Below are 60,948 nucleotides of genomic sequence, written 5' to 3'. Positions count from 1 at the left end.
GCTAATACAAATAGTTAAGGTTTCTTTTTTGTTTATAAAGTCGAAGCAACGTTGAGACTTATTTTAAAATACACATGTATGCAACACTTTTTACTCGGGTAATTTTTTGTTTGTTGTTTTTCTTTCTTTTCCTACTTTATATATAAAATAAATAAATAAATAAACCATGTCTTGGATCTCATGGAAAGAAAAAACGGGCCAATCATACATCTACTCGCTCGTCATTAATTAGTAAAGTTATTATAACAATTAATATCTTCACAGTCCTCTGTATATTAATTCAATCTTTATTTCAATTTTATCTTATCCACGTTTGGTGCTACAATGATTCAAGTACCCCTCATGTGTTGCCCAGCCAGAGTGCCAGCTAGTGGAGCATCTTAATTATAATCCCATGGGTTCACGAATTTTCCTAATAATTTAAAACAAAGACACTAAAAACCACAAAATTAGTCACCTATAAAAATCCCCTTACACTTGTCCAACTTTCATGACCAATATTCACAAACTAAGAACTAATAATAACCTTAGTTGTGTGAAATTAATGGCTTCAAACGGCTTTGTTTCATTTGCTCTACTCCTTTGTCTCAACATGCTTTCCTACACTTTGGTGAACTCCACCTACGTCCCTGTGATCCCAGACCCATCAGTGCCTTACCAAAAGGGTACATGTCCTATAGATGCACTCAAGTTGGGTGTGTGTGCCAAAGTGTTGAACTTGGTCGATGTTAAATTAGGGTCACCACCAAACCTACCTTGTTGCAACCTCATTCGTGGTCTTGCTGATCTTGAAGTTGCTGCTTGTCTTTACACTGCCCTCCAAGCTAACGTCCTTGGCATCAACCTTAACGTCCCCATTTCCTTGAGTGTAATTCTCAACAACTGTGGAAGGAAAATCATTGATTTCCAGTTCCCTTAAATTCATCGCTCTACCCACAATATGTTGTCAGCTTTGTCATATTTCGCATCTCATTGCGCTTATTTTTCTTTTCAATTCATCTTCTACTCTATATATAGTGAGAAGGTGAGAGGGAGGTTTCATATATATATGAGAGTGGGAGAAGTTAATTTCAGTTATTGGATTAAATTTAATGACTCAAATTTAATTACTCATTAAACAACTTGTGTGTCCTTTATTTCACGTGTATTTTCATTTTCTACATAAAGACACTCTCTTTCCTCTTTTTATTTGTCTTCTTAATTCTTAAAACAATAAAGAGCTAGCATCTCCTTGACTGACCTTAATATCTCCTTTCCTTTACTTTTCTTGATTTATCAAACCTAAGGTTTTTTTTTTTTTTTTTTTCACTTTATTTCTATTAGTCTTATTGAATTCTCCAAACAATATAAAGCTTCTCTGCACTAAAAAATTTGTAACAATTTACACACTTTTTTTAACCAACCAAGCTAAACTCTGAATCAAGGTTGGGTTTTATCAACACTTCTTCACATCCATATAATAAGAAGTGAATTCTTTTGTCTTCAAGAACCAATAATAACTTGACTATTTTTATTCTCTTAATTATACATTTTTAATATTATTTTTCCTTTTTAAAATATAAATTTTACATATTATTTTTTGTAATTAAAAAAATTTTCACCAAAAAGTAATATCAAATTATATTATGTTTATCTTTATGTGAATAAATACAAATTTTAATTGTACAACCTTTCAGTCTATTATATATTTTATCTTTGATTTTTTTATTAGTTTTTAACAATTTTTTTTAAGAAATTAACAATAATTAAAATGATTTAATATCAAAAATTAAATTATTGATTATAAATTCAAATTTTAGTTTATATATTTAAATCTATTTATTTTTTATGAATTTTAATTATAATATAATTTAAACATTAAAAATATTTTTAATTTTAATTATATAAAAATAAATTTTATAATGTGTAATATATAAATAAAATATTTATTTATATATATTGATATTGTCTTCACTACTTCAAATTTTTAAATCCATCATAAATGTCAGTTGTTATTTTAACTGATATAAAAAGTTTGACATTATTTTAGAAAATGTACGTTTTTCCCTTTTTATTTGTAAAATCCAAAAATTTAATATATCTATCCTCTTTCCCTCAAATCTTTGTGTAAGCCATAAGTTTGTACTTTCAAATGAAAAATCAAACATGCTATTCATCTCGTAACACAATCAACTTAAGAACGAATTTGTTACTTTGGTAACAACTAGAAAACTATGATATCTTTAACATTTTATAGACTCAGGACAAAATTATAGACAGAGATCGACCTCTTTATATATACATATTTTAAAACATAAATATTTATTCTAATAAAAAGTAAATACATAAATACATAATTTTTAAATATTTTAAAATATAAATATTTATGTGTTCTAATAAAAAGTAGATAAAGTGTCCTTTATCAATTATTATTGAATAAATATTTTCGTGTGCACAAAACTAGAGAAGGCCAGGAGGTAATCAAGTGAGTCCATGGTGAATTATGTAAGCATCAAATGATTTTTTTTAATATATATTAAAGCAAACAAACATTTACTTTAATTTTATGGTATAATTTAAAATAATTATTATTTTTTTTAACTTGAGTCTTTGATTTGATCTAAATTTATCTTAATTAATTTGTAGAAGGTTGATTTTAGTTTATAACTTAATTAAAATTTAGAAAATTTATAAGCTTTTTTATGTTAATTTGAAGATGAGAAGGAAAAGGATAAATAACATTGAAAAAAACAAGTGGAAAGCTTGATGAAATATCAAGAGATAATGAGAAAATTGGCTAAGTTTTTTGGTGCTCAACGTGAAATTTCATGTTCAACACCAACCTTTTAAAGAATGATTCAATTTGTCACATTGAGCTTTGAATTTTACTCAATGTCACAATTCTATAGGTCCATTTTTGTTATTTTCTATCTCACACTCAACGTGAAATTTCAAACTCAATGCTAAAATGTTGACCTGTCATTAATAAAAAGAGACAAAGGATTATGACCTAAAATCAAGAGATTTGAAGACAAATCATAAAGAAAAATTTCTCGAAGTGTGTTGGTTAGAAGAACTTTCATGGCTTAAAGATAAAGTTTCTTCAACTTTTCATGATTTTTCTTGTGCTCTATATTTATGTGTAGCTAAATTTACCCTTATTGAAGTTTGTTGTAATCATATTTATTCTCATGGTCACATTCTAAGTTATTAATCCTAGTTATTATTTAGTATTATGGTTCACTTCTTTGCTTAATGCTTATTATGATTTGATCTCTATTAATTAACTTGATTTTGTGAATTTAAAGTGATTGAAAAATATTTGTGAACTTTTGAACTGAAGTAGAATTAGCTAATGGGGTTCACCTCTAGAAATGGAGTAAATGATATTAGTCATTCATAAACTCTTATTTTTAAAACTAAGCTCTTAGTTAAGTTATGCAAAGAATTTATAACTTAGTCAAGAAATTTAGATTCTAACTTGCAAGGAATTAAGATTTGAGTATATTTGTGAGTTGAATAATAATTTTTGACTTGTAACTAGATTAAAGCTTGTTTGTAAATATGAAAAGATGTTTTGATGAAGTTAAACCTCAATATATTTTAGTATTGTTCTAAAATCAATTTTTGTATTTTAGTGTTCATAAAATTATTAAAAATATTTCTTACAACAGTTATTTTTATTTATACATTTTCTTTATTTTCACAAACAATTAAAACTTTCATTTTCGATAATTTAATTTAATATGATTAATAATTTGTGTTAAATATTATTACAATACTCATATTTATCATTAAACTTACCAATTGATACAATTGTTAAACAGATAACAACCTCCAAAATTTATGGTCCAAGTGCTAATCCACCTCAAAATAGGTTTCAAGACCAAGTCATTTTCGAGTCTTATATCTATCAATCTTGCTGTTTTGACTCTATATGTATATATAAATTATATATGTTTAATGTATTACATGTATCTTTTACTAGTTTTTGAATTATTAAAAGATGTAAATTGGTTGGATGAGAAAGTGTCTCTTGTGATGCTATTAACCAATGAAATAATGTACGAACAGCTATATATTACAAATTAGAAATGAAAAGAAACTTTATCGTTGATATGATATGTATGTAAACTAATATTCACGTGTTATGATACGACAAATTAATATATGTGACATCATATTTTAATTCTTAATTATAGTGACATCTATTCGAATCTTTTTATAAAATATAGTGAATAAATTTTTATGGTTTGGTGGACAAGTGAAAATTGAATAGTAACATATAAAAAGTCATTTCAATATGATATATACAGTTTGTCTGTTTTATAAACACGAGTTATAACAGTTAATATTGTGTACAGAGTTTTAATTTTGATATATTATTAATGTAAATAATTTTATATTTTAATTAACTTAAAATTATATTAAATATAATTTATAAAATAATAATTCTAAAAATTAATATTTCAATTAAGTAATAATTTATAATTGAATTATAGTGAAAATATTTGTATTTTTAATATATTTTAATTAAATTATTATATAATAATTGATATGTAAAACTGCTATTCTTCTTTTATATACATATAATTGCAAGAAATATTTTTTTATTGTTTATTAAAACTAATTTCTTTCGAAAGATCTAAAGACACTTAAAGTGGGTTTGTCTTCTTTTAACTAATTTTTTTTTCATATAAAGGCGTGTTTGTCTTCTTTTAACTAATTGTCTTTTCTTATATAAAAGTCAAGATGTAAACCCTTTTAACCACTTATTTAAGGGGTTCGGTTTCATGCATCATCACTTATATTAACCACTTGATAGTATAAAATTTGCAAAATTACAATTTATATAAAACATGGCAACGATATGCTTGTTTGTCACACTACTAACTAGTATATAAAATTTATGCGTTTTTTTTATTATGGAATATATATATATATATATATATATATATATATATATATATATATATATATATTGTACTAACCGTACTTCGCACCCGGGTTCCGAGCCCGGATTAGTGTTACAAACAAGTAACCCCGGGCACGCGCTGCGCGACGTCAGCCCGGTATTTGAGCAAATCATACCTGATTCCAAGGATCTCGTCCCAGACCAGATCCGCCCTTCAATTATATCATATCATATCATGATATATCTTATCTCAAGCCCAAAAAGGCCCAAGGCAAACCTAATTCACTCCAAGGTACGTGCATTACTTATACGAGACTATTACTCATACAAACCCTAACTTTGGCATCAGAGTCTTTGCAGGTACCTCCCCCATCTCGGAGCACCAATACACCCAGCGAAGGAGGCTCATCAATCTTACCTGGCGGATCAGCTCGACAGCAGATTTCCGGTAAGAACATTTGGCGCCCACCGTGGGGCCGATCAGACCAAGCTCTTATCGGCTACCCGCACGGTCCGTACCAGGAACCGTATCAGACGAGCACCCAAGCAAAATGAGCAACGAACATACAGCTTCAGGAGACTCAACCCGCGTCACCAACCTGACAATCCTAAAGAGCACAACTGTCCACGCTCAAACCCAATGGCGGTACCCCCGATCGTCCCTCCGACTCACCTCTCGGCCCTGGCGAGGTAGTCCGGGACCCGAAAGACCGGGAAGCAGGGCCTAGCCCCCCAAACCAATTAGTAAGCACAATTGCGGGCGGCTTCGCAGGGGGCGGCGCCAGCAGCTCGTCCCGGAAAGAACACCTACGCAAAGTCAACCGCGTACACCCCGCCACGCATACTGTGCGCCGAGACTCGCCCACCATATCTTTCACCAACGACGACTACGTCGGAATCAGTCCAAATCAAGACGACCCCATGGTCGTGACAGTAACTTTAGCCAATTGGGAAGTTCGCAGGACCCTGGTCGACCAGGGAAGCTCGGCCGATGTCCTATACTGGCCAACATTCCTCAGGTTAGACATTCCCCACTCTCTCGTACAACCTCACACCGAACCTTTGGTCGGTTTTGCAGGAGCAACCATCCACCCCAGAGGACGAGTGGACCTATTGACGACCTTCGGAACACCGCCGGCCTCCCGACAAATCCTGGTTCGGTACCTACTGGTGGAGGCCGACTCCACCTATAACACCATCATCGGCAGGTCAACCCTAAACCAACTCGGGGCGGTAGTGTCCACCCCGCATCTTACCATGAAATTCCCGGGGCACGACGGAAAAATCATCTCCATCAGAGCAAACCAGCAGGAAGCGCGACAGTGCTACGTAGACAGCCTAGAAACTGCCCTCCCAATCAGACAACACAAAAGCGACTTCACTGTTCTAACCCGTGCTGACCACGAGGGAACCACCGACCTCGATCCGAGATCCGACGCTCACGATGAGCGGCCCAGTCCCGTCGATGAGCTCGACGATCTCCAAATTGGAAAGCTCCCCAGCCAAACAACAAAGATCAGCAAACAATTAGACCCCAAACTACGACAACAACTCCAGGAAGAAATCCTCAGGAACGCCGATCTCTTCGCTTGGTCCAGCGCTGACATGCCCGGCATAGACGCCAACTTCATCTGCCACAGGTTAGCGATACACAAAGAGGCCAAGTCGGTCGCCCAAAGAAAGAGGAAGGTCGGCGGTGAAAGGCGGGATGCCATCATCATTGAAACGCAGAAACTGCTCAACGCCGGTTTCATCCGGGAAGTCAGGTACACTACATGGCTGGGAAACGTAGTCCTAGTAAAGAAGAACTCGGGAAAGTGGCGCATGTGCGTCGATTACACCGACCTCAACAGAGCATGCCCCAAGGACTCGTACCCCTTGCCGAGCATCGATAGGTTAGTCGACGGAGCATCCGGGCATGCCCTCCTCAGCTTCCTCGACGCCTATTCCGGGTACAACCAGATAATGATGTATCCACCGGATGAAGTACACACGTCCTTCATCACTGATCGTGCCAACTACTGTTACCGGGTGATGCCCTTCGGTCTCAAAAACGCAGGGGCAACCTACCAGCGGCTGATGGACAAAGTCTTCCACCACCAAATCGGGCGAAACATGGAGGTCTACGTGGACGACATGGTGGTAAAAAACCATCTCGACAACGGACCATGCCTCCGACCTTGCCGAGGTGTTCGCCCAGATCAGAAAACACAACATGCGTCTCAACCCGGAGAAATGCGTCTTCGGTGTCCGGGGAGGAAGATTTCTTGGCTTCATGATCACCAGTAGAGGAATCGAAGCCAACCCCGAGAAGTGCGAGGCCATCATACACATGCAAAGCCCACAATCGGTAAAAGAGGTGCAACGCCTGGCCGGACGGCTGGTCTCACTGTCCCGGTTTATCCCTAAACTCGCGGAGAAGGCAGGACCAATTTTCACCCTGTTAAAGAAACCAAAAGACTTCTCGTGGACCGACCAGTGTGAAGCAACGTTCCAAAGCTTCAAAAATTTCCTCACAACCCCGCCAGTCTTGCAAAGGCCGGATCACAACACCGATCTCCTTCTTTACCTGATAGTGGCAGAAGGTGCCATCAGCGCCGTCATTGTACAAGAGCATCAGAAGGCTCAAACCCCAATCTACTTCATCAGTCGGGTCCTCCAAGACGCCGAAAGAAGGTACCAAATGGTCGGAAAGCTGGCGTTGGCGCTGGTCACCGCAGCCCGGCGACTCCGACCTTACTTCCAAAGCCACCAGGTGGTAGTCAAAACCGACTACCCCATCAAACAAATCCTGCGAAAGCCTGAGCTTGCCGGGCGCATGATTGCCTGGTCAATAGAACTGTCAGAGTTTGGAATCCGGTACGAAAGCCGCGGACCTCTAAAAGCCCAGTGTTTGGCTGACTTCGTAGCCGAGCTCACGCCGGCCACCACAGAAGAACCCCAAGCATGGACCCTCCATGTAGACGGATCCTCCAACTCCAAAGGAGGAGGTCCAGGCATCATCCTGGAAGGACCAAACCGAATCACCGTGGAACAATCCCTCAAGTTCGGATTTAAAGCAACTAATAACCAGGCAGAGTACGAAGCTCTCCTCGCCGGACTAAGATTAGCCCGGGACCTCGGAGCTCGAAGAGTAAGCTGCAACAGCGATTCCAAACTCATGGTAGAACAGCTTGGTGGAACGTACCAAGCAAAGGACGCCCTCCTACAGAGATACTTTCATACCGCAACCCAACAGATCTCGTCTTTCGATGAGTTCTCCATAAAACATGTACCGCGAGAGCAGAACACCAGAGCAAACCTACTGTCAAAACTCGCCAGTACCAAAAAGCCCGGGCAACACCGAACCATTATCCAGGAAACCTTGCACTCACCCAGTCTGGATGATAAAACTGTCAATGTCAACGACAGCGAAGAGCTAGGATGGATGACAGACATATGGAACTACCTAAAAGATGGAGCCCTGCCTACAGATAAGGATGAGACAAGGAAGGTGAGAATGCGATCAGCAAAGTTCACCATCATCGACGGTGAATTATTCAAACGCGGAATTTCCATCCCACTGCTCAAATGTCTGACCATATCTCAAGCAGACTATGTTGTCAAGGAAATTCATCACGGAGTATGCGGAATGCACTCCGGAGCTCGCTCGATGGCAGCCAGGGTACTCCGGGCTGGGTACTACTGGCCCACCTTGAAGTCAGATTGCCAAAACTACATCCAGAAATGCAAAGAGTGCCAGCAGTTTGGCAACGCGCATCGACAGCCCCCCGAGGCTCTTCACCACATGATGGCAGCATGGCCTTTCTCCCAGTGGGGAATGGACATCCTTGGGCCTTTCCCCCCTGCGAAGGGTCAGTTAAAGTTCCTCCTGGTGGCAATCGACTACTTCACCAAGTGGATCGAGGCGCGCCCACTTGCCAAGATCACCACGGAAAACGTGCGAAAATTCACATGGAAAAACATCGTTTGCAGATTCGGAATTCCCCACACTATTGTCACTGATAACGGGCGGCAGTTCATCGCAGAAGAATTCGAAGTCTTCCTCCAAGAACTCGAAATTAAGCACTTGCCGACCTCGGTGGAGCACCCCCAAACCAACGGCCAGGCCGAAGCAACCAATAAGGTCATCCTCCGAGAACTCAAGAAACGACTAGGGAACGCAAAAGGGGAGTGGCCCGACATGCTTCCCGGCATCCTCTGGGCATACCACTGCACCCCACAGTCAACCACGCAAGAAACACCTTACCGACTATCTTATGGTGCCGACGCAATGATCCCGGTAGAGGTCGGACAAACATCCCACCGACGCCAAGTCTTCAACAATGAACAAAATAACCACGAGCTAGCAACAGACCTCGACCTGCTAGACGAGCTCCGAGACGAAGCCCAAATCCACGCAGAAGCTTGCAAACTCCAGGCCGCCCGAAGATACAACTCCCGGGTGAAACCCCGGTCTTTCCGGGAAGGCGACCTAGTATGGCGGCTACTCGGAGAAGCACGAAAGGACACGTCGGACGGGAAGCTCGCACCCATTTGGGGCGGCCCATTCCGAGTCGCAGCAAACCTGGAAAACGGAGCCTACCGGCTAGAGGAGCTCAGCGGGAAGCCCGTTCCACGAACTTGGAACGCTACCCACCTCAAATTTTACTTCAGTTAAACTTTGTACAAATACACGATGCACTCTTTTCCCACCTCAGGAAAAACACACTAACTGAGAGGGGTTTTTTAACGAGGCACACGGCTTTCATCAATAAAATGACTCGTTTCTTTTATATATTCGAAATCCCTTACGGTGCCGTGACCCGGTCATTCAAATAGAGGTCGAAAACGAACCTCACTTCATTCGAATAGAGGTCGAGAACGAACCTCATTTCATCCAAATAGAGGTCGAATACGAACTTCACTTCATTCAATTAGAGGTCGAGAACGAACCTCATTTCATTCAAATAGAGGTCGAAAACGAACCTCACTTCATTCGAATAGAGGTCGAGAACGAACCTCACTTCATTCAAATAGAGGTCGAGAACGAACCTCATTTCACTCAAATAAAGGTCGAAAATGAACCTCACTTTACTCAAATAGAGGTCGAGCACGAACCTCACGTCACCCAAATGGAGGTCGAACACGAACCTCACTTCACTCAAATAGAGGTCGCAAACGAACCCCATCTTACCCCGTCACAAGACAAAAAGAAACCTCATTATTAACGATTGCAAATAAACCTCACCACCAAAAACACAGGGCAAAAAGCCAGTCTGAACTTCGTCATAACAAAAATCAGGGTGGAAATAGCAACACCTAAAAAAAAACTTGCATAACTGAGAAGTATAATCCATAAGACAGTCAGAAACAGGAAATACAAAAATTATCCTATACAGAGGCATTGTCACTAGAACTCTCCTCGACGTCGTCCTCTCGGACTAGCCGCCTGAAGCGGACAACCTTCTCCAAGTGCATCCCGGAAAGGTCGAACCCCGGCGCAAGGAGCCTAGCCTGCCGGGCCGCCTTGAGAAAGCCTCTCTTATGTTCCACCACGATGGAGCGCTCGACTTCCTCGAGTCTCTTCCTCAAAGCGGCATTCTCGGCCTCTAGAGCTGAAAGACTCTCCCTCTGATGGACCACCTTCGCCTCCTTAGTACTGAGGACCACCTCATCGCAAAGACGTTCCTCAGATACAGACGCCATTTCACCCTTCCAAAAGGATATCTCCTCCTCCAGAGAGCGAACCTGGCTAGCATAAGCCTCGTTAGAACGGAGGGCCGCCTCTAACGATCCCCGGGCCTCGGCAAGATCCCTCTGCGCCGCCTGAAGCTCGACCCCCTACAGCTTCGCATCGAGCAGAGTGGCGGCCAAAACTTTATTCTCCTCCATCAAGGGCTGCACCTGGCCCTTCAACCTAACTCCTCCTGCTGCCGGGACCATTTGCGCTTCCAATAATCCACAATGGTCGTGCCCCTCTGCAAAAAGATTTGGGCAGCGTCAAAACTTGCCACGGGCCCGGCGGATTCAAACATCGCCTGATCGGCCGCACTCAAGGAGCCCTGCGGAAAAAACTTCTCAGGCGTCAGCAAGGCGCTCCACCAAGAGTCGATCCCCTCCGATGCACTCAGGTGCTCCAACCGTGTTGGCGCACCCTCCTGCGCATAACGATACGCAAGGTAGGGACGCTTGGGCGGCCCCCTCGTCGCAGGCGTAGGAGCCGGAGTCCCAGAGCCAGAGCCCTCACCACGACGATCGGTTGAGGAGGAGGAGGCCACCGGCCCAACCGCTGGTCCAGTCGCCAGGACGTTATCCCCCACCACCGGTGACCTTCGACCATCAGAAACCCCTGCGGTGCTCCCCGCCTACAAAAAATATAGAGCAAAAAAAAAATATAAAAATTTCACCAACTAAACAAGAGACGTAACAATGTAGCAGATCACAGCCACACGTTGCCCACCTCAACAATAGGAGCAAGCCGCCCAACGGTCAGAATCTCCGCTTCAGAAGGCACACCAGCCTGGCCAACGGCCCGGGAAGTCGACCCAACGATAGCCTCCACCTACGAGGAACGATCCCAACTCAGAAACACTAAGCAAAAGCATACAAAGGAAAAGCTAACAAGGTGACAAATAGTCCCTACCCCTCGACCAGCAGCCTGCACAGGCACTTCAGCAGAAAGGCGGAGGGGCTCGATATCCGGCTCCGCCACCCGAGCCCCCCCTCCAATAGAGAGGTCCCAGTTGAGCCCGCCGCCTCGACACCGAAGGCCCCTAGAGCGACCCCCTCCGCCTCGGGAGGGGCAGCGACTCCCCCGGTCTCCCCCGGGACCCTCTTCCTCTTCCGGTTTATCTTTAGGGGGGAGATCTCCTCCTCCCCCTGGACCTCAGGACCCTCAAGCTCGGCCACATTGTAGCCATAGCGCTGCTTCCAGCCACACCACAGGTCCCTTCCCACAATACCTAAGTACAGAAATCAGAGCACATCAGCAGACATTAAACCCCAACAGCTAAACGAAAACAACAAGATACCCACCCTCCAAGTCTCTCTCCCTGTGCGCCGAACGCTCGAGCGACAGGATGAGCTTGCAGTCCAGCGGCCGAGGAAGTACCTTCAAAGCTTCAACAGCAGCCGTCTCCGACAGCGTTAGCTTCGACGGATCCACCCCATGAAACCCAACAGGGTCGTGGCACCAATAGAAAGGAAACCTTGGCAGCCCGCCAAAGTAGAATCCCCCGTCCTCCAAAGGGTTGACACCAGCAAGAGTGACCCGAAAAAACTCCTGCCTGTAATTTTTATATGAAGGGGAGTAGGGGGTAAACAGACCCCCCTCCTTACCTCCATTTAAAGACAAGGTCCCGTACGTAGGACCACCCGCCTTCAACTGGTAAATAGAAAGGAAGACCGGCAGGGATACCTCCATCCCTAGAACTCCACTCAAGATCTCGAACGCCCTCAAAAAGCCCCAGCTGTTGGGATGCAACTGACTGGGGGCTGTAACGACCCGCCCTAGGCCGTCACATCAATAACCAACCAAAATAAAATATATGAAATAAAGAAAATAGAGCAAAAGCCAGCTACGCTAGAGTGTAATTATACAATAGCATATAAATTGTTTCCAAAATATATAATATAATCTGCTATGGCAGAGTCATCATCCTTAGTAAAGTTATACAGTAATCCAAAAGATAATATAATATAGACACCCTAGGTGCTGGTCAAGCTCTAAACCTTGCTACTACTCAAAGCAGCTATCAGAAGACTTCTTGCTATCCCAAGCCTCACACCTGATCTGCTCCCCCACAAAGTGAGATCATCACAGTCCAAACCACATGGAAAACATGCAAGGGTTAGCACATATAAAACCAACCATAGTACATGATAAAATATCATTAAACAGATATTTATCCATAATATATATATATATCCGCACCAAGGAAATAAACATTATAAATAGTTATTTCCATGCCAAATATAAATCAAATCTAAAATCCAATGCATACAATCCACACCATTTGTATACATATTCCACATCCAGAAACAAAGTCACACCACTGTATAATTATTCCATGATCTCACACCAACATATCCTCACAATGTTGGCCATCAACACCATCCACCAAGTGTTGACACGCACGCTGAAACATATCAGCAACACAGGAATCACACCTGACCTCTCATGGAAAATATACAGCTGGAATTACGTCGTCACGTAACCCTGGTGATCATGGCCACTTCATCCATCGGTATGACTCGGCCTGGCCCCCATACCGGTAGCAAATAGAATACTTAAAGGAGTACTTCAGAATCCACCTAACATCTGAAGTGGTTTATCATATAACCTTTGGAAAAGTTCCACATTGGAACCCTCACCATGGGATTCCCAATTTCAGATTTTTCCAAAGATTATATCCTGATCTCACCAAGAGATCTAATCCATACCATAACCTTACTCCTTTAAGTCCTATTTACTTTTCCAAACCACATACACAGCATATTCCATAATTAAACATATATCCTAACCATGCCAAATTGTCAATATAATAATAATATAATTATCCAAAACAACCATCAACTTGAATAAATAACAATCTTCATACAAACAAAATAGCATATTAAAATTATACTATTCCTATCATGGTCATACGCACTAGATTAATTTTATAAGCACTACTCTTACTTAACATACTAGATTAATTTTATAAATGCCACCCTTACTTGGATAATCCTGAACTGAAACTCGGGCAGAACCTCCACCTCTTTCCTTAAACAGGAACCGAAACTCGGGCAGAATCTCCTCTACTGGATTCTCCTTCCTTTCTCTCCTCTTTCCTCTCTCTTTCTCCCTTTCTCTCTCTAGAAATTTTCTCTCTCAAGGCATACATTCCCAACACCCCAAGGCCCCTATTTATAGCAAAATTTCGCCACCTAACCAGAACGGCCCGTTCCGGAAACGGAACGCCCGTTCTGAATCCTTCAGAACAACGTAAATTTTTCGTCTGGAACGGCCCCGGAACGGCCCGTTTCGAAACCCAGCAGAACGGCCCGTTCTCCTTTCGGAACGGCCCGTTCTGCAAGGAGAACGCCCTGTTCTCCAAGCAGAACGGCCCGTTCTGCAAGGGGAACGCCCCGTTCTCCAAGCAGAACGGCCCGTTCTCCTTTGGAGAACGGCCCGTTCCGGCCCTGTACTGCACAAACCCAGAACACACATTTTTCTCTTTTGGAACGGCCCGTTCCGCTTTTGGAACAGCCCGTTCCAAAATCCGAAAATGCCCCAAAAATTTTAATAAAAATTACGAAAATGCCACCGATAATTACTAAAATGCCATCCAATAATAAAATTACAAAAATACCCCTATACCTTTGAAAATTTACGAAAATGCCATAATAATAAAATGGGTATTACAATTCTCTCCAACAACAAAATTTTCGTCCTCGAAAATTCACTTACTCTAAAAGAGATATGGGTATTGATCCTTCATCCTTTCCTCCAACTCCCAAGTAGCTTCATTAGTAATCTCATCCCAAATAACTTTCACCAAATTGATAGATTTACCTCGCAACTGTTTAACTTTCTTATCTGCCACTGAAACTGGCTGTTTCTCAAAAGTTAAATTTTCCTTAACTTGTACTGCCTCTGATTCCAAGACATGACTTGGATCGTGAATATATTTCCTCAGTTGTGAAACATGGAACACATCATGCAGATTAGAAAGGAATGGAGGTAATGCAATCTGATATGCCACTGGTCCAATCCTCTTGAGAATTTGATACGGTCCAATAAACTTAGGATTCAACTTCTTAGCTTTGATAGCTCTTCCCACACCTGTGGTAGGAGTTACTTTCAAAAACACATGTTCTCCTTCTGAAAATTCCAAAGGTTTCCTCCTTTTGTCTGCATAAGACTTTTGCCGACTCTGAGCAGCTCTCATTCTTTCCTGAATTTGTTTCACCTTTTCAGTAGTCTGTAAGATGATCTCTGGCCCTACCATCATTGATTCTCCCTCTTTAAACCAACACAAAGGTGTTCGACATTTCCTCCCATACAGAGCCTCAAACGGTGCCATTCCTATACTTGCATGAAAACTGTTATTATAAGTGAACTCGACCAAAGGCAACATCTCTTCCCAATTCCCTAGATGATCCAAAATACAAGCCCTCAACAAGTCCTCCAAAGATTGGATAGTCCTCTCAGACTGCCCATCAGTTTGTGGGTGATAAGCAGAACTGAGCCTCAACTTAGTCCCTAACGCTTGATGCAAACTTTGCCAAAATCGGGATGTAAAACGAGGATCCCTATCAGAGATGATACTGGAGGGCACACCATGTAATCTAACAATCTCCTTAATATACAATTGAGTTAACCTTTCTAAGGACCACTTTATATTCACCGGAAGAAAATGAGCACACTTAGTTAATCTATCCACAATCACCCAAATAGAATTACAATTCTTAGCAGACCTTGGTAATCCAACAACAAAATCCATGGTTATACTATCCCATTTCCATTCAGGGATCTCCATCATTTGTAACAAACCTCCTGGTTTTTGATGTTCTACTTTAGCTTTTTGACACACAATGCAAGATGCAACATACTCAGCTATCTCCCTCTTCATACCATTCCACCAGAACATTTTCTTCAAATCTTGATACATTTTTGTCATACCTGGATGTACACTTAACTTACTTTTATGACCTTCCTCAAGTATCAACTTCTTCAACTCCTCATCTTGTGGAATACAAATTCTACCCTTGTACCTCAAGATTCCATCCATATCTTGTTCAAATCCTTCAGCTTTCTCAGAACCCAACAACTCTCTAACCTTATTCAATCTCGTATCCTGAACTTGTTTTTGTTTCACCATCTCTAAGAAATCACTAGTAATGATAGTCATACCACAACTAATAAAATCTGAGGCAATCACAACATTAAGATTCATATCCCTGAATTTCTCTACCAACTCCATCTCTTTAACCATCATGTAAGACATATGAAGTGATTTTCTACTCAAAGCATCTGCCACCACATTTGCTTTACCTGGATGGTACATTAACTGAAAATCATAATCTTTCAAAAATTCAATCCACCTCCTTTGCCTCATATTTAACTCTTTCTGATCAAACAAATATTTCAAACTCTTAAGATCACTGAACACATCAAACTTTGCTCCATAGAGATAATGTCTCCAAATTTTCAAAGCAAAAACCACCGCAGCCAACTCTAGATCATGCGTAGGATAATTTCGTTCATGAATCTTTAACTGTCTAGATGCATAGGCCACAACCTGTCTATCTTGCATAAGAACACATCCTAAACCTTGATGAGATGCATCACAATAAACCTCAAAAGATTTATTAGGATCTGGCAGAATCAACACTGGAGACGAAGTCAACTTTTCCTTTAACTCTTGAAAACTCCTTTCACACTCCTCCGTCCATATAAAAGGATGATCCTTCCTGGTCAGCTGTGTCAAAGGCATAACTATTTTAGAAAATCCTTCTATAAATCTTCTATAATAGCCAGCCAATCCCACAAAACCTCTAATTTCAGTAACTGATTTTGGACGCTCCCACCTCAAAATCGCTTCCACCTTAGTAGGATCAACTGCAATTCCTTGTGCAGAAATCACATGACCCAAGAACTTAACTTCAGATAACCAAAACTCACATTTTGACAACTTTGCAAATAACTGTTTCTCCTTCAATACCTGCAAAACTATCCTCAGATGTTCTCTATGTTCTTCCATAGATTTAGAATAAACCAGAATATCATCAATGAACACCACCACAAACTTATCCAGAAAGGATCTGAAAATCCTGTTCATATAATCCATGAAAATAGCTGGAGCATTCGTCACTCCAAAAGGCATGACAACATACTCATAATGACCATACCGAGTCCTGAAAGCAGTCTTTGGTATGTCCTCCTCCTTTACTCGAATCTGGTGATACCCAGATCTCAAATCAATCTTGGAGAAAACAGAAGCTCCCCTCAATTGGTCCATCAAATCATCTATCCTTGGCAAAGGATACTTATTCTTGATTGTCAATTTATTTAATTGCCTGTAATCCACACATAACCTCACACCACCATCCTTCTTCTTTACCAATAACACTGGTGCTCCCCACGGAGAGACACTTGGTCTGATCATCTGCTTCTCCAAAAGCTCCTCAACCTGCTTTTTCAATTCAAACAACTCCGCTGGTGCCATTCTATAAGGAGAAATGGACACTGGTCCCGCCCCTGGTATAAGATCAATACTAAACTCTAACTCTCGCTTTGGTGGTAATCCAGGAATATCATCCGGAAAAACCTCTGGAAATTCTCTAACAACATCAATACTATTCAACAACTTTTCATTCTCTATACTAATAAAAGATAAGATCATAAACCCAAGAGCTCCATCCTTCAACAACCCATCCACCTGTCTATTAGAAATAAATCTCTCCTGTTCATCAGTAGGAAAGATTAATTTCTTCTCTGAACAATCTATCAAAATCCTATTGGCAGAAAGCCAATCCATCCCTAAAATCACATCCAAATCGGATAGAGGTAAACAAAACAAATTCACTTTATAACAACGCCCTTCCACCTCCACTGGACATCTCAAACAAACTTCAGAAGTCAAAACAGACCCTGAAGCTGGGGTAGAAACAACTAGATCCACACACAAGAAACTCACAACCAAATTTAACCTTCTCACACATTCATAAGAAATAAAAGAATGTGAAGCACCAGAATCAAATAAAATAGAAATATCATTACCATCAGCTTTGCCCTTTCCTTTTACCAGCTCAGATGTCGTCTCAGCTTCAGCACCTGTTAAAGCAAAGACACGACCTGCTGCAGTAGGCCGATCCACTTTCTGGTTCTCTCTAGCTGGAATATTTTTGACATTGCAATCTTTAGCCATGTGACCCACCTTGCCACATTTAAAACACGTATAGTTCTTTGTAGGACAATCCCTTATCATATGTGGGCCTCCACATCTATAACATCTAACAGCTCCTGTAGTAGTCCCCATTGGTTTCTTATTAGCATTCCCAATTTGAAACTGAGATGGTCTCTTTTGAGGATGTTTCCCCCTACCAAATCCAGATGATCCCTCTGGGCCCTTTGCCATTTTATTTCCTCCTTCAAATCTTTCCACTGTTTTTGCCTTTTCAACTAAAACTGGAAACTCCATAATTTCCATAGGAACAATGGTTTTCTTCAGCTCAAATCTTAAACCCTCACTAAACTTCCTGCATCTCCAGGCTTCAGTGATAGCTTGAGAATAATACTTAGCCAAGTGTTCAAACTTGACCACATACTCTTGTACTGACATATTTCCTTGATGCAATCTCAAAAATTCAGCTTCCTTAGCATATCTGGCACTATCTGGAAAATATTTCTCCAGAAACACCTTTTTAAAGTTATCCCAATTTACCGCTTCACCTCTAGCCTCCATCATAGCTTGAGCACCCTTCCACCAGAAGCTAGCCTCACCCACTAGCATATAAACAGCATAATTTAGCTTCCTCTCCTCTGGACACTGCATCACCATGAAGATTTTCTCCATCTCCTCAATCCATTGATCAGCAACTTCAGGTCCATTAACACCTGTAAATTGAGGAGGATTCCCTTTTCTAAATTCTGACAAGCCCCTATATTCATCAGGTACTTCAGTCCTAGCTGCTTCAGCTGCAGCCCGGTTAGTCTCCATCTGAGCCAACAAAGTATTCTGTTGTCCAATAGCAGCAGCAATTAACTCCATAGCTTGAGCAATTTGCCGCCCATCCATGCTTGAAGAAGAATTAGAATGATTTCCCCTACCAGCCATCCTAAAAAGGTCAAAGAACTTTATGAGTTTACACGAAACTCAATAAGAAATTCCTAATCAAGATTAAGAAACTCATGAGTTACTCATGAAGTTCCTTTCATTTCCACACAACGGAAATGCAACAAGACCATTTCCCACAAACCCTAAAGAGACTTGACCAGCTCTGATACCAAAATTGTAACGACCCGCCCTAGGCCGTCACATCAATAACCAACCAAAATAAAATATATGAAATAAAGAAAATAGAGCAAAAGCCAGCTACGCTAGAGTGTAATTATACAATAGCATATAAATTGTTTCCAAAATATATAATATAATCTGCTATGGCAGAGTCATCATCCTTAGTAAAGTTATACAGTAATCCAAAAGATAATATAATATAGACACCCTAGGTGCTGGTCAAGCTCTAAACCTTGCTACTACTCAAAGCAGCTATCAGAAGACTTCTTGCTATCCCAAGCCTCACACCTGATCTGCTCCCCCACAAAGTGAGATCATCACAGTCCAAACCACATGGAAAACATGCAAGGGTTAGCACATATAAAACCAACCATAGTACATGATAAAATATCATTAAACAGATATTTATCCATAATATATATATATATCCGCACCAAGGAAATAAACATTATAAATAGTTATTTCCATGCCAAATATAAATCAAATCTAAAATCCAATGCATACAATCCACACCATTTGTATACATATTCCACATCCAGAAACAAAGTCACACCACTGTATAATTATTCCATGATCTCACACCAACATATCCTCACAATGTTGGCCATCAACACCATCCACCAAGTGTTGACACGCACGCTGAAACATATCAGCAACACAGGAATCACACCTGACCTCTCATGGAAAATATACAGCTGGAATTACGTCGTCACGTAACCCTGGTGATCATGGCCACTTCATCCATCGGTATGACTCGGCCTGGCCCCCATACCGGTAGCAAATAGAATACTTAAAGGAGTACTTCAGAATCCACCTAACATCTGAAGTGGTTTATCATATAACCTTTGGAAAAGTTCCACATTGGAACCCTCACCATGGGATTCCCAATTTCAGATTTTTCCAAAGATTATATCCTGATCTCACCAAGAGATCTAATCCATACCATAACCTTACTCCTTTAAGTCCTATTTACTTTTCCAAACCACATACACAGCATATTCCATAATTAAACATATATCCTAACCATGCCAAATTGTCAATATAATAATAATATAATTATCCAAAACAACCATCAACTTGAATAAATAACAATCTTCATACAAACAAAATAGCATATTAAAATTATACTATTCCTATCATGGTCATACGCACTAGATTAATTTTATAAGCACTACTCTTACTTAACATACTAGATTAATTTTATAAATGCCACCCTTACTTGGATAATCCTGAACTGAAACTCGGGCAGAACCTCCACCTCTTTCCTTAAACAGGAACCGAAACTCGGGCAGAATCTCCTCTACTGGATTCTCCTTCCTTTCTCTCCTCTTTCCTCTCTCTTTCTCCCTTTCTCTCTCTAGAAATTTTCTCTCTCAAGGCATACATTCCCAACACCCCAAGGCCCCTATTTATAGCAAAATTTCGCCACCTAACCAGAACGGCCCGTTCCGGAAACGGAACGCCCGTTCTGAATCCTTCAGAACAACGTAAATTTTTCGTCTGGAACGGCCCCGGAACGGCCCGTTTCGAAACCCAGCAGAACGGCCCGTTCTCCTTTCGGAACGGCCCGTTCTGCAAGGAGAACGCCCTGTTCTCCAAGCAGAACGGCCCGTTCTGCAAGGGGAACGCCCCGTTCTCCAAGCAGAACGGCCCGTTCTCCTTTGGAGAACGGCCCGTTCCGGCCCTGTACTGCACAAACCCAGAACACACATTTTTCTCTTTTGGAACGGCCCGTTCCGCTTTTGGAACAGCCCGTTCCAAAATCCGAAAATGCCCCAAAAATTTTAATAAAAATTACGAAAATGCCACCGATAATTACTAAAATGCCATCCAATAATAAAATTACAAAAATACCCCTATACCTTTGAAAATTTACGAAAATGCCATAATAATAAAATGGGTATTACAGGGGCCGCATTAATATAGTTCAAAAAATCACTTTCGAACTGCGTAAAGGGAAGGCAAACACCCAAATCTCTGAAAAAGCTCTCATATACATAAAATGAGGGGGGATCAGCAGACCTTTTCATGTACACACCCTCGCCAGCCGAACAAGGCTCCAGTCGGACCATCCGAGAGACGGAGGGGTCACAAATCCTGTGCGTCTCCCACAGCGCATCGACCTCCGGTTGCGATTCAAAGACACTCGCAAACCTGGCCATTTCGTGTTTGACCCACTCATAACCAAGAATGCCCAGCTCTGAATCTCCGGGCGGAGGCGCCCCTTTTGCCTCGGCGGCGACCACCCGCCTTGCCACGCACCCTACCCCTAGTGGAGGCAGAAGACTTGCCGCCATAACCGCCAGCCATCAAGAAAACACAAAGAAAACGGAAACGAGGAGCAAACAAAGACGAGACGTGCGCAAGAAGCCGATAGACAGAAAAAGAGTAAAGCGAAAAGGGCAAAGGCGCGAGAAAGGGAAAAGCCTCTCCCCGAAATTCAAAACCGCCAGGCTACGTGTCGACCAAGGGGCACGCCTGACAAAACATTAAATGCAAGTCATCATAGCTTAACCGCCATTTCCTTTAGTGCGCCGACCGCACGTTTCAGAAATGAACAGCCGCGCCACGTGGCGAAGCCCCAGATAGCGTACGCACCAAGTCGCTCCCCCTCCAGCAAGCCCGGTCTTAACTCCTCAACCTACGACTTTCGGAGCTCGGGGGGCTAGTGTACTAACCGTACTTCGCACCCGGGCTCCGAGCCCGGATTAGTGTTACAAACAAGTAACCCCGGGCACGCGCTGCGCGACGTCAGCCCCGTATTTGAGCAAATCATACCTGATTCCAAGGATCTCGTCCCAGACCAGATCCGCCCTTCAATTATATCATATCATATCATGATATATCTTATCTCAAGCCCAAAAAGGCCCAAGGCAAACCTAATTCAGTACTCCAAGGTACGTGCATTACTTATACGAGACTATTACTCATACAAACCCTAACTTTGGCATCGGAGTCTCTTTTGCAGGTACCTCCCCCATCTCGGAGCACCAATACACCCAGCGAAGGAGGCTCATCAATCTTACCCGGCAGATCAGCTCTACAGCAGATTTCCGGTAAGAACATATATATATATATATATATAAAAGGAGAAGAGAGATTCACTTATGTAAGTTTATCTACACTTATTTTACTCAATAATTCGTATTTTACAATAAATTTCAACAATCCAACTTTTAAATTAAAAATTCTTAATCATAGATCAAAATTGTAAAGTTTTAAAAAATTTTAAAATTATTTAATATTTCATTTTATTAACTTAAATTATCGTATAAAATATTTTTATGATTATCTATTAATTTGAATTAATAAAATAAAATATTAAATAATTTTTAAATTTTTACAAAAAATTTACATACTTAATTTATATTTTAATTTAACAGTTGAATCGTTAAAATTTATATAAAATATTAATTATTAAATAAAATAAATCAAAGTAACCTTAGTCTTGAAATAAGTGATTTCTTCTCGTATAAATATAAATGGTCCACACGCTATTGCAAAGTAAACGATTAGAATTTAACGTGCTTTTGTATATGGGACTGATTTTCATTTTACTCGCCTTTGCATGTCTTGTTTATTTTCAGTTTTCACTTTTTAATTACAAATTGTTACGTAGTTTTTTATTCGTTCCTGTTTTTAATTTATACATAATAAAAAAGGAGTTATTTTTCATGCTGATTTAAAGTTTTAATAAGTATTAATTTGAATATTATATGGTGCTGATTTTGTTTTTTAATTGAAGGTACTAAAAGAAATTCAAACAAAATAAATTAATTCTCTGCTACAACGATTAAACTATATTAAACGTTTGACTTTTGTGAAAATGCATGTAATATAATTATAAAGTATTAATCACTAACAACACTTTTAACTGTTATCATTGTTAAAATCAGTTTTTGGAAAGATTCTATTTGAAATCAATTATGTTAGAAGATAATATAATTGAATAAGTTAATATAGTGTAAAATATTAAAATTATTTGATAAAAATTTAATTAATAATTTTATAGTTTCAAAACTAGAAAATAATTGATATGTTATATTAAATCAAAATCAAATATAAAATTTATCTAAAGCTCAAAATTTCAAAACACGAACACGAATACTACTTGTATTCACGTAACCTTTGTCATGAGACTCACAATAGTTACCTTTTGAGATTAACTAATTCTCTAATATTTTTTCTATATTAAATATAAATTATTATGTTATACGAGAATATTTTTTAAAAATTTATTTGATGAGAAAATTTATAAAAATTCTTTTAGTCTCTTATTTAATTTAATTTTTTATTTATTATAAATTTTTATTAATTAAATATTAATATTTTTATTTAAAGTATTAATAAATAATAAAAATAATGTTGTACTACAATATAAATTTAAAACAAAATTTATGCATTTAAAAAATATTTATTTATAAAATTTTAATTATAACTTATCCATTCAAACATAATATTTATTTGTATATATAATTTATTATAAATTTTAATTATATATAATAAATATGTTTCTGTATCGTAAATATTTAAAAAAAAAATACTAGTTCATAATGTTAATTTGTAATAATACATTTTGAATTATTGTTGTGACTACGTTATTGAATACTACGTTATTGAATACTATCCACGAATTGAGACTCCAATTAATTTCTTCACAAATTAGGATATGAATAACACGATCGATGAATTAGTAATGTATCTTTGTGGCCAATCACAAGCCTAGATTTTTTTCTTGTCTTGTCTGTGTGATTTCAATTTGTCTTGGACGCCATGGAAGGCAAAAACGGGCCAATTGCACACATCTACTTGCTTGTTATTAATCTGCAAAGTTATTATAATAATTAATATCTCTTTACGTCAATTTCCCCTCATCAAAAAAAGAACAGAAACTGTAGGCGTTTGGTGCTACAGTGATTCAATTTAATTAGGCATCGATCATGTGTTGCCATGCAGCCAGGGTGCCAGCTTGTGAAGCATCTCAATTATCATCCCATGGGTTCACGGGCTTTCTTAAGAAGTAATTAATAATAATTTAAAACTAAGAAACCAAAAACCACAAAATTAGTTACCTATAAAACCCCCCTTACATTTCTCCAACTTTCATCACCACAAACTAAGAACTAATAATCACCTTATTAGTTGTGTGAAATGGCATCCAACAAGGGCACTGTTGCATTTGCTCTATTCCTTTGTCTCAACATGCTTTCCTACACTATGGTGAGGTCCACCTACATCCCTGTGATCCCAGACCCATCGGTGCCCTACCAAAAGGGTACATGTCCTATAGATGCACTCAAGTTGGGTGTGTGTGCCAAAGTGTTGAACTTGGTCAATGTTAAATTAGGGTCACCACCAACCCTACCTTGTTGCAACCTCATTCGTGGTCTTGCTGATCTTGAAGTTGCTGCTTGCCTTTGCACTGCTCTCAAAGCTAACGTCCTTGGCATCAACCTTAACGTTCCCATTTCCTTGAGTGTTATTCTCAACAACTGTGGAAGGAATGACACCTCTTTCCAGTGCCCTCCTTGAATTCATCACAATTCCACATCATGTCTTTTCTCATATATATTTCGCATCTCTTTATGCTTTCTTTTCTCTTTTCATCAATTCATGTTCTGATCCTAATTTCTCACTCTCATGCCTTAACCACTGTTCTACTATTGGACGAAGGATTACTCATCATTCATCATCATCCTCGTCACCATCTTTCGTTGCATGTGTAAAACCAGTGGTACCAATAAAATTACGTCATTCTTATATATTTCCAGAAGACATTTGTCATTTTAAGAAAAATACATATATATTTCTTTAAGTAGATTACACTCACATTCATGAGATTCGGTGAAATTACATGTAATCTTTTTATTTTTAATGCTTGCAACAATTAATTTCTCTTATAAGGAGTTACAATGTAATATATTTTAAGCAATTAAGCAAATTAATATAATATTTAAGAAGTGTAATATTTTTAAAGAATTAAAGTAAGATTAGTGTAAGGATAGAAATAATAAGAAATGTATGTGTAATTTCATTAAACTTTACTTAATATCTATGTAATTTGTTCTATTTCTTTTTAATTTGTGTAAACATCGAGCATATTTTGAATAATAAAAAAATTTAGCCTTATATAAGGATTAGTTGTATTACGACATGTTAATTAAACTTACTATATAAAAAGATATTTGATCCAAAAGATGTATCTTTGATTTTAGATGTATACAAAAATAATGTTTGACAAATAAAAATTATGTTTTATAAGTGTAAATTAATATTTACTTATTAATTTTAAAATATTGTATGAATCATGTTTATAAAATAGAATGTGCAAAGTATATTTTATTTCATTAACTTCTGTTGATTGACTGAATCTAAATAATATTGTGCTTAGATTTATAAGAACTAACCATAACTTACTTTGATGAAGTTCCAAAAAATCAAAGAAGGAATAGAGAAACCATCAATTGCATGCGTAACAAAAGTTATACGAGAAACCAAAATGAAGAGATTGAACTTCTATATTTCTCATATCTTATTACATGCGTAGTATATATGGTATTTATAGAACAAAGTAACTGGAATGCTAAAATCAAGACGTTAGAAAGCTGTTAATTACGAACAGAATGCAGTCTTATTAACTAATTTGTTAACTGACCAACTAAAGCTAGCTCATCACTTGTCAAATATTTACCATGTTGGGTATAGTTTTTAGATAACTTAGTAAAAATGTGATGGAATATTATTGTTAAATGTGATTAAACATTTTATTTAACTCGAAACGGCTAATTAAACTACATAATTTACTTTTGATAGCTTTATGAATTTCGCTAAGCATCACTGATTCATGACAACTTAAGATTGTTTATAACCAATAACAATTGCTTTGATATATATAAATGGCGACATTCCTTGTTTCATTTTATCTGTACACTCTTCATTATGTGTAGTGAATCTACTTTTTCGGTATGGAAAAAAAAAAAAGTCACGTAAAATTAGCAGATATTTAGAGTTTATAATCATGTTGATCTTTGTTTTTGATCATGTGCCTAAAAAGTATTTTATTAAGAAAATAAACTTTATTTCATTGTCTCCAATCTCCATAGCTCAAAATGGATTATAGTTTCCGATTATTTGTTAAATGATCACAATGCCAAATTTGACTTTTTATAGCACACTTATTATAGTAATTTTATGATGAATTACTATGAAACAAAGTATGAAAACTTTTCCTTTAAAAAAAGTATGAAAACTTTTATTACAGTTAAAATACACTGTATATAATAGGATAGATATCTATTATAGTGTTATAGTGATTCATTACAAAAATACTAGTATCTAAAAAAAAAATTTAAAAACAAAAAGTTGGGCGCATTATTACGTAATACCTCAATGTAGTACATGGTATGCATAACTGGACAGGTTCCAAATTTCTGAAGTTATTAAATTAAATTGTAATAATAATAAAAGATAACATTAACGTGAGCTACAATTTTCTGGGGTTAAAAAATAAATATCTGCAATTTAATCAAGATTATTAAAATTCCATTATTTGTGCACATTTCTGAGGGTTACAATAATTCTCGTTAAATAACCTCCGTTAAATACAACAAAATTTTTTTTAAGTGTTTTCTCAAATATTAAACCAATCACATACTTTTACAAGAAACGTTGACATTTTCATATATCCATCAGATAATATCCCACATAACCTGAACAATATGGCCCATATTACATTATCCCAATACAATATAAACAAAGAAGAAGAAAAAAAAGCCCATTTGAAATATCCAATAGAAAACAATGCAACTTTGGACTGTTTGTTTAAGTTTTTTTTTTTTTTTTTTTTATAAATATTATTTTAATAAAATAAATATTTTTTTTTATGTGTTTGTCTAAATTGTAACTTTAAAAAGAAAAATAGCTCATAAGGGGTCTTGGTAATACTTGTTTTGCTTGGTACTTTATTAAGGATATAAATGTAACGACCTAGCTGGTCACTACACATCGTACCGCACACTAGAAACACCACACAGAAAGGAACAAGTGTATACATATAGGGTCTAGAATATATACATATACAAGGTCCAAGTCTGGATAGAGTTAAAGTGTACAAAATACATCAAATGCTACTACACCAAGTAGCTAAAACATCAAAACATTAAAGGAAATCAGCCCTATCTACCATCTGCAGTCCTGCCACTAGCCACCAACATATCCCTGCTCTGCTCCCATACATTGTATGATCATTGCAGTCCAAACACCATGGAAACAACAAAGGGTAAGCTAGTGAAAAGAAATCAACATACATATATAACAATATGATAGTAAACAGCTACAACTAATCAGCACACCAGCACAGCTTATACTACCCCACAACATTCAACAATGTCAGCACCGCAAAGCGGCAATATCAGCACTGCGTACTACAAGAAAAATTATTATTATCTACGGAATATTATCTATGAAATTTTTTTCGTAGATAATGTTTAGTTATCCACGGAATATTATCTATGGAATTTTTTCCGTAAATAATTTTTAGTTATCTACGGAATATTACCTACGGAATCATTTCCGTAGATAATTTTTAGTTATCTACGGAAATTTTCGTAGATAAGTTATCTACGGATTTTTCCGTAGATAACTTATCTACGGACTTTTCCATAGATAACTTCACCCATAGATAAATTTCGTAGGTAAAACATTTTATTTGAAACATCAGTTAACATATTTTATTATCTTTTCATTTTAATTTATTCTAAAATAATTCAAATATTTAATTTAGCATCATTAAAAAAATAATCATTATAAGATTTAATTTTTTTAATTTAATTATTTATTATAATACTTTTAGTCACCGTATTGACCAAAAAATATATTTTTATTAAAATATTTTAAAATTTTAGTTAATTAATTATAATATTTTAAAATAAATATTTTTAAATTAGATAAGTTATCTACGAAAATTTCTGTAGATAACTTTACCCGTAGATAAATTCTGTAGGTAATACATTTTATTTAAAACATCAATTATCATATTTTATTATCTTTTCATTTTAATTTATTGTAAAATAACTAGAATATTTAATTTAGCATCATTAAAAAAATAATCATTATAATATTTAATTTTTTAATTTAATTATTTATTATAATATTTTTAGTCACTATATTGACCAACAAATATATTTTAAAATTATTTTTGATTAAAATATATTTTAAAATTTTAATTAATTCATTATAATATTTTAAAATAAATATTAATAAAAATTGTCATTAGATAAGTTATCTACGGAAATTTCTGTAGATAAGTTATCTATGGATGGATTTTTCTATAGATAACTTATCTACGGAAAAATTCGTAGATAACTTATCTACGAAAATATCCGTAGGTAACTTATCTACGGATTTTTTCGTAGATAAGTTATCTATGAAAATTTTCGTAGATAACTTCACCCGTAAATAAATTTCTTAGGTTAATTAACATATTTTATTATCTTTTCATTTTAATTTATTGTAAAATAATTAGAATATTTAATTTAGCATCATTAAAAAAATAATCATTATAAGATTTAATTTTTTTAATTTAATTATTTATCATAATAGTTTTAGTCACCGTATTGATCAAAAAATATATTTTTGATTAAAATATTTTAAAATTATTTATGATTAAAATATATTTTAAAATTTTATTTAATTCATTATAATATTTTAAAATAAATATTATTAAAAATTGTCATCTTAAAGTTTTTTATTTTTATAAATTAATTGATGATAAAAAAAAATAACATACTAATATATGGTTTTAAATTTGATATGAAAATATTATGATATAATTAGATAAGATTTTAAATTAGTATTTTATTAATGATTTATAATTAGAAAATAAAAAAAGAATAAATCTATTTTTTGAATTTTATATCTTTGATTTAAGATGAATAAATATATTAATTTAATTAATAATTTATTTAAAATGTTAAATTTAATTTATAAAAATAATATTTTAAAAGAGAAGGGTTATAATATTACCAATGTAACTTTTATTAAATGTGAATTTTATACATTCAACCGTTAGATTAAAATTTTTATACTCTTAGCTCATATATACAAAATTTTATATTAATTCAAGATGATTTGATACTTCATTCTTGTAAAATAAAATTGACATAATATATACATTTCAAAATATACTAAAATGTGAACACTTTGATTACCTTCAAGTTGTTGTTCAATTTTAACAAAATTTGATATAAACATATAAAGTGATATGAACTTTCAATCTAACAGTTGAATTTACAAAATTCACATTTAATATAACATTATTGAGCGGTGTAATACTTAGTAAAAGTTATACTAGTGTTATTCCAGACTTTTAAATTTATAATAATTAATTTAAATTGTATCATAATATTAATTTTAAATAGAAATAAGTAGATTGTTAATTATACAAGTAAGTATATACATATAAATAAATATTAATTAAATATAATATAATAATTATTATTATTGGTAATATAATTATTATATATTTTTATATTTTTATAGCTGTCTGGACATACAAAAATGAGATGGATTCAAAAATAGTATAAGTATGAGATTGTACTTAAATGAATTAATTTGTACTACTTATACTAATAATATGCATTAGCTTTTCTGTAGCCTATCTCATCAGAACTCCACAGTTAAGCGTGCTTGACCTGGAGTAGTATTGGGATGGGTGACCTTCTGGGAAGTTTCCTAAAAAAGGTGCAATGAGAACAAAACATGTTGAAAAGTGAAGTGTAATGAAATAACATCCTTGAGAGGCCAAATATGAGGGTTATTACATTAATAAATTTATTAAAATTAAATAAAAATTTCCTGAAAGTTATCTACGGATAAAATCCGTAGATAACAACTTTCATGAGTTATCTACGGAAAATTCCGTAGATAATATTTCGTAGATAACGTTATCTACGACCTTATTATCTACGGATTTTTTTTCCGTAGATAACAACACCACTCAAGTGGCTATAACAGCGCCGCATAATAACAGCACTGACTTAGCGGCTATAACAGCACCACAATAGTGGCTAATAACAGCACCGACATAGCGGCTAGAACAACACCACAATAGTGGCTAATGGTCAACATACAGCTCAACTAACACAGCTCACAACACAGCACAATAAATTGGCATACATCACAACCAAGTAGTATTCAACACGGCTTACTACTCACAACTCAGCTCAACATTCTATAGTACAACAATACTATAATTCAGCATTTAAAATCATCAATCACAACCTAGCTCAGCACAACAATATACATATATTACAGCTTAGTTCAGCATAAAATAACATCTATCAACACTTTCAGCAAAATTTAACAGCTATCAGCATATAATTCAACATCATCATACGCGCCCGGCGCACTCATGGTCGCGCCCAGCGCGGCTCAACCAGAGAGCACCAGGGGCCAGCGCGCCCGGCGCAAGAATACTCGCGCCCGGCGTGACCCAACCAGAGAACCCAAGGTTCTCATGTAACACCCAAATTTTTATTATTATTTTAATGGCATTTTCGTAATTTTAATAAAGTTATAGGGGTATTTTGGGTTCTGGAACGGGCCGTTCCAAAAGTGGAACGGGCCGTTCCAAATGTTGAAAATGTGAGGTTTTTGTAGTCCCAGAACGGCTTTGGAACGGGCCGTTCCGGTATGGAGAACGGGCCGTTCCGGAAGGAGAACGGGCCGTTCTTCTGAGATTGAGAACGGGCCGTTCTGATTTCAGAACGGGCCGTTCTGGTTTTTTGGGAACGGGCCGTTTCGATTTTGGAACGGGCCGTTCCAGTTACAAATTTTGCCCAGATTTGAAGGATCCGGAACGGGCCGTTCCGAAATCAGTACGGGCCGTTCCGGGTGCGTCAGATTGCCTATAAATAGGGGCAGGGGGTGAAATTTTTTATACAGAGGAAGAAAGTGAAATTTTAGAGAGAGAAAGAGAAGAGAGAGAGAGAGAGAGAGAAAGAAAGAGAAAGAAAGAGAGAGAGAAAGGAAGAGGGAATCCAGAGGAGGAGGCTCTGCCTAAGTTCAGCTCCGCTTATCCAGGTAAGGGGGGGAGTGAGAACCTCGCTCAGGGGTGTAGGGATAATTGTTGGATAGTTGTTTGTCGGATTGGCCCCAATCCTTTGTCGTTATTCTGTTTAATTTCTATTTACTCTACTTTGCTTTTTTGTTGGAGGTGCCGTTGTTCTGTCTAAATTTCTATTTACTCTACTTTGCTTTTTGTTGAAGGTGCCGTTGTTCTGTCCGATTTTCTATTTATTCTACTTTGTTTTTGTTGAAAGTGCCGTTGTTCTGTCTGATTTTCTATTTACTCTACCTTGTTCTTTGTTGAAAGTAATAAATGAATATGAAATTAATGTTAATAATAAATAAGTTTTAATATGAATAAGAATGCTCTCTGGATCTCTGTGAATACCTATGCGGACCTTAAGAGGAGTATTGATGACATGACCATGTGAAATATGGACAAATGACATGAGACCTAAGAATTGACTATTGAGACAAACTATGATTATGAGACTATGACAAATGAGGACATGATGTACTAAATGAAATTATGTAACAAGTTAAATATTGAGTCAATGAGATTATGATGGTATGACATGCATCATACGCATATATTATTCCAGGTGTGCCGCTGAGGCCGCATACCAGTGATGTAACTTGCTAACCAGGTGTACCTTCGGGTCGCCAGTGATGTAACCAGGTGTACCTTTGGGTCACCAGTGATGTAACCAGGTGTGCCTTAGGGTCACCAGTGATGATATGTGAAACTTCCTTATGGCGCCACATGCATGCATTTATAAGTCAAGATCATGACATCATTGCATGATAAATGAATATATATGTGATATTGATGATGTATGTGTATTATTTATAAGTGACTTATATTTGTTGTGTGTGTGAGTGCTATCTAGCCTTTATTTCTGCACCTGAAACTGAGTGAGATGTTTCTCACTCCCTTGTTGTTTTTGTATATGTTTAAATTATGTTGCAGGTGATCAGCATCATGAGGATGTTGGTGATGAGGCTTAAAGGCTTCAATTGGGCATGCTCTGATAGGATGTGACATCGGGGCATAGTTATTTTAGTTTAATATGTTATTGTTTTAATAACTTTAGTTTCTCTTCTTTGTAATTTCTAACGAAGAGATAACGTAGATAAAGTTTATAATTCAAGGAAAATGTATGTTAAGAATTGTAATTTGAACGTTCTTGATAAAAGACCAGAATGAATATCTTTATTTATATTTTATTACATGATTTGGAAAATATAAATTGATTCCTAACCAGGAGGCACTGCCACCTTTACTGGAGTTAATTTATATTTCCTTTATTATTATTTGTATATATATGATTTCTTGTTTTACACTAAATTGTATTGAAAATCTTAACTTCTTTTCTTTTATAATTTTTACACTGGAGTTATGATTTATGAGTTACGAATGTGAATCTTCTACCTTGTTATATTTGAAATATTTGTCAACTATGAAAGATTTTATTTACCCAAAAAGAAGATAAGAAATATTTTATTGTTACATTTGTTGTATATTAATAACGGGGTAGAGGGTGTGACATTTAGTGGTATCAGAGCCTGGTTGATCTAATCGACCGTGAGTTATGAGTTTACTATGCTTATTTGGTTTACTATGTTTATTTGGTACATGAATGATGGACTGAATTGATTGTAAAACTTGTTGGTATGATAGTATGATGATTGATTATGTTTATTGATTGTATTATTTTCTTAGACTATGGCTGGTAGAAATGATCGTGCGATTGCCGATGCTCTTCAAGCATTAGCACAAGCTATGAATAATAACAATAGGACTGAGGTCGCTCCTAACTGGTTGGAGCAATTTCAACGAAATCACCCACCTACCTTTAAAGGAGGATATGACCCAGATGCTGCTATGAATTGGCTAACAGAAATAGAAAAAATTTTCAATGTTATGGATTGTCCCATCGCTCAGAAGGTGAAGTTGGCCACATTCATGTTGACTGCTAATGCTCACTTTTGGTGGGAAGGAGCACTTCGGAGGATGATTGATGGAGGGGTGCACTTGAATTGGGACAACTTCAAGAAGGTCTTTCTTGAGAAGTATTTCCCGGATGATGTGAGAAGTCGGAAAGAAATGGAATTCCTTGAGCTGAATCAAGGGAACGACACAGTGGCTGTGTATGCTGCCAAATTTGATGCTTTGGTTCGTTATTGCACACACTACCATGGTGAGGGTGGTGAAAGAGCTAAATGCATAAAATTTGTAAATGGTCTGCGTCCTGAAGTGAAAACTGCAATTAACTATCAGGAGATATATCACTTTCCCACTCTGGTCAATAAGTGCAGCATTTATGATCATGACAACCGTGCTCGTGCTGCTTTTTATAAAGGAGTTGGAGGTCCTATCCGTGCTGTGAGTTCTAGTACTTCGGGAAGGAGTAAGCCTTACTTCGCTTCTAATAGATTTCAAGGGAGTAAAGCTGCTGCTAATAAAAGTAAGTTGCTTACTAGAGGATCCACTGTTAGTGCTACTGGAAGTGTTGGAGGGTCTGTGTCCACTCCTTCAGTAAGATGCTGGAAGTGTGGACTTGTTGGTCATAATCAGTCTGAGTGTCGTGACAGGGAAGTTACCTGCTTCAACTGCAATGGTAAAGGTCACATCAGTACCCAATGTCCTGAATCACAAAGAACACGTGTTATGGGATCGGGTTCGCAAACTGAGCGTCCAAAGACTGTGGGGAGAGTATTTGCTCTTAGTGGTGCTGAAGCTTCTCGGTCAGAAAATTTGATACAAGGTACTTGTTTCATAGCTGAGACTCCTTTTGTTGTACTATTTGATTCTGGTGCAACTCATTCCTTTATTTCTGTCTCTTGTGTCCAAAAATTGAATTTGCCTGTGTCTTTGTTAGATTTTGATTTAGTTGTGGAAACCCCTACTAATGGTCCTGTGACTACATCCCTAGTGTGTTTGAAATGTCCTTTGACAGTTTCTGATAAGCAGTTTCTAGTTGACTTAATTTGTTTGCCTCTTAGTCAATTAGATGTAATTCTTGGTATGGATTGGTTATCTTCTCACCATGTCCTTTTAAACTGCTTTGAGAAATCTATTTCCTTTGGTGAATGTAAGAGTACGGAATTTCTTAGTGCTGCTGACATTAAAACTTGTTTAAAAGACAATGAAAAAGTGTACATGATCTTAGCTTCTTTAACACTTGAGACTGATAGTAAGCTAGATGAGATTCCCTTAGTGAGAGAATTTCCAGAAGTATTTCCTAAGGATGTGTCTAGTTTACCACCTGAGAGAGAGATTGAGTTTAGCATAGACTTAGTACCAGGTACCCCACCTATATCTATAGCATCCTATAGGATGTCCCCTACAAAGTTAGTTGAGCTTAAGAAACAAATAGAGGAATTACAAGGAAAACAATTCATTAGGCCTAGTGTCTCGCCTTGGGGAGCGCCTGTTTTGTTGGTTAAGAAGAAAGATGGGAGCATGAGGTTGTGCGTAGACTATAGGCAACTGAATAAAGTGACCATTAAGAATAAGTATCCTTTGCCTAGGATAGATGACCTTATGGATCAACTAGTTGGAGCTTGTGTGTTCAGTAAGATAGATTTAAGGTCAGGATACCATCAGATTAGAGTGAGAGCTGAGGATGTTCCTAAGACTGCCTTTAGAACCCGCTATGGGCACTATGAGTATTTAGTTATGCCTTTTGGTGTGACTAATGCACCTGGTGTTTTTATGGACTACATGAATAGGATCTTTCACCCTTACTTGGATAGATTTGTAGTGGTCTTCATAGATGATATCCTAGTGTATTCCAAGACTAGGGAGAAGCATGTTGAGCACCTTAGGATCGTTCTTCAAACCCTTAAGGAGAGGCAGTTGTATGCAAAATTGTCAAAATGTGAATTTTGGTTGGATAGTGTGAACTTTCTAGGACATGTGATATCCAAGGGTGGAATAGCTGTAGATTCTGCTAAGGTAGAAGCTGTGTTAGAGTGGAGAACACCTAAATCAGTATTTGAGATTAGGAGTTTTCTAGGACTAGCTGGTTATTACAGAAGGTTTATAGAGAATTTCTCTAGGCTAGCTCTTCCTTTGACTAAGCTGACGAAGAAAGACCAACCTTTTGTGTGGGATTCTAAGTGTGAGGAAAGTTTTCAAGAACTTAAGAGGAGATTAACTAGTGCTCCTGTGTTAGTATTACCTGATCCTAGTAAGACTTTTGAGGTATTTTGTGATGCTTCTAAATTGGGTTTAGGAGGAGTGCTTATGCAGGAGGGTAAGGTAGTAGCCTATGCTTCAAGACAACTTAAAATTCATGAGCAAAACTATCCTACCCATGACCTTGAGTTAGCTGCAATAGTTTTTGTGCTCAAGTTGTGGAGACATTACTTGTTTGGGTCTAGATTTGAGGTTTTTAGTGACCATAAAAGCCTTAAGTACTTGTTTGACCAAAATGAATTGAATATGAGGCAGAGGAGATGGTTAGAGTTTCTTAAGGATTATGACTTTCAATTAAATTATCACCCTGGCAAGGCTAATGTTGTAGCTGATGCTTTGAGTAGAAAATCTTTGAGAATGTCTTCCTTGATGATTAGGGAATTGCAATTGATTGAGGAATTTAGGGATATGAGCTTAGGGTGTGAGTTGACCTCTAAGAGTATTAAGTTGGGAGCTTTAAGAGTGACTAATAGCTTGATAGATGAGATTAGAGAAGGTCAGAAGATGGATCCTTTCTTATTGAGTCGGGTAGAGAAGTTGAATCAAGCTGTGAAAAGTGAGTTTAGAATTGGAGTGGATGGAGTTTTAAGATTTAAGGATAGGTTGTGCATTCCTAGTGTGCCAGAACTTAAGAGAGCAATCCTGGAAGAAGGTCATAAGAGTATCCTTAGTATCCATCCAGGAGCCACTAAGATGTACCAAGACCTTAAGAAGATGTTTTGGTGGCCTAAGATGAAGAGGGAAGTGGAGGAATTTGTGTATGCTTGCTTAGTATGTCAGAAAGCTAAGGTAGAACACCAAAAACCTTCAGGTTTGATGCAACCTTTAGATGTGCCTGTGTGGAAGTGGGATAGCATCTCTATGGATTTTGTAGTTGGGTTACCTAAGACTGTGAAGAACTTGGATGCTATATGGGTCATTGTGGATAGATTGACTAAGTCTGCCCATTTTATTCCCATTAATATTAGGTACTCTTTGGAGAGGTTAACCAAGTTGTACATCAGTGAGATCGTGAGGTTGCATGGAGTTCCTACTAGTATTGTGTCTGATAGAGATCCTAGGTTCACCTCTAGATTTTGGGAGAGTTTGCATAAGGCTTTAGGCACTAAGCTTAGATTGAGTTCAGCTTACCATCCCCAAACAGATGGCCAAACTGAGAGAACCATACAATCTTTGGAAGACTTGTTGAGGGCTTGCATCTTAGAACGTGGGGGTAGTTGGGATAGTTTCCTACCTTTGATAGAATTTACCTACAATAATAGCTACCATTCTAGTATTGGGATGGCACCATATGAGGCTCTGTATGGTAGGAGATGTAGAACACCTTTATGTTGGGTAGAACCTGGAGAGAATGTCATGTTAGGACCTGAGATAGTTCAACAAACTACTGAACAGGTTAAGATGATCCAAGAGAAGATGAGAGCAACCCAGAGTAGGCAAAAGAGTTATAATGACAAGAGGAGAAAAGACCTTAAGTTTAAAGAAGGTGATCATGTATTCCTTAAAGTCACTCCTTGGACAGGAGTAGGCAGAGCACTGAAATCTCGTAAGCTTACTCCACGTTTCATTGGTCCTTATCAAATTCTTAAAAGAATCGGTGAAGTGGCCTATCAAATTGCTTTACCTCCATCTCTTTCAAATCTCCATAGTGTCTTTCATGTTTCCCAACTCAGAAAGTATGTCCATGATCCTTCCCATATCATTGAGTCTGACAACATTCAGTTGAAGGATAATCTTACTTATGAAACGGTTCCTCTAAGGATTGATGACAAGAGAGTGAAACAACTAAGAGGAAAGGAAATCCCTTTGGTTAAGGTCGTTTGGGGAGGAAATATTGAAGAAAGTGCTACATGGGAATTAGAAAGCAAGATGCGAGAAGCTCATCCATTTCTGTTTTCAGGTAAATTTCGGGGACGAAATTTCTAAAAGGAGGGGAGAATTGTAACACCCAAATTTTTATTATTATTTTAATGGCATTTTCGTAATTTTAATAAAGTTATAGGGGTATTTTGGGTTCTGGAACGGGCCGTTCCAAAAGTGGAACGGGCCGTTCCAAATGTTGAAAATGTGAGGTTTTTGTAGTCCCAGAACGGCTTTGGAACGGGCCATTCCGGTATGGAGAACGGGCCGTTCCGGAAGGAGAACGGGCCGTTCTTCTGAGATTGAGAACGGGCCGTTCTGATTTCAGAACGGGCCGTTCTGGTTTTTTGGGAACGGGCCGTTTCGATTTTGGAACGGGCCGTTCCAGTTACAAATTTTGCCCAGATTTGAAGGATCCGGAACGGGCCGTTCCGAAATCAGTACGGGCCGTTCCGGGTGCGTCAGATTGCCTATAAATAGGGGCAGGGGGGTGAAATTTTTTATACAGAGGAAGAAAGTGAAATTTTAGAGAGAGAAAGAGAAGAGAGAGAGAGAGAGAGAGAAAGAAAGAGAAAGAAAGAGAGAGAGAAAGGAAGAGGGAATCCAGAGGAGGAGGCTCTGCCTAAGTTCAGCTCCGCTTATCCAGGTAAGGGGGGGAGTGAGAACCTCGCTCAGGGGTGTAGGGATAATTGTTGGATAGTTGTTTGTCGGATTGGCCCCAATCCTTTGTCGTTATTCTGTTTAATTTCTATTTACTCTACTTTGCTTTTTTGTTGGAGGTGCCGTTGTTCTGTCTAAATTTCTATTTACTCTACTTTGCTTTTTGTTGAAGGTGCCGTTGTTCTGTCCGATTTTCTATTTATTCTACTTTGTTTTTGTTGAAAGTGCCGTTGTTCTGTCTGATTTTCTATTTACTCTACCTTGTTCTTTGTTGAAAGTAATAAATGAATATGAAATTAATGTTAATAATAAATGAGTTTTAATATGAATAAGAATGCTCTCTGGATCTCTGTGAATACCTATGCGGACCTTAAGAGGAGTATTGATGACATGACCATGTGAAATATGGACAAATGACATGAGACCTAAGAATTGACTATTGAGACAAACTATGATTATGAGACTATGACAAATGAGGACATGATGTACTAAAGGAAATTATGTAACAAGTTAAATATTGAGTCAATGAGATTATGATGGTATGACATGCATCATACGCATATATTATTCCAGGTGTGCCGCTGAGGCCGCATACCAGTGATGTAACTTGCTAACCAGGTGTACCTTCGGGTCGCCAGTGATGTAACCAGGTGTACCTTTGGGTCACCAGTGATGTAACCAGGTGTGCCTTAGGGTCACCAGTGATGATATGTGAAACTTCCTTATGGCGCCACATGCATGCATTTATAAGTCAAGATCATGACATCATTGCATGATAAATGAATATATATGTGATATTGATGATGTATGTGTATTATTTATAAGTGACTTATATTTGTTGTGTGTGTGAGTGCTATCTAGCCTTTATTTCTGCACCTGAAACTGAGTGAGATGTTTCTCACTCCCTTGTTGTTTTTGTATATGTTTAAATTATGTTGCAGGTGATCAGCATCATGAGGATGTTGGTGATGAGGCTTAAAGGCTTCAATTGGGCATGCTCTGATAGGATGTGACATCGGGGCATAGTTATTTTAGTTTAATATGTTATTGTTTTAATAACTTTAGTTTCTCTTCTTTGTAATTTCTAACGAAGAGATAACGTAGATAAAGTTTATAATTCAAGGAAAATGTATGTTAAGAATTGTAATTTGAACGTTCTTGATAAAAGACCAGAATGAATATCTTTATTTATATTTTATTACATGATTTGGAAAATATAAATTGATTCCTAACCAGGAGGCACTGCCACCTTTACTGGAGTTAATTTATATTTCCTTTATTATTATTTGTATATATATGATTTCTTGTTTTACACTAAATTGTATTGAAAATCTTAACTTCTTTTCTTTTATAATTTTTACACTGGAGTTATGATTTATGAGTTACGAATGTGAATCTTCTACCTTGTTATATTTGAAATATTTGTCAACTATGAAAGATTTTATTTACCCAAAAAGAAGATAAGAAATATTTTATTGTTACATTTGTTGTATATTAATAACGGGGTAGAGGGTGTGACATCTCACGCACCTGGCACAATTTAGATTGTGCCTAGCGCATGCCCAGGCAGAGACTCCAAGGAGTCTCACGTGCCCAGCGTGGCCTAACCCGCGCCCAGCGTGTGGAAGGTAGAGACCTACTAAGGTCTCGTGCCCAGCACAATTCGAATTGCGCCCGGCGCCCTCATGGCAAAGACTCCCAAGGAGCCTCCGCGCCCAGCGAGACCAAACTCGCGCCTAGCGCAGCACCAGAAACCCCAAAACATGTCACAACTGATATCGCGCCCGGGGTGGTCCCCATCACGCCCGGCGTGAGCCATCCAGAGGCTCTCCTTCTCAAGCTCGCCCAGCGCATACACCTTTGCGCCCGGCAGGCTTGCCTAAAAGGAGCCTCCAGGTGGTGTAACATCCCAAAATTTTATTTTTATGTATTGGGATTATTAGAAGGTTTATCATATTTTTACGTATTTTACTATTCATATATACGTATTTTACTATTTATGTATACGTATTTTACTATTTATGTATACGTATTTTACTATTCATGTATACGTATTTCTAAATAGTATTTTTTTTCAATTATTAGAATTTGAATAGGAAATGGCTGCGGTGGAATGCAGAGGCTGCGGAATTCAATTGAGTTCCAATTCTATTTATTTGAATATTTTAATAAAAAGTAACTTTTAATATATAATAATGAAATAATATTATTTTAATCTATGCATAGTAACTTCATAAATTCTATAAATAGGAGTTTAAGGTTTTTGGAAATTCATAATTTTAGAGAGAAGAAATTCTAGAGAAATAAAAAGAGAGAATAAGAGAGGAGGTTCTGCTCTAATTCCGATCCCGATTTAAGAAAAAGAGGAGGAGGTTCTGCCCAAGTTCCTATTCATCCAGGTACGGGAGAAAAGGGGATTATTTATATGTAGAGTACATGAGGGAATTGGGTAGAGGATTAATTTCTTAAAATCACGTTTAATTTATCTGAATGGAAGGCCGAGCCTCCTATTAATTTATAATTTGGAATTTATCTGAATGGAAGGCTGAGCCTCCTATTATTTTGTAATTTAAATGTTCTTGATAAAAGACTAAAATTTACATCTTTGTTATATTTTTATGATTTGGAAAATATAAATGGATTCCTAACTAGGAGGCACTGCCACCTTTACTGGAGTTAATTTATATTTTCTTTATTATTATCTATATATATATGTATTCCTAGTTTTTCACTATATTGTAAGGGAAGCTAGTCCTTTGACTTGTTTGGCTGAAAATGAATTCTAGGAACTCTTTGATTGTTTGATGTTTGATGATTTTGAGCTGAGATTGAAGGACATGGGGTTTTCGGGGTTTCGGGGTTTTGATCAAAAATTTGGGATTTTTGATGATTCGTGGTTGCATGTGAAAAAGAAGGGGTTTTTGTGTTGATTGACGAAAGTATAGTTCTTTGGAGGGTTTGCATGTGTTTGGGCTGTTGGATTGTTGCAGGTTGTTGTTCAAAAATGGTGGAGGGTTTGTGGTTGCTGTCACTAACGGCTGAGCCGTTTTGAACGGCTGAGCCCCTTGGGAGTTTCGTGACAGGGGAGGGTTTCTGGAACCAAACCGCTGAGCGGTTTTAAGGCGCTGAGCGCTTTGGGGGCAGAGAGCTCCCTGGAACCGAACCGCTGAGCGGATTTAAAGCGCTGAGCGCATTGGGGGCAGAGAGCTAGAGGAGAATTTCTGGAGGCAAAGCGCTGAGCGCTTTGGAGGCGCTGAGCGCCTTTGTACTTTCAGAATTAGACCTTGTAGTCTTCAGGAAAGTTGTAGTCTTGGATGTTAGCTTTCCAATGGCGCTGGAATCACCCAAAAAGGAGGTCTAGAACTCCAGATATGGATGTTTTAGTGAAGAGGGGTCAAGCTGTCAGCTTTATCTATAGCTGTTGCGGTTTTTATCATTTTTCACAAAGTAGATGATGGAATTAGGACTTGATGTCTTCATGAGAGTTGTAGGAAATTTTCTTATCTTTCATATGAAATAAGGATGAGCATGGTAGGAGTAGTATAACCCCTGATACGCTGTTTATAGTTTATACTAATCATTCTATTGATTATTATATTAGTTATTGTTATGTTATTTGATGGATGATATTGATGTGAATTTGAATTATGAGTTGAGATATTGTATGATTATGATTGTGATGTCTCACATTGATGACTAGGATGGCACGACCCCTGGGTAAGTGGTGCTATAGGGAAGGCGTGACCCTAGTATGATGTGGGATGAGTAGGACAGTTAACACCACCACTTATGTCGCTTATGGCAGCCCTGGCATAGGGTTAATTGCAAGAGATTGTATTGATTGTAATGTGATTGTGTTTCCTCACACCAAAATGGCGAGGGACGGCACGGCCCCTGGGTAAGTGATGCTACAGGGAGGGCGTGACCCCTGGTCTGGTGTGGGTTGAGTGAGGCAATTAACCTGTATCACTTGTGTCAGATGTGGCGAGGCCTTGGCATAGTGTTAATTGTTGGATTGACATGAATGTTGTATGTGAATATGATGAGTAATTGATATATATATATATATATATACACTATATAATGAGTTATGATGAAATTATACTGTGATATGATTGAATGTATTTTGCATATAGATAATTTTTCTTTTCTCACCGTATAAATTGTTGATATTTTAGGTGGAGAGGATCCAACTGCAAGTGGTATATAGAATGCCATCCGTTAATTTGGGAAATGCTCTGATAGTGTGACATCGGGGCAAGAGGATCTCTAGGATAGAATATTTGGTATTGTAATAAATGTTATTTTCTTTGAAAAATGTGTAAACTCTTGAATTTTATCTTTCAAGTTTTATTTTTCAGTCAGAACAGTTATGAAGTATTATGTGAACCCTTTTACCAACTTAAAAAGTTTATTTTCCTTAATTTTTTTTTTATTATTTATTATATTTCGATATATGTATTGGGGTAGTAAGGGTGTCACATTTAGTGGTATCAGAGCAGGTCGATTCAATCGGCCGTGAGTTATGAGTCTATTGTGCTTGTTTGGTAGATGGATGATGTGGAAAAATTAATTGTTGAACTTATTGATAATATGACGATTGATTGAGTTTGTTGTTTTAGAGTATGATTGTTAACTTTTTGGGGAAACACAGAAAACAATGGCAGGAGGTAGAAACGATCGTGCAATAGCCGATGCTTTGCAAGCAATGGCTCAGGCTCTTGGTAATTTGAACCAACGACCAGACATTGATTGGCTAGAGAGATTTCAGCGAAATAATCCACCAAGTTTCCGTGGAGGCTATAATCCTGACGGAGCTGCTGACTGGATATTTGAAGTCGAAAAGATATTCCAAGCTATGGGATGTCCTATGATACAGAAAGTGACTTTAGCTGTCTTTATGCTTTCTGGGGAGGCTGGTATTTGGTGGCAAGGTGCTTTACAAAGAATGATGGCTGCGGGAACTCAAGTAAACTGGGAAAATTTCAAACGACTGTTCTTGGAGAAATATTTTCCCCGAGACGTGAGACATAAGAAACAAGTAGAATTCCTTGAATTAAAACAAGGAGAGAATTCAGTGGCTGAATATGTGACTAAATTTGAAGACTTGGTTAGATTTTGTCCTATGTATGATGGCGTAGACAATGAGGAGGACAAATGTGTGAAGTTTGTGAGCGGTCTGCGCCCTGAAATCAAACAAGTATTCAATTATCAAGGGATCACACACTACCATGAATTGGTGAACAAGTGCAGAGTTTATGATGAGGACAACCGAGCTAGGGTAACTCATTATAAAAGTGGAGGACCAATGAGAAATAATAAGTTTGGTTCATCCAAGGGTAAACCTTATACCAAGTTTACAGGGGACTCAAGTTCTAAGGTGAATAATCAGGGTTCTATCCAACAAAGAAGCCAAGTTCCAATGGTTAGCCAAACGTCTGGAAGAGGAAGTGTGAGTTTTGTTCCACACAACAACTGTTTCAAATGTGGAAAGCCAGGTCATAGAGCAGCTGAGTGTCGGATGCAAAAGGTAATGACATGTTTCAAATGCAAAGCAGAAGGACACAAGGCTAGTGAATGTCCCCAGAATAGGAAAGAAACAATAGAGACTGGAGGAAACGCTAGCAAACCTCGAACCACAGGAAGAGTATTCACTTTGAGTGGTGCTGAAGCTACTCAATCCGAAGACTTAATTCAGGGTATGTGTTTCATTAACGGAACTCCTTTAACCGTTTTATATGATTCTGGTGCGACTCACTCTTTCATATCACATGCATGTGTGTCTAAGTTAAAATTACCTGTCTCTTCCTTGTCTTTTGAGTTAATTGTCGAAACACCCACTAATGGTTCTGTAATTACTTCTGATGTCTGTCCAAAATGTCCTCTGATTATTGAAGGTAGAGATTTCCTGGTTGACTTAATTTGTTTACCTCTAAGTCAACTAGATGTAATTCTGGGTATGGACTGGTTATCTTTCAATCATGTCCTTTTGAACTGTGCTTGTAAATCTATTGTTTTTGGTGAACCTGTTGAAAGAGTGAGTAAGGATTATTTGACTGCCAACCAAGTTAAGGTGTCACATTTAGAGGAATTACCCCACCCATGATCTTGAATTAGCAGCAGTAGTGTTCACACTTAAGATTTGGAGACATTATTTGTATGGTTCAAAATTTGAGGTGTTTAGTGATCATAAGAGTCTTAAGTATTTATTTGACCAAAAAGATTTAAATATGAGGCAAAGGAGATGGTTGGAATTTCTTAAGGACTATGATTTTGATCTTAATTATCATCCAGGAAAAGCTAATGTGGTAGCTGATGCTTTGAGTAGGAAATCTTTGCATTTGTCTTCTCTTATGATTAGGGAGATGGATCTTTTGACCCAATTTAGAGACTTAAGTTTGACTTGTGAAGTGACTCATAATAGTGTGAGATTAGGTATGACTCGGGTGACTAGTGAGTTGTTGAGGGAAATTGGAGAAGCTCAGTTAGTGGATTCATTTCTAGAGGCTAGACGTAAGGCTATAGGACAAGGGATTGGAGGAGAATTTACCTTGGGTACAGATGGAGTGGTAAGATTTAAAGACCGAGTATGTGTGCCTAGTGACCCTACACTTAAACGATTGATATTAGAGGAAGGTCATAAGAGCAAGCTTAGTTTTCATCCAGGAGCAACGAAGATGTATCAAGATCTCAGGAAGATATTCTGGTGGCCTAGGATGAAGAAAGATATAGCTGAATTTGTGAGTGCCTGTTTAGTATGTCAGAAGGCTAAGATAGAGCATCAAAAACCTTCAGGATTACTTCAGCCTTTGAGTATACCCGAGTGGAAGTGGGATAGCATTTCCATGGATTTTGTAGTTGCTTTGCCTAAAACTAGGAAAGGGCATGATTCCATTTGGGTTATAGTTGATAGGTTGACCAAGAGTGCACATTTCCTACCTATTAACATTAGGTTTTCTCTGGAGAGATTGGCTAGACTGTATATTGATGAAATCGTGAGATTACATGGGATACCATCTAGCATAATTTCAGACAGAGACCCTAGATTCACCTCTAGATTTTGGGAGAGCCTACAACAAGCTTTGGGAACCCAACTGAGACTTAGTTCAGCTTACCACCCTCAAACTGATGGTCAAACTGAGAGGACTATTCAGTCTTTGGAGGACTTGCTTAGAGCTTGTGTGTTGGATCAAGGGGGTAGTTGGGATAGTCTTTTACCTTTGATAGAGTTTACCTATAATAATAGTTACCACTCTAGCATAGGTATGGCACCCTATGAGGCCTTGTATGGTAGGAGGTGTAGAACTCCTTTGTGTTGGAATGAACTTGGGGACAATGTCATCTTAGGACCTGAGATTGTGCAGCAAACCACTGAAAAAGTTAAATTGATACAAGAAAGGATGAGGACAGCTCAGAGTAGACAGAAAAGTTATGCTGACAGGAGAAGAAAAGATTTAGAATTTCAAGAAGGTGATCATGTATTCTTGAAAGTCACTCCGTGGACTGGGGTTGGCAGGGCATTGAAATCCAGAAAACTTACTCCTCGATTTATTGGTCCTTTTCAAATCCTTAAAAGAGTCGGTAATGTTGCCTACCAAATTGCTTTGCCTCCTAATCTATCAAATCTTCATGATGTTTTTCACATTTCTCAACTTCGAAAATACATTCATGATCCTTTGCATGTGATTGAGTCGGATCATATTGAGGTTAAGGAGAACTTGACGATGGAAGCTACCCCGGTGAGGGTCGAGGATCGAATGGTAAAGCAACTTAGGGGTAAAGAAATTCCTTTGGTAAAAGTTATTTGGGGAGGAGCTATACCAGAAAGTGCTACTTGGGAACTAGAGGAGAAGATGAGAACTTCATATCCATTTTTGTTTAATTCAGGTAATTTCGAGGACGAAATTTCTAAAAGGAGGGGAGTAATGTAACATCCCAAAATTTTATTTTTATGTATTGGGATTATTAGAAGGTTTATCATATTTTTACGTATTTTACTATTCATATATACGTATTTTACTATTTATGTATACGTATTTTACTATTTATGTATACGTATTTTACTATTCATGTATACGTATTTCTAAATAGTATTTTTTTTTCAATTATTAGAATTTGAATAGGAAATGGCTGCGGTGGAATGCAGAGGCTGCGGAATTCAATTGAGTTCCAATTCTATTTATTTGAATATTTTAATAAAAAGTAACTTTTAATATATAATAATGAAATAATATTATTTTAATCTATGCATAGTAACTTCATAAATTCTATAAATAGGAGTTTAAGGTTTTTGGAAATTCATAATTTTAGAGAGAAGAAATTCTAGAGAAATAAAAAGAGAGAATAAGAGAGGAGGTTCTGCTCTAATTCCGATCCCGATTTAAGAAAAAGAGGAGGAGGTTCTGCCCAAGTTCCTATTCATCCAGGTACGGGAGAAAAGGGGATTATTTATATGTAGAGTACATGAGGGAATTGGGTAGAGGATTAATTTCTTAAAATCACGTTTAATTTATCTGAATGGAAGGCCGAGCCTCCTATTAATTTATAATTTGGAATTTATCTGAATGGAAGGCTGAGCCTCCTATTATTTTGTAATTTAAATGTTCTTGATAAAAGACTAAAATTTACATCTTTGTTATATTTTTATGATTTGGAAAATATAAATGGATTCCTAACTAGGAGGCACTGCCACCTTTACTGGAGTTAATTTATATTTTCTTTATTATTATCTATATATATATGTATTCCTAGTTTTTCACTATATTGTAAGGGAAGCTAGTCCTTTGACTTGTTTGGCTGAAAATGAATTCTAGGAACTCTTTGATTGTTTGATGTTTGATGATTTTGAGCTGAGATTGAAGGACATGGGGTTTTCGGGGTTTCGGGGTTTTGATCAAAAATTTGGGATTTTTGATGATTCGTGGTTGCATGTGAAAAAGAAGGGGTTTTTGTGTTGATTGACGAAAGTATAGTTCTTTGGAGGGTTTGCATGTGTTTGGGCTGTTGGATTGTTGCAGGTTGTTGTTCAAAAATGGTGGAGGGTTTGTGGTTGCTGTCACTAACGGCTGAGCCGTTTTGAACGGCTGAGCCCCTTGGGAGTTTCGTGACAGGGGAGGGTTTCTGGAACCAAACCGCTGAGCGGTTTTAAGGCGCTGAGCGCTTTGGGGGCAGAGAGCTCCCTGGAACCGAACCGCTGAGCGGATTTAAAGCGCTGAGCGCATTGGGGGCAGAGAGCTAGAGGAGAATTTCTGGAGGCAAAGCGCTGAGCGCTTTGGAGGCGCTGAGCGCCTTTGTACTTTCAGAATTAGACCTTGTAGTCTTCAGGAAAGTTGTAGTCTTGGATGTTAGCTTTCCAATGGCGCTGGAATCACCCAAAAAGGAGGTCTAGAACTCCAGATATGGATGTTTTAGTGAAGAGGGGTCAAGCTGTCAGCTTTATCTATAGCTGTTGCGGTTTTTATCATTTTTCACAAAGTAGATGATGGAATTAGGACTTGATGTCTTCATGAGAGTTGTAGGAAATTTTCTTATCTTTCATATGAAATAAGGATGAGCATGGTAGGAGTAGTATAACCCCTGATACGCTGTTTATAGTTTATACTAATCATTCTATTGATTATTATATTAGTTATTGTTATGTTATTTGATGGATGATATTGATGTGAATTTGAATTATGAGTTGAGATATTGTATGATTATGATTGTGATGTCTCACATTGATGACTAGGATGGCACGACCCCTGGGTAAGTGGTGCTATAGGGAAGGCGTGACCCTAGTATGATGTGGGATGAGTAGGACAGTTAACACCACCACTTATGTCGCTTATGGCAGCCCTGGCATAGGGTTAATTGCAAGAGATTGTATTGATTGTAATGTGATTGTGTTTCCTCACACCAAAATGGCGAGGGACGGCACGGCCCCTGGGTAAGTGATGCTACAGGGAGGGCGTGACCCCTGGTCTGGTGTGGGTTGAGTGAGGCAATTAACCTGTATCACTTGTGTCAGATGTGGCGAGGCCTTGGCATAGTGTTAATTGTTGGATTGACATGAATGTTGTATGTGAATATGATGAGTAATTGATATATATATATATATATACACTATATAATGAGTTATGATGAAATTATACTGTGATATGATTGAATGTATTTTGCATATAGATAATTTTTCTTTTCTCACCGTATAAATTGTTGATATTTTAGGTGGAGAGGATCCAACTGCAAGTGGTATATAGAATGCCATCCGTTAATTTGGGAAATGCTCTGATAGTGTGACATCGGGGCAAGAGGATCTCTAGGATAGAATATTTGGTATTGTAATAAATGTTATTTTCTTTGAAAAATGTGTAAACTCTTGAATTTTATCTTTCAAGTTTTATTTTTCAGTCAGAACAGTTATGAAGTATTATGTGAACCCTTTTACCAACTTAAAAAGTTTATTTTCCTTAATTTTTTTTTTATTATTTATTATATTTCGATATATGTATTGGGGTAGTAAGGGTGTCACAGGTGGTCTCGTGCCCGGCGCGAAGAACTACGCCAGCATGAAGTTCAACAGCAACTCACCAAGTTCGAAAATTTGTCCAAGACCTGCAAAAATCCACTCATCCAACACATGCAATCTAGCCAAAAGTTCACATTTCCATCCAAGAGTTCAAAAATATAGTCTTTTCACACATGCAATCATCAAACAAGAAAAACCCGAATTTTTTTCCTCCCACACCCCGAAAACCCCGAAACCATATTTTCACCAAAATCAGCCATCAATATCAGCCCAAAATCATCAAACATCAAACAATCAAGGAGTTCCTAGAACTCGTTTTCAGCCAAAACGCAGCAAAACTAACTTCCCTTACCTCGGTTCAACGGCTCCGAGCTTCGGGAAATGACAAGGAAGAAGGAAGAGAAATGGAGAGGAAGAACGACGAACGGAGAAGAAGGACAAGCCTCGCGTCCACAGCTAGCTTCAAACGCTACTACTCAGCACCTAAGCTCAAGGAGATCACCACGAGGAATCAGAAAAAGAGCAAAGGATTTTGGGGAAGAAAGTATGAGAGTGAGTGAGGGTTCGAGGGAAAAAGAAAAGAAAAGGGGGCCTCACAATAAATTCTAGAGTTTAATGTCTCTTTTCAAAGTAGGAAGAATGATTAATTATATTTTTTACTATATCCTTAAGAGTTCGGTACCTTCATTCTGTTACTTCGTTTCGTTCATGCTAGGTTTGTCTGACATAGTGTATTGAAGAATATTTCTATATTCATTGAGGAAAAATGTGAAGGCCTTTGAATGTTGTTCATCTAATTCATCATATATACTATAGTATTTATCACTACTATCAAATTTGAAAACCTTAATTTTCTTTCCTAGTTTTAAGTTCAATATTTGCTTTGAAAGACTTAAAAAACGTTTACAGACGGAAATTAAATAAAGATAAGACAAATTCTACGGTACCCTTTAAATCTTATATATTTAAAGGGTTTTGAATTTTTTTAAAAATATTTGACTATTTGATTTAGAATTGTTTGATTTTTAACATGTTTATATTTTTCATTTCAGTATATATTTTCTTAAAATTCTTTATATATATATATATATATATATATATATATATATATATATTAAATGTTTGGTTTTAGTAAATATATATTTGATATATTGTGAGTTATGATAAATTGAAATTTTTTATACTTGTATGCAAATTATAAGGGGAAAATTGAATAAAAAAATTGCATAATCTCCCTTAACTTTAGCAAATAAAAATCTTATTATGTTCTTCTTAAAGTTATTTTGATTTTTATAAAATAATTTATAACACTTAATTAGACCAATATTTGACTAAAAAAATAGTAAGTTAATTACGTAGATTATGTGTTTGTTAAAAGCACATCACTTAATGTAGAAGAAAAAAAAATAAAAGTTAAAAGAAAAAAATTCACATTTTATATCATTTTTATTAGTTTAAAAAATTGATTATACCAAAAGATTTCAATTTATAAAAATACCATAGTAACTTCATAAAGATAATTCTACCTTGATTAATCTATTATAGTATCAAATTAATATAATATAAATTACAAATTGACATAAATGATTAAATTATATATATAAAATAAGTATTAAAAATAAGTTATTCTAATTTATAATTTTCATTATAAATATTTTAAATCAAAATTTAAAAATTAAAAATATTTTTTTAATTAGAATAGTTCAAATCAATTTAATCGATTCTATCGATTTTGTCATTTAGTTCATTATAAAACAATTTTTTGAATCAACCAAATTGATTAAGGATTGGTTTTCAATTGAAACGGTCTTACTTAAAATTTATAGTATTTATTTGTAAAAGAGGTAAAACTTATTGAATTGAATTTTTTTCCCCTTAAAATTAGTATATAGTTTAAATTTAATGAGATGTGGATCGATATAAAGGTTATTTTTATGAAAACACTAATGGTATGAAATTAAAATTACTAAATTCTTATCTTAATATTACTTTCAAAAAATATATTATACAAAATTGTTGTGATCAATATTATAATTACTAGATTATAAGATTTTATTAAATATTTAGTTATTAATTGAAAATTTTAAAATTGACAATTTTATTAAAATAAAATTTGACTATAAACTTCGTTTTAGTTATTAACATTTAGTTTTTTTTTAGTATATATGTGTGTGTATTTACATTAATATAATTAATTGTACGAAATAAATACTTAACATCATTAAGAAAGCATGCTTGAGTTTATTAGGGTTAGGCAAAATATCATAAATTATGGATTGTCAACACTCAACACTCAACACGACGTAATTTAAATGCAATTTGCGAGCCATCGCTGTCACAGGCTGCTAGGTCTTATGCTTTGCATCCATAATTACATATATTGTGACTTGTGAGGAATGCATATAATTTTTATTTATGGATACGATTACTTGTCTTAAAATTAATAATTAAAAACTAATTTGTGTATGTAAAATTATATATTATATATTATATAATATACTAAATGTTTTTGTTTAATTTTGTAATCTTTTTTAAATTATTTGTTGTTTTATACAGTAAATATAAAAATAGTTATTATTAAAATAGATAATTATATTAACCTTCTTTGAGATTAACATTAATAAGACTTGCACTTTTATTGAAATTTATCTGATTTTAATTTTATATATATCTTATACATTGATACTTTTTTTTTACTAAAATAAAAAACACGTTGATACTTTAATTTAATTTATTTTCTAAAAAAATATTACTATTTAAATAAAGTATACAAAATTACTGAAGTGTGTTATTTTTAAGGTGTCTCTTATTTTTATGTACAATTAACATACTCATTGTTATTAAAAATAATAATTAAAGTAAGAGAAAGTCAAATCTTATTTCTCTTATTGTAATTTTGATAAATAAAAAAAAGTATGGGTGAGCTAATCTTTTTAAAATTATTGGTGTAAATTGTAACACCCTTACTATCCCCAATACATATGTCATAATAATGTAAATAAATAAAGAAATAAAAATTTTCAACATTGGTAAAAGGTTTACATAAAACCTTTATAAATGTTATTCAATATCCATAATAACTAAAAATAAAACATGAAAAATAAAACCTAAAAGTTTACAAATTATTTTCAAAAGAATAAGTATAACTCCAAATACATATAAAAATATTCATGTTCTATAAATCCTTTGCCTCGATGTCATAATATCATAGCACACCCACAACTCAATTGTTAGTATTCTGGATGTCACTCATAGCCGGATCTTCCTCACCTAAAACTTCCACAAATTGTACAGTGAGAAAAGAAAACATCTAAATGTAAAGCATATACAAAGACACCACAATGTAATTTCATCATAACTCATTACATAATGAGATATTTTCAACCATTTCTATATATCCACTACAAGAAAAATGCAAATTTTCAACGAACATATAATCCGTCGGAAAAAAGGAAAATTCATTGGAAAAATAGGCGTCGAAAAAAAAAATAGTCAAAAAAAATTTAATCTGTCAAAAATTACCTACGGATATATCCGTCGAAAATTGTTCGAAAATCTTTATATAACATGTTTTGCCCTTACTGCACAGTTTCAGAGAAACATCCCAGAAGGTCACACATCCATGTATTACTCAAAGTCAAGCATGCTTAACTGTGGAGTTTTGATGAGATAGGCTACCAAAAGGCAGATGCATGATGTTAGTAGAGATAGTACAAATTAATTCATTTTTAAGTCATCATCAACTATACAATCTCATACTTATACTATTTTATGATCCCTCTCATTTCGGTGTATTCAGACTGTTATAAAAATATAATAATATATATAATAATTATATTACCAATAATAATAATTATATTATATTTAATTATTCTTTATTTATATATATATATATATATACTTACTTTTATAATTAACAATCTACTTATTTCTATTTAAAATTAATATTATGATGCAATTTAAATAATGTATTATAAATTTAAAAGTTTAAATAATAATTTATATATTTTAAAATGAAAAGGGTTATAATAACACCGATGTAACTTTTACTAAATATTACACCGCTCAATAATTTTATATTAAATATGAATTTTATAAACCCAACTGTTAGATTGAAAGTTCATATCACTTTATATGTTTATATCAAATTTTGTTAAAATTGAATAACAACTTGAAGGTAATCAAATTGTTCATATTTTAATATATTTTGAAATGTATATATTACGTCAATTTTGTTTTACAAGAATGAAGTATCAAATCATCTTGAATTAATATAAAATTTTGTATATATGATCTAAGAGTAAAAAACTTTCAATCTAACGGTTGAATTTATAAAATTCACATTTAATATAAAGTTATTGAGTGGTGTAATATTAAGTAAAAGTTATACTGGTGTTATTATAACATTTCTCTTTTAAAATATTATTTTTTAAAATTAAATTTTAACATCTTAAATAAATTATTAATTAACTTAATATATTTATTCATCTTAAATCTAAGATATAAAATTCAAAAAATGTATTTATCTTTATTTTATTTTCTAATTATCAACCATTAATAAAATACTAATTTAAAATCTTATCTAATTATATCATAATATTTTCATATCAAATTTAAAACCAGATATTAGTTATACAAAAATATCAAGATCATATAGTAAATTGTCAATAAGATTCTAGTTAAATAATTTAAAATAATTAATTTTTCAACTATATTGTTTGTAAATAATTTATTCCAAAGCTAATCAATTTTTTCTATATTAATTATTAGTTTGGATCGATGAAATTTAATAACTTTTAATTTAGATTACCGACGGATATATCCGTCAAAAATATAAATTTATTGACAGATTTGTATCCGTTGAAAATTGTCGAAGGATATATCCGTCGGAAATATAAGTTTTCTGACAGATTTGTATCCATTGAAAATTACCGATGGATATATCTGTCAAAAATATAAATTTTTCCATGGATTTGTATCCATCAGAAATATAAATTTTACGATGAATTTATATCTGTCAAAAATTACTGAAGGATATATCTATCGGAAATATAAATTTTTTGACGAATTTTTATCCGTCAAAAATTATTTGTCGGAAATATAAATTTTCTGACGGATTTTTTTTTGTCAGAAATTATCCATCGGTAATTTGCATTTTTCTTGTAATGATCATAATGGAATCAATCATGCATCATCTTTACATCACAATTCTCAATCACACCAATCTATCACATCATATAATTTGTACTATGTTAAGCTCACGCCAACCCTGTAGCATCTCATGCCCAAGGTCGTGCCATGCCAACATAAGTACTAATTGTCACACACAAAGCTTGCAATTAATACCATGTCATGCTCACGCCACTCTTGGAGTATCTCTTGGCCAAGGTCGTGCCATGCCGACATATGTGTTAATTGCCTTACACGTCCCACACTATGCCATGCTTAAGCCACCCCTATAGCTTCTCATGTTCAAGGTCGTGCCACACCGACATAAGTATGAGGATATTCATAATCACACACACAATCAACATTTTCACTAAAATAAGAAGTCATACATAGAACTGACACTACATCCTTATACACATCAATATCATTACCAAGCATGCATATGAATCAAGCAACAATTTACATCATATATCATTCATATATGAACCAACTCTACAACCCAGTATCATACTACTTTAAATAAATTTTTAATTCACATGATAACACCTTAGAACATTAAAACAACATGCGTCTCCCTTTGACAATTGTCAAAGAAAATAACACACAAAGAGTTATACTCATCCAAATAAGCTAAAACCTATCTCAAAATAAATATAAGAGGATAATCTACAACTCTTATGAGTACATGAGATTATAAAATAATCATCTACTTAGCTAAAAACTTCAAAAATTGCAACAAATATAGTTCATGCTTACAACTTGGCCCTGTTCACTAAAATAACCATAACTAGAGTTCTAAACCTTTTTTTTAGGTGATTCCAAAACCATTGGAAAGCTAATATCCAAGGATACAACTTTTATGAAGATAACAAAGCCCAATTCGGAAAGAACCAAACCGATCAGCTCCTTCCAAAGCGCTTAGCACTTTACTTCCAGGAATTCTCCTCTGCCACGCGGCCCCCGAAGGGCTCAACCCTTCAAAAGCGCTCAACCATTGTCAACGGTTCAGCCCTTTGCCTCCCAAGGATCCTTCCTTGTAACACGACCCCCAAAGGGCTCATCCCTTTCAAACAACTTAACCATTTGATGACAGTGGGTCTCCACACTTGAAACTCAGAAAATTCAACATGCGGCCCCTAGAATCCATCCCCACAACTGCATATTTCAAAGGCTGTATCAATAATAAACTTTTAATTCATTCAGTTGTTCAATGATTCAACCAAAATCCAATTTTCTAGCTTCCCTTACGAACCTTAACTCACAGGCACATTTCCAATGATTCAATCTCTCTCCCAAAACATCAATTTTAATAATTCTTCATATATTGATAATCATAAACACATATAGAATCTAATAATATCAACAATTCTCCAGATAGAAACAATTATAAAATTATTAAAAATTTCTAGGGAACTCTTCTCCACGCATTCCCTCATGTGACTCTACATATAAATCTTTCCTTTTCCCCGAGACCTGATGATGCGAATCCGAATAGTCTTGGTGTGATTTGAGATCGTTCTTGAGTACTCTTCCTCAGAGCTATTTGCTTCTCCTCTCCTTTCTCTTACTCCTTCCAAAATTTCCAAATGAAAACTAATGAAGGTTAATCTGCTAGCCCTTCCTTTTCATTCCCTCGAGCCGAGTCAATCCAACCCAATTCAATTCCGACCCATTTCTCATTCCTTTTCAAAAAAAATATGAAATAAATAAATAATAATAATAATATAAAATATATTTCTCTTCAATAAAAATAATAATAATTATATCTCTACATCCCCAAAAATATAATAAAAATATAATTTTATAAATAATATTATTTTTTGAAAAATAGGTTGATACATAAATAGTGTCATATTCAAATTAGTAGGATTTTAAGCATAATTAAATCTTATAAATCCATGTACATTTAAAATATAAAAAAATAATTTAATTAATATATATATATATATATATATTTTATTGCTAATAAAAACATAATTTGAAATACGAACAATTAGTTAATAAAATTTTAATTATTATCTTAATTAATGTAATTTTTAATGTCAAATTGTAAATGTTTTAAGATTAATTTTGTTGAAAAACTCAAATACCAATTTGAAAATTTAAGAAATAAAATTTATGATTTATTTGAATACGTAATTAATAAAAAATGTTAATTTTATTTAATTAAAATTTTAAAAGACGTATAACATATAATTGATATATATATATATAAAGTAAGATTACGTCTGAAGAAAACATAAAAGAATTATCTTATTTTTAAGAATAAAGTTTTAAATCACTCTATTGTGGATAGATCACAAATAACCAGAGACAATCCTTTTCTAGTAAGATAATTATTATTGAAGATAAAGTTCACAAATTATGATATTATTTAAAATTAATCTTGATATTATTATAAGTTTAAGATATATATAATTATATGTTTTAGAATATTTATTTATATTCATCGAAAGAATATTTATCTATACAAATTATATATATATATATATAATATTATATATAATTTATTATAAATTTTAGTTATGTAAAATAAACTAACATTTTAGTTTGTAAAAAATTCAAGATAATTATTTATTTTGTATAACTAAAATTTATAATAAATAATTTTTTTTTATTATACTCTGTGCCTTTATAATAAATAAATAATTTTAAAAATATATATTATATTTTAAATTTATTTTAAATAATATATTATAATATAAAATTATTTTTAATTAGTATAATGTTTAAAGAGTTATTAATTTAAAAAATATTAAAATAAATACGAAATGATATTAAATATAAGACATAATAGGTTAAAAAAAATATTGAAATAAATCTAAAATAATATATTCATAGTGATAAAAAAATTAAAATTATAAAAACAATGCATGTTGACATATTTGAATTTTGAAGTTGAAATATATGATTTTTATATTAAAAAAATATAAGTAATATTAGTAAATGTTTGTTAGATATATGAAATTTATCTTTTTCATGAGAGAAAATATTTAAATAAAAAATAATGTAAAAATGAATGAAGAGAGTAAAATATTAAAATAAAAATAAAGAAATATTTTAATTTATATAAAGATTCATATTTAGCTTGCGTGTCAAGTTATATGAAGACAATTAAGAAAGTAAATATCCTTAATGATTGTACTATATCCAGGTTCATGCTTGGAGCTGCTATAAACCGAAGCTGGTCCCTGAGATTAAAACTTTAGGTGCCATGCATAGCTAGCTATAGGTAGCTTGAATATTAAAGTTTGAATCTAAGCACTAAGAAGCACACCTGTTCATGCATTAATGGTCACACCAAATCAAAGTATAATGAAATACTCTATCTTAATTTAGTGAAATGAAAACATAGTTTTTATTTTATATATAGTTTATTTCCTTTTTAAATTACCTAAAATGGAATTCAAATATAATGTTTCCTGTCGTTTTAATCCATCTATAGTATAATAATTTTTTTTAATGTTCGTAGATTAATAAGAATTGAAAATATTTTATTTACATTTTGGATTATTTAAAATTGTATTTAGGATTTAAATTCCACTACACCAAAATTAATTTTTTGTGGCAATTATTTTATTATTTAGCGACCATATAAATGACTATTATTTTTTTTACCAGCATTTAACTAATGATTGATGTATTCAGTGTCGTTAATACTATTACCGGCATTTATATAAAATGCCGGTAAAACTATACTAAATTGTCGAAAAAACTTATTTTTTTAGTGACAATTCTAGTAGCCATTTTAAAGGCTATTAAAAGTTATTTTTTTCAATTGTCTCTTTTACTTTAAATAATTTATTCCTATAATTTCGTTTTCTAAATTCATAACTTATATACTTTTTTATCTCTACTCGATGTGGGATTTGTAAGATGAGAGTTGTCTTTTATTTATATATATTTTAATTTATTTTTTTAATTGTCTTTTCTTTTAAGAGATATGAGATTTATAAGGTGAAAGTTGCTCTCTAATTGTTTTATAGCACTATTGAACTTGGTAACAATGAGTGATTTGATACCAATTTAGAATAGTAAATTAGGAGTCAATCCTATAAAATAAACCTGTAAGATGATAGTTATTACTCACTTATATACTATTTAATTATCTTATCTCTAATCGACGTGAAACTTAAGTTTTTTCTAATAAATAATTGTCGCTAATAGTAAACTTTAATGTAATATAAATACATTATTAGTGACTATTATATATTAGCCATTAATATTTTTACATATGGCGGTAATTAAATTATTATCGTTAAATAATTGTCATTAATAAAAAAATTTTGTTATAGTGAAATTTCAATTATATAATCAATTCCATATATACATTCAATTTAAAATTTAATGACTAAAATTCAATTATAGTCCTGAATTGTGTGAATTCAAGTATTTTCATTCAATTAATCTTTTTTTTAAATGCAGTTGTATAAAAACATTTAAAAGAATAACTTTGTTTTCGATAATAGTTTTCATCAAGCTAACTTAAATTAATCAAGTACTCGATGTGATGATATCTGAACAATAGTTGGAAAAAAAAAATTCAAGCAACACTTTTGTGAAAATATATTACGTGTCACAATTATACTCAGAGAAAAACTGTCGTAAAGTTCGTGTTAATGAGTTAATTTGTCAACAAAATAAACCTATTATCTTTTTTTTTTAATTTAATTTATTTTTTTTAAGTTCACCCATTACCTATTATCACGTTGTTTATACGCCATAAAAAATAATATTTTTTTTTCTCATTGGTATAAACTCATAAATAAATATAAATTAAACATACTTTTAATACTTAAATTTTTGTATTTAATGATTTAACGATTTAATCTCTGAATTTTTTTTACTTAATTTTATTTTTTAAATTTATTTATAGGCAACAACAGTTGACTTAGGAACCAAAATGTTAAGAGAAGGAAAATTTTAAGAATTAAAGGTAAATGTCAACAAAAATTTAAAGACTAAAATTAATAAAAAAAATTATTCAAAGACTAAAAATAAAAATAATAAAAATTAAAGACTAAAATCATAGATAATCCAGTTCACAATTAATATAAACTTGGCTATTACTATAATTTGAGATTTAAAATTTGGAATTTAGGGTTTTATTTAAATACGCTGCTAATAATATTTACCATTGTCGCGCATCATTTTATTTGAACTAAATAAAATGTAAATGTAGGAAAAGAAACTAACTAAAATAACCAATAAAAGCCAACAAACACAAATGTAAGGCACAATCTTTGGCCTTCATTCTAGTTGCCTTGTTACTTTGGCCAAATAAGAAATATAAATATATTCAGTGCAATATGGTCTCATTTAAAACTTCAAGATACAAGCTACCTCTATCCCCCTCCCTACACACACAGATTCAACTTCCATTAATCTAATTTAATAACTTAACTTATTAATTTAGCGCAAAAAGTAAACATAATAAATAAATAAGTAATAACCTTTGCCTATAAATTATGGCAAATTTCAGTTACCAAAAGCAAGGTACTTGTACACCAATTTTGAAGAGAAAGGGTTTGAAAAATGGTTTCGAAGCGTCTCCCATTTGTTGTCTTTTTCTTCTCCATCATCCTTCTTTTCTCTTCCACGATTGGTTCACCATCACCATCACCACCACCTTCACCATCACTACCACCTTGTGTGGCATTACCAATATTGCCACCCTTAGGCTCACCACCATTGTCTCAGCCACCTACCTTACCACCGTCGTTGCCTCCCATCTCACGACCACCACCACCACCTAACTCACGACCACCACCACCACCTAACTCACGACCACCAGTGTCTCAGCCACCTTCTATACCACCATCGTTGCCTCCCATCTCACGACCACCAGTGTCTCAGCCACCTACCATACCACCGTCGTCGCCTCCCATCTCACGACCACCGCCACCACCTAGGTCACCACCAGTGTCTCAGCCACCTACTATACCTCCATCGTCGCCTCCCATCTCACGACCACCGCCACCACCTAGGTCACCACCAGTGTCTCAGCCACCTACTATACCACCATCGTCACCTCCCATCTCACGACCACCCCCACCACCTAGGTCACCACCATTGTCTCAGCCACCTACTATACCTCCATCGTCGCCTCCCATCTCACGACCACCGCCACCACCTAGGTCACCACCAGTGTCTCAGCCACCTACCATACCACCGTCGTCGCCTCCCATCTCACGACCACCGCCACCACCTAGGTCACCACCATTGTCTCAGCCACCTACTATACCACCATCGTCACCTCCCATCTCACGACCACCGCCACCACCTAGGTCACCACCACCATTGTCTCAGCCACCTACTATACCACCATCGTCACCTCCCATCTCACGACCACCCCCACCACCTAGGTCACCACCATTGTCTCAGCCACCTACTATACCTCCATCGTCGCCTCCCATCTCACGACCACCGCCACCACCTAGGTCACCACCAGTGTCTCAGCCACCTACTATACCTCCATCGTCGCCTCCCATCTCACGACCACCGCCACCACCTAGGTCACCACCAGTGTCTCAGCCACCTACCATACCACCGTCGTCGCCTCCCATCTCACGACCACCGCCACCACCTAGGTCACCACCATTGTCTCAGCCACCTACTATACCACCATCGTCACCTCCCATCTCACGACCACCGCCACCACCTAGGTCACCACCATTGTCTCAGCCACCTACTATACCACCATCGTCACCTCCCATCTCACGACCACCCCCACCACCTAGGTCACCACCATTGTCTCAGCCACCTACTATACCTCCATCGTCGCCTCCCATCTCACGACCACCGCCACCACCTAGGTCACCACCAGTGTCTCAGCCACCTACCATACCACCGTCGTCGCCTCCCATCTCACGACCACCGCCACCACCTAGGTCACCACCATTGTCTCAGCCACCTACTATACCACCATCGTCACCTCCCATCTCACGACCACCGCCACCACCTAGGTCACCACCATTGTCTCAGCCACCTACTATACCACCATCGTCACCTCCCATCTCACGACCACCCCCACCACCTAGGTCACCACCATTGTCTCAGCCACCTACTATACCGCCATCGTCGCCTCCCATCTCACGACCACCCCCACCACCTAACTCACCACCATTGTCGCCTCCCATCTCACGACCACCGCCGCCACCTATCTCACCGTCGCAGCGGCCTCCACCACCACCAGCTAGTTGTCAAAATCTGGATGTTTGTGCGGGTCTTTTGGCCTCAGTGCAATTACCTGGGGTGGGGGCTACTGCAGCAATCGGGATTTGCTGTTCCACCCTCCAAACTTATAACACTAATAGAGCTGCTGAGTGCCTTTGCACCAATGGGAGGGCCCAAGTTAACAATGCTACCTTATTATCACTTCGAATAAGCCAGATATTCGGTCGTTGTTCACTCGGCCCCAGTGACTACAGATGCACTTAAGAGCAAAATATGTATCATATTCTGCTCTTTCTTTCTCTTTTCATACTTAATCAAGGACGTTATCATTCCTGTCTACTACATATACACATGCAGATATGTTAGTGGAAACTATATTATTATACCGATAACCGTCCATACATTATAATAAATAAATAATACTTTACAA

The 60,948-nt window shown here is 35.8% G+C and overlaps 5 protein-coding genes across 5 annotated transcripts; 4 read left to right on the top strand and 1 right to left on the bottom strand.

The window, feature by feature from the left end:
* Positions 1–544: 544 nt before the first annotated feature.
* Positions 545–919, top strand: LOC109790871 (14 kDa proline-rich protein DC2.15). The gene has a single exon (XM_020350117.3). It carries the CDS (start codon positions 545–547, stop codon positions 917–919), a length of 375 nt encoding a protein of 124 aa, XP_020205706.2.
* Positions 920–12,415: 11,496 nt separating this feature from the next.
* Positions 12,416–20,372, bottom strand: LOC145952178 (uncharacterized). Its single transcript, XM_083064403.1, has 2 exons — positions 17,643–20,372; positions 12,416–12,668 (listed from the first exon to the last, which is right to left on the bottom strand). Exons 1-2 carry the CDS (start codon positions 18,697–18,699, stop codon positions 12,658–12,660), a joined length of 1,068 nt encoding a protein of 355 aa, XP_082920529.1. The 5' UTR covers positions 18,700–20,372; the 3' UTR covers positions 12,416–12,657.
* Positions 20,373–23,968: 3,596 nt separating this feature from the next.
* On the top strand, positions 23,969–24,641 carry LOC109790869 (putative lipid-binding protein AIR1). The gene has a single exon (XM_020350115.3). It carries the CDS (start codon positions 24,031–24,033, stop codon positions 24,409–24,411), a length of 381 nt encoding a protein of 126 aa, XP_020205704.1. The 5' UTR covers positions 23,969–24,030; the 3' UTR covers positions 24,412–24,641.
* A 7,686-nt stretch (positions 24,642–32,327) lies between these two features.
* LOC145952177 (uncharacterized) lies at positions 32,328–38,977 on the top strand. The gene is made up of 2 exons (XM_083064400.1): positions 32,328–33,713; positions 38,611–38,977. The coding sequence occupies exons 1-2, from the start codon at positions 32,672–32,674 to the stop codon at positions 38,646–38,648; spliced, it is 1,080 nt and encodes a 359-aa protein (XP_082920526.1). The 5' UTR covers positions 32,328–32,671; the 3' UTR covers positions 38,649–38,977.
* A 3,352-nt stretch (positions 38,978–42,329) lies between these two features.
* Positions 42,330–43,590, top strand: LOC145955871 (uncharacterized). The gene is made up of 2 exons (XM_083071206.1): positions 42,330–43,199; positions 43,567–43,590. The coding sequence occupies exons 1-2, from the start codon at positions 42,330–42,332 to the stop codon at positions 43,588–43,590; spliced, it is 894 nt and encodes a 297-aa protein (XP_082927332.1).
* Positions 43,591–60,948: the final 17,358 nt, after the last annotated feature.

Source organism: Cajanus cajan, chromosome 1 (genome assembly GCF_000230855.2).
Source record: "Cajanus cajan strain Asha chromosome 1, NIPB_CcT2T_4, whole genome shotgun sequence".
NCBI classification, from domain to species: domain Eukaryota; kingdom Viridiplantae; phylum Streptophyta; class Magnoliopsida; order Fabales; family Fabaceae; genus Cajanus; species Cajanus cajan.
This window is presented reverse-complemented; position numbering and strand designations above follow the sequence as displayed.

Bases quoted from the DNA above. Each gene is read 5' to 3' on its own strand.
- LOC109790871 (XM_020350117.3), top strand. From the start codon at position 545: ATGGCTTCAAACGGCTTTGTTTCATTTGCTCTACTCCTTTGTCTCAAC.
- LOC145952178 (XM_083064403.1), bottom strand. From the start codon at position 18,699: ATGGCTGGTAGGGGAAATCATTCTAATTCTTCTTCAAGCATGGATGGG.
- LOC109790869 (XM_020350115.3), top strand. From the start codon at position 24,031: ATGGCATCCAACAAGGGCACTGTTGCATTTGCTCTATTCCTTTGTCTC.
- LOC145952177 (XM_083064400.1), top strand. From the start codon at position 32,672: ATGGCTGGTAGAAATGATCGTGCGATTGCCGATGCTCTTCAAGCATTA. The intron at 33,714-38,610 runs GTACTTGTTTCA...ATTATGTTGCAG, and splicing joins GTCAGAAAATTTGATACAAG to GTGATCAGCATCATGAGGAT.
- LOC145955871 (XM_083071206.1), top strand. From the start codon at position 42,330: ATGGCAGGAGGTAGAAACGATCGTGCAATAGCCGATGCTTTGCAAGCA. The intron at 43,200-43,566 runs GTAATGACATGT...TGATTATTGAAG, and splicing joins CTGAGTGTCGGATGCAAAAG to GTAGAGATTTCCTGGTTGAC.